The sequence below is a fragment of the Cupressus sempervirens genome, chromosome 10 (assembly GCF_028749045.1).
Source record: "Cupressus sempervirens isolate cs-2001-9-10 chromosome 10, ASM2874904v1, whole genome shotgun sequence".
NCBI classification, from domain to species: Eukaryota; Viridiplantae; Streptophyta; class Pinopsida; order Cupressales; family Cupressaceae; genus Cupressus; species Cupressus sempervirens.
In genome coordinates this window covers 882,465,628-882,537,716 of record NC_143127.1, presented here as the reverse complement: position 1 = coordinate 882,537,716, position 72,089 = coordinate 882,465,628, and the positions used below count along the sequence as shown (strand labels likewise).

Here is a 72,089-nt window from a genome sequence, read left to right as displayed (position 1 = left end):
GAACTGCACCATTGTCATATACATGCTCACTTCGTAAGGTCCAAGCCATCTTGTATGAAACTTAGCTTTGAAATCCTAAAATCATGAATCATAAAGAATGTTGGTGATGTATTTGTCATGCTACAGTGCTCGTTGATTTTGAACAAGTTTAGTATGAAGAAGTGCTTCTTAATATAACTCATCAAGGGAGTGGAGTTGTGTTATGCATTCCTTTTGAGCATCAAAGAGACTCAATCTAAGTTGAAGGGCAATTTGAAGAGTCTTAATCTCAAACTCAATAGAGAGTACAACCTTCTTACCATAAACCATTTCATAAGGGGTCAGGCCAGTGGTGGCCTTCCACGTGGTGCGATAGGCCCACATAGATTCAAGAAGCCATGTGACCCAATCACGCTTATGAAGTGCAATAATTTTAGTAAGAATATTCTCCAGTTCCTGATTAGTAACTTTGACTTGTCCATTGACATGAGGATGATAAGGTAACGATTTTCTATGGTGAATTTCATATTCTTTGATTAATGGAGCAATGATGTATGAAGTGAACTAGGGTCCTTGATCAGTAGTAATCTCATGGGGAACACTAAAGTGAGTAAAGATCTTGGAATATAGAAATTCAACAACTTTGGTATCTTGAGCATGCTTAAGCACAACCACCTCAACCCATTTTGTGACATAATCTATACAAACAAGAATATATTTCTTATTTTTAGAAGGTGGGTTGATAGGTCCAACAAAATTGAGACCTCATTTTTCAAAAGGTTTAATAGAGAGTTGAGGGTGCAATTGCATTTCATCAGATCATGTAGAATGACCGATGCACTAGCATTGGTCACAATGTTGAACATAACGCTTGCAATCCTTATGAAGTGTAGGCCAATAATAACCTGTAGTAAGAAACTTTTGAGCAATCCATTGAGCATTAAATTTTTCACCACAAGGTTTAGTATGATCGGCATGGAGAATATCAAAGACATCTTCCTCAAGAATATATTGACGCATGATGTTATCAATGTCGGTACAGAATAGAAGACCATTGATCCAAGTATACTCACGAGGAGAGAAGTGTGGTGGAAACTTGCATGTAACCAAATAGTTAGTGATGTCATCATACCATGGACTCTTGGAAAAAATGGAAAAGAGGTGTTCATTAGGGAACGAGTCATCAACAAGAATGGATTTATTATTGGGCTATTGTATCTGGGACAAGAAATCTACAACCATTTTTTCTCAACCAGACTTATCAAGTATAGTGACATCAAATTCTTGTAATAAAAGAAACCACCTAATAACCCTACTAGTTACTATAGTTTTATTCATTAGAAATCAAATTGTTGAGTGTTTAGTATGAACAAACACTTTATAACTAGTAATGTAGTGCCAAAATTTATCAATAGCATAAACAACAACTAAAAAATCCTTTTTAGTTACAATATAGTTTACTTCAACATTAGTGAAGTTCTTGCTAATGTAGTAGATTGAATAGAAGAGGTTGTCTTCCTTTTTGTCCAAGTATTGCTTCCATTGAAAAATTAGAAGCATCGATGTGAATATGGAATGGTAATTCCCAATTAGGACCTCTAAGGATAGGAGTGGTTACAAGCTCGATCTTAATAGTTTCAAAGGTTTCTTGACACTCAGGGGTCCAAGTAAAAATAACACCTTTAACTAATAGAGCAAACAAAGGAGAGGCAATCTTACTGAAGTTTTGAATAAATCTCCTATAATACCCAGAATGACCAAGGAAACTCCAAACATCTTTTTGGGTCGAAGGTATAGGGAGGTCTTGGATTATTTGGACCTTTTTGGGATCAACTTGTATACCTTTTAAGGAGATTAAGTGACCTAAAATAATTCCCTCTATCATCAACATATGACATTTCTCATGGCTTAGAGACAAATTAGTGTCAATACATTACTTAAGCACTTTCTCTAAGTTATCTTTAGCCTCATCAAAGGTATTTCCATGAACAGTAAAATCATCCATATATAGCAGGGGCATTACATAACCTAAAAGGGAGAATTTTGTATGCAAAAGTTCCCCATGGACAAGTAAAGGTATTCTTGTCTTGATCTTCTGGGGTAATGTAGATTTGATTGTACCCACTGAATCCATCCAAGAAAGAGAAGAATTGTTTTCCTTTAAGAGTATCCAAAACTTGATCAATAAAAGGTAATGGAAAATGATCCTTCTTAGTAACCTTATTTAAAGTTCGATAATCAACACAAACATGCCACTTACCATTTTTATTTGGAACAACAACCAAAGGAGATACCCACCTGCTATCTGAAATTGGATAAATAAAACCAACATTCAAGAGTTTTTGGAGTTCTTCTTTGACGATATCACATGAGGTAGGATTGAGTCTGCATTACAGTTGTCGAACTAGGTGACTTCCTTCTTCTATGTAAATGTGATGGGTACAAGTGTTGGGATGAATACCTCATGTGTATTGATATTCCCACACAAATACATCCTTATGTTCTTTAAGCATACTTATGAGATTTTTAACCTACGCTGATGTTAATTGTGGATTAATATTGAGGGTACACCCAGGTAGGATCTCCATAGGTTCTAACGATGTAGGAGCACAAAGGAGGATTCTTGATGATGTTTTCAATTTTTCTAAAGACAATAATGGACTATAAAAACATTGATGTGGCAAAAGCTGATGTAATGTGAGGAAGTGTTGAATAGATCGAGGATTGTTGACTAAAGGGAAATTCCCAAAAGGTCAGTCAATAGTCACATGAGAAGAGAAAACCATAGTTTCTAGGATATCATTAGACTCATACCTATTCTAAAGGAAGTTTACTAAAATGGCCTCATCGGTTGGGTCTTCAAAATACTATGCTTGCCCAATGGTAAGGACTAGAACATAATTGTCTAAATCACTACTGACCCATGTCGGGTTTTCGGTGTCTAATAGTGGTTGAGCAGGAGGATATAAGGTCAATTCTTTTTTTTGCTCACCATTAGAAATAATCATGTTACCTGACCAAAAATTAATATGGGCATTGATTGTTGCTAGCTATGGTCTTCCAAGAATGAGAGGATATCCCCCCTGTAGACACCTAAATTTGATTACACTATTTTAGTAATCCTATTTAGTTATCTAAAAAGGCATTATTAATTAAATTTCTATTTAATTAATCCTTTGTCATCCCCTAGTTGATTAATTTAATTAATCATCTATAGTCCTAATTGATAAATCAAATAATCTATTATTTATCAATTAAATCCTATTCTTCTATCTAATTCCAAAAATCCCCATTTATTAAATAAATCTATTTGATAAATGAAATCCTCAAATTCAAAAACCCCTAACCTATTTCTAATCCTCCATTTAGCCTAATCCACCCCATCCACCCATACTAACCAAGCTTAGCCACTAACTCACCCACCCTCATTAATGCCATCCACTTGCACATCTCTAACATCCCTAATCTAATCCTAAACCCAAGCCTAATCCACCCCCTAATGTTGTCACATTCCTTAAACAAGTTTAAGACTTTCCTAATCCAAACCAAAGTCTCCCCTCAAAAAAAAACCCAACCACTAAGTCATGAGTGCTCTTACAAAACATAAAGACTCTTACAAGCCCACTCATGACTCTTACATCCCTCTTACATCCCTCTTACATACTCAACCCCACTCATCATGACTTTAACCAACCCTTAACCCTACCCTCTCACACTCCTCCTCCTTGTGACAAATGTCACCTTCCCATTGGTGCTAAACAAGCACAATCCATGTGCTCCCCTTTGAGTGCATCTTAGCCCTCCTTAAGCCTTCATCCATCCTTGCATCTAAGCCCTCCATCTCTCTACCCCTTAGCCTATAAATTGAATCCCATCCCAAGCCATTTCATCAACAATATTTGAGCTAAAGTTACCATGCTATTTTGAGAACCAAAGTCATCAACCATACCCTTATAATGCCAAATTGAGAGCTCACAAAGCTACCAATTTGCCATTACCTATCTCCATTGAAGCAGCTTTTGAGCATCTTGAGCATACATCCACAGCAAAAGGACACATCTACAGAATCAAGAAAGCATGGAGTGTTTTCTCTTGTGAGGTTTGCACTTCTTATTTTCTTTCTTAGTCTACGCATATTTGTGAATTTAGTTTTTGGTTTGTGAATGTTTACTTCATTTGTTAATGTTCTTTGCATACTGATTCTGGTTCTACACCCCCAACTTAGCTTTGGGCTTAAGTATCATAAAATCGATTGGATAATCCCAACTACCAATGGAAAAGAATGACATCTTCTATAACCCCCTTTGGTTTGACTAAGGATTGATCAACCATTTGAATCATCGTAGGAGTAGGTCTAAGCCCATCCAAGGATTCTTTTATTTTTGTTTCATTTGTCATTACATTTATAGAAGCACCTAAATCTACAAGTGTATTAGGAATAACAATTGTACCAATACTTACCTGGATGACAGAACTACCAAGATCTACATATTTTGGAATGTTGATATTTCCCAACATTAATTCTAGTAGTTGTCCAATATCTTGAATAGTCTTTGGATCCTCCTTCTTTTTCTATCATCAGGTGCATAACTCATTTACCATTTTATTGTACACTCAAATATCCTTCAAAGCCTACAAAAGAGGAATTTTGATGTTAACATTGTGCAATTCATTTAAAATATCAAACTCTGAATGTGTTGGTTCTTTAAGCTCTAGCTTATGAATGAATCAGTTAGGAAAGGGATGTTCTTTTTCTAACTCCTCTTTAGGTTCATTGGGGACCTCCGTGATAGTAGGTCCTTTAAGAGCCTTCCCAAATCTGAGGTGTACACCATTCAACTCAACCATGTTAATAGGATAGGTAGGAAAATTAGCCATCTCACTATGAAAGAGTGGTTGAGGGGGCTTATTATTAAGATTTGGATTTGGTTGAGTTGGCATGGATGTGGGTTTAGGTAGTTGTGGTGGATTTGAAGGTGGATTTGAAGAAGATAGAGGTATGGGAGGAAGAAATTGTTGAGGTTGTTGATAAGGACTTATCAATGGTGGTGGAGGAAATGATTTTTGTGGAAGATAAGGTTGTGTATAGGGTTGTGGAGGTAGATACAATGATTATGGAGGTGGTTACGAAGACTGTGGCCTCCATGCCTGATGCCATGGTTGTGTACTAGGTTGAAAATTTTGGGACCATTGCTAATAAGGTTGGGGTTGTTGATAACCTCCATACCATGGACCTTGGTTAGAGAATTGCTGAGATGGTCTAGGAAAATATTCATTGGAGAACCCTTTGGGCAAAAATTGGTGATTTGGAGCCATATAGTAAATTGGTTCTTTGATACATTCCATAGGAATCATCCCTTCAGGAAGAGGTTGTAGCATTGAAGTCTTGCGAGCTTCCTTGAGTGATGCTACATGAGTCTAATTATAAGGACAATCTTTCAGTACGTGCTTCTTACGACAAGTTGGGCAATATACTGCCAAGGCCTTTTCAGCTTCCTCATGTTTCCTGCGAGAATACAAAGTGTCAATTTGTTTGTCCATATGATTTAATAAGTTAGTTTTAAGATCTTCAAGTAAATTACCAATTTCACACTGTGAGATACCCAATGCATTACCCATAGTGGAAAACTTACTTGAGTTCCCACGAATAGATCAATGAAACCATGAATAGTTCGTGCATATATCACAAATATCTTCAAAGGATATTTTAGAGATATCACCTTTACCAATCACATTTAAGGCATCCATGGTTTCATCATGAATCCCTTTTAAGAAAATCATCTTGATGGTATCTATAGTTAAATTAGGATACCTCGAGTGTTGTAAGCTAAAGGCAAAACATTCTAGGAAATCTTCAACTGACTCTTCTTCTCATTGAGTCATGTGAAAGATTTCATTCCATACTTCCTTGGTCTTACAATATCATGATATTTTGCTAGAAAAGCATCTTCCATTTTGTTCCATGTTCTAATGTCCCTAAGACTCATAAACCATCGTAATGCAACATCTTTCAAGGTAGCTGGAAATAGCTTTAGTTTTTGTGCATCACTTTGATAATCATAGCTATTACAAAGGACATCAAATTCAAGTAGGAACATATCAGGATCCTCAAAGGTTGACCCTCTAAATACGGGAAGTGTCGAGTGAGGGATGTTTTTCATAGGGGCATTAGTCCCAGGAGGTTGAATAGGAAACTCAAAGGTTGTATTCTGTTGAACAATTGCATTACCATTGTTTCCAGCATCATTTCCTCCTGCATTGTTTTTTTTGATATTATCAGCCATGACTTCTTCCAAAAATTTGGTTGCCCAAGGTGTATAATATGTCTTAAAGGATTTTTCTAGAGAATTAGGAGGCTTATTACACCTAATTTCGTATGAATTTGTGAATTGCTTAGAAATTTCAGAAGGTATAGTAAGAGAGGTGGATTGAGAAGATGGTTGGATTCTAACTTTTTTCTTTGGTTTGGTTTCAATGGTTGATGGATTTTTCTCTTTTTGTGGTTTTTAATTTTTTGAACTACCTATTTTTTTTTTCTTAATAAACCTACCTTGACTATCTCTAAGCATATTCATGCACCTAAATGATTTACTATAGTTGAAACCAAGGGTACTATCCTAAGCAAGGTTGACAATTGCTCAAGACTTCTCAAGGGCTCACTATTCCTATCTTGACCTATTATAATTTCATGCCTTTAATATCTCTCCCCGAAAATGATGCCAAAAATGTTGGGTAAAACTAAGGTTCAATTGGATGGTATATTTATGGATATGATTGAATCAAAAATACCCTAAGAATTTCAATCTAGGATTCGTAAAATTATGAGAGATATAATGACTGTTTGCTCAAGGGATGAAAATAATAAATCAAAAAGTTTATGAATGCAAATTACTACTTGTTAATAAATTAAACTATCCAAATTACCACACATCTAAGATTATTATTGCAAATGGGTTTTTATCTTTATGTTTAATCTTAGGTTCTCATTAATTCACTTAAAAAACACTTCTAAACAATTAAGCATTAAGCATAATGTTTTATAACTGCTACTGTAAAACTTTGTCTAATCAAGTGTTAAAATTAACAAAGCACGACAGGAAGAATTATAAATGGCAACATGAAGTTTATCAATAAGTAATTAGGTGCAGTAGAAGGGTTGTAATGGAAAATATTCTATAATGGATGATGGCTTGGGAATGATAGCTTGGTACTTTGTGCAGAAATAGAGTAATGATATATAGCAGGTTAAACAGGTAGAAATGTCACAAACCAATTATCTTATCAAACAATTGAATCTTTAATTAACAACAAGTATTACAGAGATCTTATTCAATTAAAAACATGTATGCAAACATTCAATTCGATCTATAACTAACTTCTTAAGAAACACATACAATCAATCAATACTTAAATACTCACAACACAAATTGAAATAATCTCACCAAGTTTCCCAAGAGGGGGCCCTTCCTCTGGTTTACATGGTGAGAGATGTTCTGATACCAACTGCTACAAGAACTTCACATTTGTGATGTCAAGAACTTCAGAGATAATATAAATAGGGTTTTTTATATATCATGTGTATATTGTCTTGCGATTAACATTTACTTAGATAGGTTTAAAATGTTCAACTAATCTAATAACTAAGCTATAATGGCTGATGACCTTCACCCTAAATATGGATAACAGTTTGGTTTGGCCGTTGGCCATATATAATTGATTACAAAGCAACTTGGCCAAGATAACATAAGGCCTAAAATAAGTCTATTTAAACTTTCAAGACTTTGCCCAAAATAACATAACAAAATTATAGCCTCCGAACTACTTCTCAAACTAGGTGGCTGGCTCCATATCCATTCATCTATCACCTATATTTCCTATAGCAAAATAAATCAAGATATCATTATTTTTGCATTAGTCATTTATTATTTATGAAATATTTCATACCCTAGAACTTTATTGAATGTATTATATTCTTTAATGATTAATGACATAATAGGAACTAGGAAAGGCTTAACGTAGGGTAAAGATGCATAAAGAATGTACAAAAACAAAACACATGTGCACACCCATCAGGAAGAGTTATATAAAGAGAGATGATGATGTTGGTAAGTTTGATCCAAGAAGTGATGAGGGTATGTTTCTTGGTTATTTATTGAAAAGAAAAGCTTACCGATGTTTTAACCATAGAATAAAGATAATAGTTGAGTGTACAAATGTAAAAGTTGATGAATAGTTTGGATTAAAGAAAAGATGATAGATTACAATTCTGATGAAGAAGAAGAGAATACTAGAATTGTTAGAGAAAATATAGACATTTTCTTTGAGACTAACAATGACTTGTAGAATGATGTGCAAATTATTGAGAAAAGAGGAGAACATAGATCTGAACCAAGAGATGAGGTAAGAGTTGATTTAGCAACTCCTATCTCTAACAGAAACTTAACAAAGAATCACCCTCCAAAGAAGATAATTGGAAGCACAAAAAAAGAAGTGATGACAAGAAACATAGTAACTGAGGAATTATGTTTGATTTCTCAAGTTGAACCTAAGAGTGTAGATGAGGCATGCAAAGATTATGATTGGATTCAAGAAATGAAGGAAGAATTAGATAGAATTGTGAAGAATAAGGCATGGGAATTAGTTATTAGACCTAAAGACAAGAATGTTATAGGAACTAAATGGGTATTTAGAAACAAGATGAATGAACAAGATGAAGTTGTAAGAAATAAAGCTAGAATGGTATGCAAAGGATATTAATAGCAAGAAGGAATAGATTATGACGAGACATAGTTATAGCCAAAATGGAAGCAATGAGAATGTTCTTAGCTTATGTAGAAAATAAGAAGTTCAAAGTGTATCAGATGGATGTCAAAACAACTTTCCTGAATGGAGAACTTGAATAAGATGTATGCATTGAGCAACCTAAAGGTTTCCCTCCAACAAAAGAAAAAGATGTGGTATGCAAATTGAAGAAATCTCTATATGGTTTAAATCAAGCACCTAGAACCTAATATGCTAGGTTGGACAAGTATTTGGCAAAGCTTGAATTTTCTAAAGGTACGTTAGATAGTAACTTGTACTTGAAAGAAATTGAGAATGGTTTGCTGATAATAGTAATATTTGTTGATAAAATCATCTTTGGACGTAATGATGAAACAAGTGATAAGTTTGCTAAAAAAATGTAGAATGAGTTTTAAATGAGTATGATAGGAGAGATAAAGTTCTTTCTAGGGTTGCAGATTGTGCAAAATAGTGATGACACTTTCATTGCACAAACTAAGTATCTGAAAGACTTGTTGAAAAGATTTGGCTTAAATAGTTGTAAGCTATTGGTACAACAATGATAACTGGACATAAGTTATCTAGCAAGGATGAAATTGATGCAGGAGCATCCTGGGTTGCCTTGTTATCCTACTCATTTTTGTTCATTCTACATGTTGATGTTGAGTTAATGTAGCTCTAATGAATGCTAAGTTACTATAGCTCTACTGGATGTTGAGTTACTGTAGTTCTAATAGAAGTTGAATTATTGTAGCTCTACTGGATGTCGAGTTGCTATAGCTATAGTGGATGCTAAGTTACTGTAGCAATCTAGTGTTGATCGAGTGTTCCTTCACATGCCGAGTTACCTAGTGTATGCCAAGTGACTCTTTATATGTCGAGCTACCTTGTGTATGTTGAGTGACCCTTCATGTGCTAAGTTTTCTTTTTTATGTCGACTATCAGCATTTGGACATGATTTCTGTGAGCTGACTTGTGGGATTTATTTTGATCATGACATTTATGTTAAGATTTTTTCTTAGGATGTGTCTAGACCACTGTTGGGTTGGCCTTCCTCTTATATAATGTTCTAGAATGATCTATAAGCCATTTTGGCAAGTATATATAGAGTGTTTAGGCTTAGAGCAGTTTTTGGAGGGATTCAAGAGCAAAATGTGAAAGTTTGGAAATTTTGTTACATATGTATCTAGAGCTGTGAATTTGATGTTGGATATTTGATCTTGAATATATTTTATATCTAGTTGTAACCTAGAAGGCCTTATAGTTGGGCATGCATGCTAATTATTTGATGAATCTATAAGTGTTTTTTCTTCTTCCTCCTTTGGTTGTTGTTCTCTGTGTTGTGTTTTCATTGTGTTAACTCTTGTAAGGTGGTTTGGATAGTTGAGTGTGTCTTTGGCCCTAGTTACATTCATCTCTCCTTGCATCAGGTGGTATCAGAGCGTGAGGTTCATCCTTGTGGTGATTGGATCGTGTAGAACCCTAAGTGAATTGGACTGTAGGGTTGTAGATCTATGAATTTGACCTATAATTTGTAGAGGGTTATGATCTTGGAGGAACCTAATTTGTAAAGATGGTTCGAGGTAGAGGAAATGTTGATAATGCAATATTAGATACATTGAGACAAATTGCAGCCAAATTAGATGTTGTGGAGATAGCCCAGAAGAGAGAAGCACATCTAGATGATGTAAGTGATGATGAAGCAGTAGCATTAAACCCTAATCTAGAACCTGAAGAAGACCAAGATGAAGCAAGATTATTGAGAGTGTTGTCTAGGAAAAATTCAAAGCCTACTATAGAAGTTTTTCCTTATGATGAAAAATTAGATACCAATGTTATGTTGGATTGGATCTCTGATATGGAGAAGTTCTTTGAGTATGAAAACACTCTTGATAATAGGATGGTAAAAATTGTAGTTACTAGGCTGAAAGGTCATGCCTCACTATGGTGGGAGAATTTACAAACTAATAGACAAAGGAGAGGAAAGGAAAAGATCAAAACCTAGCCAAAGTTGGTAAACAAGGTAAAGAACAAATTCCTTCATGTTGATTACCAAGTTAGCTTGCTAAGTAAGATGCAAAATTTGAGACAAAGAGACATGAGTGTGAAGGAGTATATTGAGGAATTCTATAGATTGGACATCAGATCTAGACATGTGGATGATGATGTTGAGAAAATTACAAGGTACATAAATGGATTGAGATCTAGAATACAAGATAAAATAAGTTTTGTAAAGTTGGAAAATGTGAAAGAAGCATGCCAATATGCCTTGAAGGTTGAGGAGATCTTGACAAAGAAGCATGAACAAAGACAAAGAGATAGAGGTGGTAGATTCCAGAGACGCAAAGGTAGATCTTATGATGAAGGTGGCAGATCTGGGAATTTTGTACAGGATAAAGGCAAATTTGAGTGGAAGAATGATGACAAAGGCAAGACTAAATGGAAAAGTGGTAATTCTTACCAAGGAGGTACTAATTCCTACCAAGGAAGAGGTAATTCTTATTCTCGAGGTGGATTTCATGGTAATTTTTTCAGATGTGGTAAAGAGGGCCATAGATCTTTTGAATGTAGATCTTCTAAAAGTGGGCAAGGTAACATAAATGTTGTGATTCAAGGAGATGATGAGGGTTCACCAAGTGGACCTGAGGCTAGAGAAAATTTGATGGTAAGAAGAACCTTATGTAATAAAGGAAGTGATGAGGAACCTATTTTAAGGAGAAGTCTTTTCAAGACAAGATGTAAGATGGCAAGAAAATGTTGCAAAGTAATCATTGTTAATGGAAGTTCTATAGATTTGGCATCATAAGAGTTGGTTACAAAGTTGTAGTTGTAGAGGTTGAAACATCCTAAACCCTATCATGTTTCATGGATCAAAGATGAACATAAGATATTGGTAAGTGAGCAATGCCTTGTGAAGTTCAAGATTAGACATTACTTTGATGAAGTTTTGTGTGATATTATGCCTAAGGATTGTTATCATATTTTGTTGGGTAGACCTTGGCAATATAATAGATATGTTGTACATGATGGAAGATTGAATCAATATACTCTTTGGGTAAATGGGAAGAAACAAATATTGCTGCCTTTGATTGAAAGTCCAAATGAGGTTAATTGTACTGCTATAAAAATTTGCATGGTTAATGGGAAACAATTTGAAAATAAAATGAAATATAATCAAGTTTTTTTTGCAATAATTACAAAGAAATCAAGTTGTGTCAATAGTAACCAAGTACCAAAAAATAGTGTTAATCGAGTGCTAGTCAGTGGTGATCGAGTGACAGCTGATAGTATTGACTGAGTACTAGAAGAAATTGCAAAATTGTTGAATGAGTATAAAGAGATTGTTGCAAAGGATATACCTATTGGTTTACCTCCAATGAGAAGTATAAGTCATTGTATGTATTTGATTCCTGGAGCTAGTTTTCTTTAAAAAAAACACCATATAGATTGACACCTATAGAGAATGAAGAACTTAATTGACACGTGAATGAGTTGTTGGAGAAAGGTTTGATCGGAGAAAGCTTGAGTCCATGTGTTGTACCTATTGTATTGGCACCTAAAAAGAATGGAGAATGGATAATGTGTATTGATTCTAGAGCTATTAATAAAAGCATAGTTAAATATAGGTTTCCTATGCCAAGGATGGATGACATAATGTATTGTTTGAGTAGAGAAAAGTACTTTACCAAGATTGATTTGAAGAATGGCTATCATTAGATTAGAATCAGAGAAGGTGATGAATAGAAGACCACTTTCAAGACAAAAGATGGTTTGTACAAATGGTTGGTTATGCCTTTTGGTTTGACTAATGCACCTAGCACTTTCATAAGGTTGATGAAGGAAGTTCTGAAAAGATTCTAGGGTAAGTTTGTGACTGTTTATTTGGATGATATTCAGATATTCAGTAAGACTAAGGAAGAACATCTTGAGCATATTAGACAAGTATTACAGAGGTTGAAAGAGGAAAAGTTGTTGATTAATTTGAAAAAGTGTTCTTTTATGCAAGAGTAGATTGTGCATTTGGGATTTTTGATTTCAACTAATGGATTGAAGATGGATCTTGAGAAGGTAAAATAAATTTTGGAATGGCCTACACCTAAGAATGTGGGTGAGGTAAGATCATTTCATGGTTTGGCTAGTTTTTATAGGAATTTTATAAGGAATTTCAGTTCTATTTGTAATGCTATGACTGAGACAATGAGAGGAGTTAAAAAGGAATTTAAGTGGACACGTGGAGTTGATAAGAGTTTTGAGACTTTGAAACAAAAGGTTGCTAAGTTATATGTATTGGCTTTGCCTGATTTCAATAAGGTATTTCAAGTTGAATGTGATGTAAGTGGTAGTGCCATAGGAGCTACATTAAGTCAAGAAGGCAAACCTGTTACTTTCTTTATTGAGAAGATGAATGATGCTAAAAGGAAATATTCTATGTATGATCAAGAGTTTTATGCTATTGTTCAAGCCTTGAAGAAGTGGAGACATTATTTGATTCCTGAGGAGTTTGTGTTGTATACTGATCATAAAGCTTTACAATACTTGGGAAGTCAACATATGAATCAAAGACATATGAAGTGGGTTGAGTATTTGCAAAATTTTACATTTGTCACTAAGCACAAGAGTGGAGTTACTAATAGAGTTGTTGATGCATTGAGCAAAAGATGTTGTTTGTTGACTAAAATGAAGATTGAAGTTCTTGGTTTTGATGAAATGAAAGAGTTGTATGATGTTGATCCTAATTTTGCTAAGGTGTGGAGAGAGTGTAGAGCACCAAATCTGATAGATCACATAAGTATGATGAATATTCCATTCAAGAAGTTATGTTGTTCGAAGGCATTTAGTTGTGTATTCCTAGAAGTCTTATGAGGTTGAATCTGATTAAGGAAAAGCATAGTGGTGGATTGGTTGGATATTTTGGAATTGATAAGACATTGAGTTTGCTGAAAGATAAGTACTATTGGCCACAAATGTATAAAGATGTTCAGAAATTTGTAAAGATTTGTGGAGTTTGTCAATTTGCAAAAGGAGTGAGTCAAAATATTGGTTTGGATACACCTATTATCGTTCCTGAGAAACCTTGGAGTGACATCAGTATGGATTTTGTTCTTGGATTACCTAAGACAATGAAGGGGTATGATTCCATATTTCTGGTAGTGGACATATTTTCTAAGATGGCTCATTTCATATCATGTAAGAAGACATTAGATGCTAAGCATGTTGCTGAACTTTTCTTTAAAGAGATTGTGAGATTGCATGGATTACTAAGAAGTATTATTTCTGACAGAGATAGTAAGTTTGTTTGTTATTTTTGGAAGACTTTGTGGAAGAAGATGGATACTAGGTTGAAGTTTAGTTCTACATTCCATCCATAAATAGATGGATAGATAGAAGTTGTGAATAGAAGCTTAGGTAATTTGCTAAGATGTTTAGTTGGAGATAAGCCAATTAATTGGGAAGTAGTGTTGGCACAAGCTGAGTTTGCATATAACAATTCTATGAATAGGAGTACAGGAAAAACACCTTTTGAGATTGTTACTAGAATGCAACTTAGAGGTATATCAGATTTGAGAGATGTTGATGGTGAAGAAAAGAGAAGCACTCCAAGAGAAGAATTTGCTGATTTTATGGAGTCTTTGCATAAGGAAGTGAAGTTGAGGTTAGAACAAAGTAATAAGAAGTATAAGGAGAATGCTGATAACTATAGAAGACATCACGATTTTGAAGTTGGTGATGAGGCGATGGTTCATTTAAAGAAATGGAGATTTCTTCTTGGAACATACAATAAGTTGAAGATGAAGAAATTTGGAGCTTGTAAGATCTTGAAAAAGTTTGACAGTGGTAATGCTTATGAAGTTGAGTTACCTAATGACATGGATATATCTCCTATATTCAATATTGCTGATTTGTATAAGTATCATGAGTCAAATGATGAAGTTTTTGTATCAAAAGATTATCCTAAGAACTAGATTGAAGAAGTTGAACAGATATTGGATCAAAGAGTTGGCAAGAGCACAAGAGGAAAAGATTACTATGAATATTTGGTGAAGTGGAAGAAAAAGCCTATTGAAGATGCTTCATGGATTTCTCAATCTAAGTTGGATTCAACTCAAATTATGACATCTTGATGATTTAAGACAATCATTTCTTTCAACCCTAGTTGTTTGATGTACGAGCATCTTGGGTTGCCTTGTTATCCTGCTCATTTTTGTTCATTCTACATGTTGATGTCAAGTTACTGTAGCTCTAATGGATGCCAACTTACTATAGCTCTAGTGGATGCCAAGTTACTATAGCTCTAATGGATTCCAAGTTACTGTAGCTCTAGTGGATGTCGAGTTACTATAGCTCTAGTGGATGTTGAGTTACTATAGCTCTAGTGGATGCTGAGTTACTATAGCAATCTAGTGTTGACTGAGTGTTCCTTCATGGGTCAAGTTACCTAGTGTATGCTGAGTGACTCTTCATTTGCCAAGCTACCTTGTGTATGCAAAGTGACCTTTCATGTGCTGAGTTTTCTTGTTTATGCGGAGTGTCAACATTTGGACATGATTTCTATGAGCTAATTTGCAAGATTTATTTCAATCGTGACATTTATATTAAGATCTTTTCTTAGGATGTGTTCAGACTATTGTTGGGTCGGCCTTGCTCTTATGTAATGTTCTAGAATGATCTGTAAGTCATTTTGGAAAGTATATATAGAGCAGGAGAAAAAACACAAAAGTTTGGAAAGTTTGTTGCATATGTATTTGGAGCTGTGAATTTGATGTTGGATCTTTGATCTTGAATATATTTTATCTCTGGTCATAACCCAGAAGGCCTTATAATTGGGCATGTATGCTAATTATTTGATGAATCAATAGATGTTTTCTCTTCTTCCTCCTTTGATTGTTGTTCTATGTGTTGTGTTTCTGCTATGTTAACTCTTGCAAGGTTGTTTGGACAATTGGGTGTGCCTTTGGTCCTAGTTATATTCATCTCTCCTTACATCAGAAACATCTATAGTTGAGCAAATAAGTACATATCCATGATTGGAAGTTTGTAATATCTGACTTATACTAGATGTAATATAGAAAATGCAATTAGAATTATAGCTAGATTTCAAGTTGATTCTAAGGAGTATCATTATGCAACAGTAAAGAGGATATTCAGATATTTGAAGGGAACATCTGATTATGGGATATGGTATGACAGATCAAGTGACTTCACTCTGTGTGCTTATACTAATGAAAATTGGGAAGGCAGTATGGATGATAGAAAAAAATACCAATGATGGAGCATTCTTTCTTGGAGGAAAATTTGTTTCTTGGCTAAGCAAGAAATAAGATTGTGTTCCACAGAACACAATTGAGGCAGAGTATGTAGTAGCAAGAAATAATTATACTCAAGTCATGTGGATGAAGCAAATGCTGAAAGATATTGGGATAGAATTTTTAGAATTAGTTATCATATATTGTGATAATAAAAGTACAATAAGTATGTCTAAGAATCATGTATTACATTCTAAGACTAAGCATATATTTATTAAGTATCATGTTTGGAGAGAGAAGGTTGTAGAGAAGGAGGTAATATTAGAGGATGTCAGTACTAAAGATCAAATTAAAAATATCTTTATAAAGCCCTTCCCTAAAGATACATTTGAGTACTTGAGAGGCATGCTTGGGGTTATACTCCTTCTTACTTCAGAGTAAATGATGCAGAGGTTGCATCAATCCAGTGGTACAAAGCACTATTGTTTGACTAGACTAAATATTGATGCTTCCTATATGGGGAAATATATGTGGTGATAAGAGTCACTAAGGACTCTTGGTAATTAGTCTTGAGTAGTGTCTTTGGACACTTGAGCTGGTTGAAGACTTGAAGCAGATATTTGATAATGATGCCTTTGACATTGATGTCAATGGGGGAGAGAATGCATGAAAAAAATCTCCCATATATGGGGGAGAGAAGTGTGACAACATCTCTTAAGTATGAATGGGGGAGAATATAAGCATGCATGAAAAAACATCTCTACTTTATTAGGGAGATTTAGAAATATTCATGTAAGTCAGGAGAAGGAATATCTCTATGAGGAAGATATGCATCATGAAGAGTTATGATGTATGGGGGAGAATTTGAGAGTTGTTTAGTTTGTGAACAACTAATGCCAATCCTAAGAAGATGCATAATAGAGAAGTGTTCCAAAGGATTTCAAATTTGATTGATGAAGAGGATTTGAAAATATAAGAATAACAACAACAACAACAAAGTGTTTTTAGGTATTCTTGGAACCTAAATGTTTTTCATATATGTTTCCATCAATGCCAAAGGGGGATATTTTTAGCATAAACATTGATGGTATTCCTTTGGGGGAGTATCCTAAGCATTGGAGAGCATGCGTCAATATTGACATGTTGCATTCATGACTTTGTTTGTCATTGATGTCAACATAGTAATAATTTTGTGAAGATTGGCATAGTAGCAGACACAAATCGTGGTCATACGGACAAAATTTTGATGTTTAGGTGATGTGTGGTTAAGGACATGTTCCATAGTCTGTCTCTATGATAAGGTTAAGTGTGTGTAACATAAGTTGAAGAAATATAGAAGATATACATGATTTACATAGAGCAGTGTGGAGATAAAGTACCTAATAAGCAATTTTTGATAATTGGATTGTATCTCCTAACAGAGATATAATCAGTGTACATGAAGTTATATAGTGATATAGAACAGTCTGATGATGATGTCAATGAGTGCACAAGCCTTGAAGTCGCACATGTGAGAAGTTGTATAGACTATGAGACGAAAGTGCTATGTGATTGCAAAATAATTAATTACCTTATCGTGGTCCTATTATAATTAATTGGGAAAGCATCAAGGCCAACTCAAGGAGTTGTTTTGAGGACTTGGTATAAAGGAAAGGATTTTCCTTAATAGTAAATTATGTATGGGATGCGAAGTGATCAAGTAAGTGTGAACAAGAGAAGAGTGTTTGGTAAATGCGAGGAAGCATTCCGAGGGATTATTGGATGCAAAGTTTGTGATCTGGTATTGAGATCAGAAGGAGCAAAAGTCTAGTTGACAGAACAGAGAAAGAGGAAGGAGAAGTATAGTTCAATTCTATTATTCTAGAAGGAATAATATAGAGATCATTTGGATAGTGGGTTCATTGGTCTTGCCCCTAAAGCTATTTGGATAGTGTGTCCATCTACCTTCTACGACTCCTAACAGGGTTGACACAACTCTTAATAGGGTTGGAATCTCCTAACAGAGATTCAAAGTCTCCTAATAGAGACTCATATGTACTGAATATTTTCATAGACTCTTAACAAGGTCCATCCTCTAACGAGGAATATTTATATTAATGCATCATCTTGTGGGTACCATCCCCACCAGGGTTTTCCCTTTGATCAAGGGTTTCCCTAGTTAACATATCTAATGTTATTGTGCATGAGTATCATGTTGTGGTTTCTTATTATATTGCTCATATGGTTAAGATTTAATAAGTTTGATAATTGTGATAATAATTGGATAACTGATTCACCCCCAACCCCCCCCCCACACACCCCCATCCCCCTTGTTATATTGGTGGACTATATATTCTAACATCCATGACACCTAAGTAGGTATAACTGAGCTACAAAATATGCTTTTAGAAGGAACAAACCCACACAATATCTGACAATGATGTGATTTTTATGTCATTTATAATCATTTTGAAATCCCAAACAAATAAACCATGAACAAACAAGACAACATTAGAAATAATGGCATTACATTATGTGCTACCTTCAAAGTGAACTTTCATAGACATTTAGAAGCTCTTTTGACAAATCTAAGCTTCAAATAGCTCCTCCATTGGTTTGTAAATAGAAAAGTAAAAATTATTGTAAAGATGAATAAACTAAATTTTTTTATAAGAAAAATAAATTTCACCTCCAAACCATAAAATAAATTTAACAAAAACCCTAACAATAAACACTACCTTAAGATATTCTCTTACAACAAATTTTAATTTCAAACACCCTCCACATATTTTCCCTTTGCATTCAAAATTCTCTAAGAATAACATCTATCTAAGGCTCAAAATGTGCATTTATCTTAATTATATTTATTGATTAATTAGAATTTATAATCATCTTAATTTTCATAAAATTAATTAAGAAATACTGTCAAGATGATGTACACCATGACTACTTGATAGAGAATACAATCCCTAACTAAATGACACCTTTGTACTCTTAGGCAAGGGTTCCATGAGAGGGGCTTGAGCTCTCTTTTTGTGGAGTGGGTGGCTCTATGATAATTTTTTTGGAGGCTGAATGTTTAATTGGAATTGTAAGAATTTGGCTTAGGCCAGAATTCACCCAAGACCAAGGAACTCAAACACAAGCACAATAGTAGACCAATAGAGAGAGTATGATCAGAATGGTGATATTCATTCAATATGCCAATGTGAGAGTACACTAGGAGTGCCTGTATATAAAGGCCTCAAGAGAGCTTCTAGAATGCATAGAAGTCAGCAACATGATAAGTCATATAACTAGGCACATGTCCACTAGATATAGATTATCCTCCATTAAGCATGGAATTAAGTGTAATGATGTGAGGATAAGCCTACAATGGTGTAGCACACAAATCAGTGGTGTAGACAACATGTGGTAAATTAGGAGTGCGAATAACTGTGTTGTCAACATGACAACTTAGTGAATGATGCAAACTCTAGTGTTGTAGACACCATGTGCATAATTAGAGTTGCACACTTCTATAAGAGTACACAAACTCCTAAGTGTCTCATCTAAATAAATAATAAAATAATATAAAATAATAAAATAATGCATTAACCTAAGTAAACTTAAGTAAGTGTAATAAGTAAATACATATTTACACCAACAACCCCCCTTAAGTGTAACTTAGGGGAATTGCCTTAAGCTTATGAAATCTAGGATGAAGTGCATGATGGGTCCCAACTACTAGGCCATGTTGAGTACCCATGTACATAATGATATGCAATCTCTCATAAAGCAGAGAAAGAGGGAAAACCTAATGGGAAAAACCCTTCCCCAAAAAGAGAGATGAATAAGGATGCATGGATGGATGGAGTAATCAATACCCCCCTATTATGACATACATCTAGTATATACATAAGAAAATGATGAGAAGAGGAAGAAAGATAGAATAGGCTCCCCCCCCCAAAGAAGAATGTCGAATAGTGACTGCTCTGATGAAGAAGCTAATCCAAGACTGCATAATGGTTTTCCTCCCCTTAGGAAGAAACAATGCCAAGGGTACAAATGAGACGCTTCCACTTTGTGTGAAAAGAATCCCATGGATAAGTGATGTCTTTGAAACCTATTCAATTGGTTGAAGAACTTGTCTCAAAGAACTGTCTGTCTACTCAACTGATGAAGAACCCTATTGCAACTGCTGATCATAAGTATCCACAATCACTTCAACCTGCGATGATCGATCATGTAGAGAATGAAAAAGAGAGTTAGATGGATCCCTCATGACAATTGAATAAGGTGCTACTGCATCAAGAAGAAGAGGCATATCATCAATACTGTCCCCCAAATCTGTCACTGAACCTGTATCTAGAAGACTAGATGTACCCTGCTGTGTTAGAACTATCATTGTGGTGATGTATGCATGTGGACTAAACTGATGTAGTGACCTCTCACTACAACTGTCGATAGAATCCCACATGTCTGAATCTGTTGAAGCACTATCACTGGTGTCACTATCAATTTCCACACTGTATGATGTGCGAAGAAGATTAGAGGACAAGCTAGGTGAACTTTCCTCAAAGTATACATCCTTCTCCACAAATATCTAATGTGTCTCAGGATCTAGAAGTCTGTATGCCTTCACATTATCTTCATAGCAAATGAAAGTACAAGGGCGATATGATTGTGCCTTGCATCCCCTGGAAGATCTGTTTGCCCATGCAGGACAACCAAAGACTCTGAAGTGTATCACAATAGGTTTTTTGTCACACCATGCCTCAAAAGGAATTTTTCCATCTAAGGCTGGATGAGGAGATCAATTAAGAATGCGAGTAGCACTAGAGATTGCTTCAACTTCTAATGATGGATCTAGAGACTTGGCTTGTATCATGCAACTTGCCATAAACTTAAGAGTTCAAATCCTCAAAGCTGCAACATCTATCTTATGTGGACTGAATGTTGGAGGAGTTTGAAGATCAATGCTCTCGAGTCTGCAAAAGTTTGTAACTCTTTTGTTCACATACATGCTTCCATTATCCATGCAGAGAACTTTGATGGCCTTCTTGGATTTCTTTTCTACACGAGTCTTGAAGGCTAGAAACTTGTCCAACACTTCATTCTTGTTATGAAGAAAATAGACCCAAGTGTATCTTGAAAAGTCATCAACAAAGGTAAGTATATAGCAACCCTGGCTGAATGCAAAAGGACCTACTAATACCATGTGAACCATCTGTAGAACACCTAGTACTCTTGAAGAGTTCCCTCTCTATAACTTCCCCTCTGGATGCATATCCACTGAATTTTTTGAACATTCACCCTTAGAAAAGTTGATTTGAGGTAGACCTTTGACCATTCTATTTGTGCAAAGTTGCTAAAGATAGCGGAAGTCAAGATGACCATACTACTCATGCCATAATTGCATATTTGAATTTAATTTTGATAACAAGGCCTTTGAAGGAGACTTGGGCACAAAATGTGAGAAAGAGTGCAACCTTTTGTTATGATTCACTTTCCCCACTACAACCAAGGAATAATCTTTAAGACTATGCACCTGTACTGAGTCTAGAAGTAACTCAATTCTATGTCCATCTCCAAGGTGAGTGATTTGGTAGATTGATAGGAGATTTGAACTTAGGTTTGGAACATAGAGAACATCTTGAAACTCTTTATTTTCCATTTCCACGTTTCCTTTTCCTTCAACTTCCATTTTGCTATCATTTCCCATGAAGATGTGCGGTACCCTTGATTTTTTCATTGAAGAAAAATCCTCCTTTGAAGAACCCATGTGATATGAGGCATCTGAGTCACATATCCATTCCTTTGAAGAGTTTAAATTAGCCATGAGTGCTTGCCCTTTGCCCTTTGAATCTGAAGAAGACCCTTTATCCTTGTAAGCATTAGGAAATTGAACATTATGTTTCCTCATGATGTTGGTCAACTCATCAATCTTCTTAAGATAACACTCATGCTCTTCATGTCCCAATTTCTTACAATAGGAACACTTTTTCTTCTCCTTATTGTTGTCCCCCTTCTTGTTGGAATTCGAGGACTTGCCTTGTTGATTGGATTGTGGTGTTGTCTTTTCTACATCCTCTGATTTTCTCTTCCATTTCTTCTTACCCTTTCCTTTGTTTGAAGATTGTCTAGTTGAATTTTGAGAACCCTCATTGTTGGCCACCAATACTTTAGACTGAGGTGATTTGAGAATCTCTATTGATTTCAACTTCTTTTCTTTAGTATCCAATAGATCAGCATATTCATCAAATGTTACTTTCTTGTAGGTAGACCCTAAGGTAGTCTTTGAGGTGTTAAAATAAGATACAAATGTGGAATACTCTGATGGCAACTTGTTATGTATGAGATAGATCAGTTTGTCATCTTTGATAGAACTCCCACAATCAGTAAGCTTTGTCCTTAGTTCATTCACCTTGATGATGAAATCCTGTATTGAATCATACAACTTAGGATCTAAGGAAACAAGCTCATCTTTGATTTTGAAAACATCCTCTTCAGACACTTTACCATATAGGCTTTCGAGGGTATCCCAAGCTTCCTTGGATGTAGAACACTTCTTAATTTGAGACATGATCTTATCATCAACCCCCAAATATATATCACCTAGGGCTTTCCTATCCATTGCTACCTAAGTTTAAATATCACTTGCTGATACATTATCACCTACTAGTTTAGGAAAAGTACCATCTACATATTGTGAAATTCCATTATGCATTAAGTGATACCACATTTTTATGGACCATGTAGCATAGCTATGAGGAGTTAATTTAGGAAACTTAAAGTTTCCCATAACGCAAAAAATGAAAGAAAAGTGCAAAAAAAAGAGAACACAACACCAAGAACAACACCCCCCCCCCCCCCCCCCCCCCCCTTTTCACTAAATCAAGAAACCCCACAAAATAGATGCTTTGGGCACTTTATCAGTAGTGCAATTACAATGGGCCACTTGTCAATTTTGGCCTTCATGGACTTCTGATTTTTTTTGTTATAACCTCTTAATGAATTACAAATTTGGAACTTTACAATGTGCTACAATTCTGAAGCAATACAAAGCAAAGAAAGTCCCTATTTCTAAAAGTGACACTTTTGTCCACACAACACTACAATTTGACTACATATCTGGATAGTAGACAAAATATAATGCACTTTTAAAAAAAAGGAACCTATTTTTGACTCTAGATGTGCCCATACAGAGTGTTTGAAGTTGCAAAATGTAGGATTATGCAAGTACAGTCACCAAAAAATACAATTTCTGAACAATCTGTGGACCAAAACTAGAAAAGAGCTACACCACTAAATTTTTTAGGAAATTCTACCCAATTTCAAAACAATTGCACCTGATTTGGAGTCTGGATGTCTGAGTTATGGCCTCTCGAAGTCGGACTGCAAAAATCAAAATCAATCTGGTGAGGGGTTGTATCAGCAGAAGATGGGGTAAAATTTGACGATCATACAACTGTCGTAGCAGTTCAAATTTGGCCTGGAATGACGGTTAGATGACCATTAAATTTAGGCTACTGAAATGATGACATTAGCAAAAAAATTTGGGCCCTGATGACGTGTCTCGCCATACTGTATGGATCCATATGGAATGTACAAAAAATGTAGATGTGTTCAGTTGATAGGGTTGTTGATTGGGACAAGCGGGGCTGACTAGAATGACATCGTCAATCGTGGATTGGTCCACATGTCTTGTGCTCATTGGAGGTGGCCCTGCCCTGGTAGATATTTTGTCACGGATGTGGCAACACATGGCTTTTTGTTTGAGCGCCATGTGGCATGAAGCTAGCGTAGGCGAGGAGGATGCCGGAATGACAGTGCATTGTCAGATAACTTGCGCGGTGACTAGATTACTTACTGAAAACATTGAAAAACTTCTGCAATATCCCACATTCGTGGGATTATGGAGTTGACAGATGTTTAAAAGACTTATGCTGCAAATGGAAAATAAAACGACCATAGGGCTTTGTAAACAAAGCTTGCCTAATTTGGTGGCTCCCTTGCCGAAGTTAGGTGGTCACCAGGGGTTTCCTTTGCCATAATTTGTAGGTGTATATGGATGGATCCGTCGGTTTAATGTAGAAATTTATAGCACGGCTTGTCCAATTAATGTGATAAATCCTTGCGATTAAATACAAAATATTCAACCAAAAATATAGAGCCGAGTCGAGGTGTCATTATCTGGTTCTGCCAATTTTTTTTTCTCTGCCTGTGTAATAAATCTGAAAATACCAAATTTGAAAAATAAAGAGAATTAATAGATCCAAAAATGCAAATAGTCAAATTGAAGTAGATCATACCCGAACTACAAATCGGGGCCTCTGAGTTCTGATTTGCAAATTTTTTTGCCTCACGATCAACTTTCACCTAGCATAAGCAAATTTATAGTCGATCTTCACCGAATCGACACTCCAGACACAATGGCGAGGTCAGATTTGACTCTAGAGGTCAGATTTGACTCTAGATGCTCCCAATGTCTGCGGATCCTTTGGATATGGGTTGAGGTGCTGAAGCATGAACAGTCTTGAACGGTTGTATAGAGAATCTCCCTGACCTCTGATACCATGTAAGAATTTGGCTTAGGCCAAAATTCACCCAAGACCAAGGAACTCAAACACAAGCACAACAATAGACCAATAGAGAGAGTATGATCAAAATGACAATATTCATTCAATATGCCAACTTGAGAGTACACTAGGAGTGCCTATATATAAAGGCCTTAGGAAAGCTTCTAGAATGTATAGAAGTCAGCAACATGATAAGTCATACAACCAGACACATGTCCACCAGATATGGATTATCTTCCATTAAGCACGTAATTAAGTGTGATGATGTGAGGATAAGCGTACAATGGTATAGCATGTAAATCAGTGGTGTAGACAACATGTGCTAAATTAGGAGTGCAAATAACTATGTTGTCAACATGACAACTCAGTGAATGATGCAAACTCTAGTGTTGTAGACACCATGTGCATAATTAGAGTTGCACACTTCTGTGAGAGTACACAAACTCCTAAGTGTCTCACCTAAATAAATAATAAAATAATGCATTAACCTAAGTAAACTTAAGTAAGTGTAATAAGTAAATACTTATTTACACCAATAGGAATCTTTTCCTCTTAAACAGGAGCCCCTACTTTTTAGCCTCTTAACTTGAATGGGTGAAAATAGAATAGGCTGAATTCAACCCCACCAACTTACGAATTTTTTTGACCATGTATCAATACTTTATTAATTATTTTAAAGATTTAATTATGATAATTTTGGAACAAATTGAGACACAAAATATCAAACTTCTTACCAAAAAAAGCAGGGAAGTATAAATTTATAGATGGAAATGGAAATAAAGGAGATTGTGTATAGAGTGATATGTTATTAAGGAGAATTAAAAAAATATTAATATTTATGTCATTTAAGAAATATTTAAATAAAAAGAAAACATTTGAATTAAATCAATGAATTATTCAATTTTATCATTAAAATCTATTTAATAATTGAAAATGAAAAAATTCTGTCAAAATAAATGTTATTAAAAACTATCATACTTTTTAAATAAATAAATTTCATCATGAATAGATGAATTTATTTTGTATTTTTGAAATATAAAATTCCAATAAAACATATTTCTATAATTGTTTATAACTTAGACATTTGAAGTTTGATTTATTTTCTAATCTTTAGATTTGTAGAATAATAGAGCAATTAAGATAAAGATCTATGTTAGAATTTTTTTATTAATTATTTTAAAGTACAAATAAAAAATATTTTTTAAATTAGTTTGAAAGTTGATATTTTGACGAAGATAATCTTGGAGAAAGTAGAAAGTGATGGGTTTTTCGCTTTGCTAGGGTTTTCTTGCTTCATGCGAACTTGCAGTTTTTTTTGCGTACGACCTTTCGCTTGCACTCCCCTTCTGTCGGCACTTGTCATACTGCATTTACTACGAGAGCTTTAGGTTAGGATATAATGGCTCCAGCCAGCGGTGAACCAATTGTTTCTAGTGTTCACGTTGCTGCTTCAGACTGCCATGACGCCGCCACCGAACAAATGCCCGCGCAAGTTTGTCCCGAAGGTTTTCCACAAGGTAAGCCTGATATTGTCCTTCCTTTGCAAGAATTTGATGCCGCATGTGACTGGTTAGAACAACATACCTTGATTGGGTATTTTGTTGGTAGGACCCCACCTGAAGCTATGCTCAGAGAATGGGTTAACAAAAGCTGGACCCCGCATGACGTCCGCCTTGACGCTGTGCAAAACCTTACCAAAGGTTTTTTTAATTTCGCTTCGCTAACCCATTGCAAGTTGACGTAGTTTTTACCAACGACCCTTGGTCTGTGCATTCCTCTCTGCTTGTATTTCAGAAATGGTCCCGAGACTTCTCTGTCTCAGATGATAAAAAGCTTAGGGTTCCTGTTTGGGTTGAATTCCCAGGTCTACCCTTGCCCTGCTGGCCTTTTATTGAGCCTATTGCCCAAGCCCTTGGCAAAGTTGTTACCACGGAGCCAGAAATTTTTTTAATGCTCGCCCTCAGTGGCATGTTTGCATTGAATTTGATCTTTCTAAAGATCTCAAGGATTCGGTGGAAATCTAGATTGGCGCTCAAACCTTCGCACAGAAGGTGCTTTACTTGAACCTACCTAACACCTGTTATAGGTGCCATTCTGCAGAACACAAGATCAGGGACTACCCTTTGGCCACGCCTAGGGTCAAACCCCAGCCTAAAGCGACGCCTGTCAAGCAGGTCGAAGGAAAAAAAGAAGAATGGGTTACTATTGGGCGCAAAGGCAAGCCTGCCTTGAATCCTTTGGCCCCCAAGCCATCTTATGCGGCTGTAACCGTGATTCCTCCTGCTTCCATCGAAGTATCAGCGCCTGCTAACATGGAGACACCAGCGGCTTCTGTTGCGCAGATTTCGGTTCTGCAGGTTTCAAACCCTGCTGGCTCGTAGGGGATTAAGGCAGCCGCTAGGACCTCGTCCTTGGCTGGGGCTCGTTCTCCTCTTGCAGTCTCTTCCATAGTACCACTAGCAACAAGGCATTCTCGCAGTCCTCCTGGACGTGTGGAGATATCAGGGGTCAAATGGTAGGCTGTAAGTCCAGAGGATTTCCCGTCTGACTTTCACCCGGTTTCTACCTTTTTGTAGAATAGTTACTCCTCTCTCGAGGACGAGGATGATATGGAAGAGTTTTCATGAACTTCCTCTCTTGGAATGTTTGAGGTCTTACAGACCTCCCCAGAAAATTTTATGTCCGGGATACCCATCATAGACTTGGGAATTTAGATTTTCTTTGCCTGCAAGAAGTTAAGATTTCTGGTTTCATGCTTTCTGCTGCATGCCACGTCATTTGGCAGGATAGCATCATGTTTTCTTCTCAGCATGAAGCTGGCCGAGGTGGTAGTTACTCTCTTGTCACCTCGCCTTCATTCTGCTATTATTTCACATGGTTCTAACCCCACACACCGTATTATTTGGCTTTTGCTTTCCATCAACAATCATTCTTTTGGAGTCATTAATGTTTATGCCTCCAATGATGCTGTGGAAAGGGCGCAAATGTGGGTTTGGCTTGCTGACAACCTGCCGCCAGCTACTTGGGTCCTATGTGGGGACTTCAATATGGTTGAAGTGGCCTCTGACAAAGATGGCATTCTACCTTTCCGTTGGACAGCTGGGGAAAGACAAGCCTGGTTTCACATGCATCATAAATTGGGCCTCTTTGATCCCAATACTAGCCGCCGTCATGATAATGGGGCTTGGCACACTTGGTCCAATTTTCGAGCCGGTCCTGATCGCATATTGAAACGTCTTGATCGTGCTATGATCTTGGCGCAATCTTTTTTTTATTTTTCTGAAGATCGTGATCTACCTGTCATTCCCCTGACAGATGTGACATTGTCAGACCACTATCCCATTTATTTTGGCATTTCTTGGCAAACAACTGTCCCCAAAGTGGTTAAGTCTCAATTCTTCCTCAACACGTCTGTGCTATTGCATGCCTCCACTATCTCCCACATACAACGTGTCTGGAATTTGGAACCACGTCCACATTCCCATCAAGGTTGGATTCAATGGTGGAATTATGCCATTACCAGAACGGCTCATTTTTTGCACATCTACGGGCGTCAGCTGGCAATTTTCAGAAAACGTTCTTACGAAGCCAACACCCTTGCCCTCAAAAAAGCCTCTGAAGCGCTGACCTTCAACCCTTTTGATGTGGATCTGTAACTTCAGCTTGCCAAGCTTCACCATGAAAAGCAAATTGCTGACAAGGCCTGTCTCCACTGGTTGGAGGTTGGCGAGAAAGCCTCGAAGGAGTTCTTCCAGGCTCTACAAGCCTGTCATACCAATATTGGGATTAAAAAGATAAAACAGGGAACTAAGGTTCTTTCTAATCTGTCAGACATCCTGCAAGCTTTTGTTCTTCACTATGAGAACGTTTTTGCTTCGCAGGGCCATTCGGTTGCTCAGGAGGAGGCTCTTAGAAAGTGTATTTCTGTTACTCCAAACCGCCTTGCGGTTGAGCAATGCGCTTTCTGTGAGCAACTTCTTTCCCTCTGAGACCTTAAAGAGGCAGCTTACTCCATGGCGGATGACAAATCCCCTGGGTGTGATGGATTTCCCTGTGAATTTTACAAACATCTTTGGGAGCAAATTGGTCCTGATCTGCACAAAGTCTATCTTGAAGCATACCATTCTAAAAGCTTAGGAGTGATCATAAATAAAGGCAATATTAAATTCATACCTAAAGTTGGTGATCCTGAGGACATCTGCAACTGGAGGCCCATCACCCTCCTTAATGTGTCTTATAAGATCATTGCTAAGGCGCTCTCTCTCAAAATCCGCTATATGCTTCCTCTAATTGTGCGACCTGAACAAACTGGCTTCATCAAATCCAGGTATATTCTTGACAACATCATTGCTGTCTGGGAAGGTATGGAATGGGCCCGTAAGTCCAAGCAACAGGCTATCTTTTTAAAGATAGATTTTGCTAAAGCCTATGATTGCATTGAATGGCATTTCATTTTGGCTATGCTTTAGGCTCTGGGTTTTGGTCCCAATTTCCTTCAGTCCGTAGAGATGCTCTTTGGTGATGCTAATGCTTGCATCACCATCAATAATTCGCAATTTGAAGCTTTTGGACTTTTTTGTTCCATCAGACAAGGTTGTCCATTAGCTCCTGCGCTTTATGTCCTTGCTGCTGAAGGCTTTGGTTATTTACTTGCTCATTCTGTGTCTGCTGGGTTGGTTCGTGGCATTTCCTTGCCTGATTCTTCCTCCCAGTTAGTCAATGGTCATTTTGCTGATGATTCTTTTCTCACTCTTCTTGAGGATGAAGAAAACATCAAAAATGCATTAGATTGTCTTGACACTTTTTGTTAAGCCTCTGGATCTATGATTCAATGGCATAAAACGCTCTGTTACCGACAGTCTTTTTTGCCAGCTCCACCTTGGCTCAGCCAATTCCAATGGAAATGGGTTACTCATGGAGAATTTTTTCGCTTTCTTGGCATTCCCTTTGCTTTCCAAGCTTCCCCTGTGGAACTTTGGAATGCTGTGCTTACAAAGATTACCAAAAAGCTTGATTATTGGATCACTAAGCCGCTTTCTCTTGCTGGTAAATTCCAGATTTGTTCTAAGATTTTGGCTGCCACCTATGTGTTTTATTCTTCTTGTTGGGCTCCCTCCAAAGCTTCATACCTCAAATTAGAACGTTTGCTCAGAGATTTTCTTTGGGCCTCTGGTTCTGACCATCATGGTTTTCACAGAGTTGCTTGGGATTTTTGTTGTCTTTCGAGGGAATCTGGGGGTCTCGGCCTACTTTCCACTCGGAAACAGGGCCTTTCCCTCTGTGCTAAATGGATTATCAGAGCTATTTCTGGAGATGAAGCCTGGAAAATTCTTGTCAGACATTGCATCTCTTCAGGCTTCCCTGCTAACAGACCGGCCTGGAAGGGAATTGGTTTTCAGACCCTTCTCACTATGCGAGAACCAGTGGTCATACAGGGCTCCTTCGTTATAAAGAGCATCTGGAAAGCCTGGGAAGCTGTTAAACCTTGGCTTTGTTGGGCTGGTAATGAGTTCCGCAATGGGCTGTCCTTAAATCAACAGAACATTTGGTGGTCTCCCCTGTTTGCCTTACATGGTATTCCTCTTGCCAAGACTCAAGGTGCCAGTGTTCTGCATTTCTATAAACGAGGCATTTGCACTACTAAGGATATTTTTTCAAGAGTCACCATGAATTTCAGGTCTTGGGAGGATATGCAAGTTCAATACCGCCTTGTTCGTGCCGATCGTCAGACTTATGAGCTTCTGTTGTCTTCCATCCCTGTGCACTTACTTCATAAAGTGGGGATTCAATCTGTTCGACCTTGGTGGTATGATTGGAAGTGGTTTCCTGCCACTCAATTTACCAATTATAAGCCCAATATGGGATATAGATGGCTTTCGCCCCACCTTCCGATGGTAGACACGCTTGATCAATGGTGGCATTTGCATTCTTCGCTTTCTCAATGGAGAAAACGGTTCAACACCATTTGTAGTGCCATTACAGAACCTAAGATTGCTCACTTTGCTTGGTGCCTTGCTTTCCAAGGTCTTCCCCTGGGGCCTCGGCTCAAGCACATTGGGGTTCCTGACCCCAGATGCCCCTTCTGTGGCCAACCTGAGTCCTTTTTGCATATTTTTTGGTTTTGCAAACGTGCTCAGAATTATTGGCACCGAATCCATGATTTTTTCAAGCCTTTCAGGCCCGAACCTTTTTCATGGCACATGATCCTTTTGGGTGATTCCCCCAGATTTCCTCGGAAGTTTTCCCAGATTTGACATACCTTCAGGATGAAAATTTTGTTTTCTCTATGGAAAGATAGGAATGCAGTTTTATTCACTCACAGTTTTTTGGATGTTAACATTGCAATGTACACTAAGGCATGCATTTGTAACAATGTCATTATGCAGATACAGGTGCAAGCTAATAAAGTTGCACTAGAGGTTGCCCACCTACAAGAATTGTTGAACCACTGGGGCAATGCTCCTTGTACCGTTGCCAGAGTGCCTCCGGATGCCTCAGCTGATGCTTCCTCATCCCGCGGTTGCCGTTCCAGACGCCAATCCTCTGGCCGCCATTCTCACACGCCACGCTCCCAGGGTCCCTGCCATGGCTCTCCCAGTGGTGGTCATGGTGGTTGGAGGTGCCGCTTCGCTTCCCCACCACGTGGTGGTTCTGGCTGGTCCCCGGCTCCCCCTTGGGCGAGCTTCTGGCTGGTCTCCGACTCCTCCCCCTGGACGGGCGCACTCTGGCAAGTTTCTCTGGCTGGCCTTGGCAATTTCTCCTCCGCGGCGAGACAAGAAAGATGCGGAGACTGCAACTACCCCAGATCTTGCGGATGTTGCTGACGGCTGGACTGTTTCTAGTCCGCCTCACAATCCCACTGATGCGTGGGGATTTCCTAATAAAGATGATCCTCCTCCCTCTGCTGGTACTGCCTTGGCAGCATGAGGTTGTTATATATATATATATATATTTTTTTTTTTGATGAATAGTTTATAGTTGTTGGCTGCAGCCATGTTGTTTGCTCCGGCTTTGACCGATTGAACTCATTTGCGGGGTGATCCTGTATCCCCCGACCCTTTTTTGTGAATTGTAATCTTAGTAAATTTTATTAATTGAAAATGACTATTCATAAAAAAAAAAAAAAAGTTGATATTTTATTTACAAATTTTTATGTTTTTTAATATAATTTCATTTGTATAATTTTGATTTGTCTATTAAAAATAAGCTTATAGTTTATTTAAATGCACAATCAATACAATTGGTACCACTCTTATCAATAATTTTTAGAATTTTGCTTTACAAAATTTAATTTCTCATTGCTAATTTTAGAGGAGTCAATAAGATCTTAGATAAATGATCTTTTTCTATTTTAATAAATATAGAAATGTTTGAAACATGATAAGACACAAAAATTCTTAAATGTAATTAATTGCACTTTTAGAAGTTAATGAATCCAATAGTTTACCTGCCATGGAACTAAAAATACATGCCCACCGCTCTATTTTTCGGAAGCGCCCCTCCACAGCACGGCAAGCCTTATTAGCGGTAGTTGTAGTTTGCAGCCTTCACGGAAAATCGAGTCACCTGACAAACCCGCAAAGTCTACAAATTTATTATCTTTTTATGAAATGCAATTGAACTGAGGTTATATCTTGGCAGGTTTCTGGAAAACCATGGCGGCAGCAGCAGCAGGACTTCAAGCAACAAAGGCTGCATTCTGCACCCCTACCCTGACCTGTTCCGCTCATCTGACCACTCTCTCCGGGCACTGTAACTTGGCACCCAAAGTAGTTCAATTTGCTTCTTTCCCTTTGTCTAAAAATATCCCATTGCAATTATCCTCTATTTTTCCATCTACATTTCAGTTATCTAAGAGCATCAACACAGACGCAGATAAGTTCGGCAAAAATCCCACTGTGGTTCATGCTTCTGCCAATGGACATGGAGCTTCCTCTGGACTGTCAATTGATTTGAGAGGTCTGGTTGTCTTTTCTCCCAATTTTTTTGACTTTTTCAAGTTGTGTTTCAGTTTCTCCGTATCTTGAAGATAAGAGTTTCTGGGATTGGGTGTGGGGTTTTGAATATTTTGTTTTATGGATTAGAGCAATCTTAGGTAGCCTTTTACATTCGTATTGTTATAGTATAGTCCGCTATTTTTCCTGGACTTCTATTGGGGATATCATCAGTTTTAGGGTACGTAGAATATGTTGTTCTGTTATAAATGTTAATTTCATTGCTCTTACAGTGATTGTTGAAAAATTGGCCAAGTTAATATTTTAGTTCAGGTCTTCTTTTAACTGACTTGCATTTGTAAATTTATCATACCATTTGGGTGTGTGGATGTTTTGTTTACTGTCAGTTCTATTGTATATATATCTATCTTAACCAAATGGTTAAATTTTTAATGTCGCAAGTGAGGTATGTGTTTGGGACTTTATCGGCCTTTTGTGAATCATGGGTCAATATCGTTTAAATTGATTGTCTCATGTAAGAGTGATCACGAGGAGCACACACAGCTATAACCTTCACGCAGAGATAATTAAGTCATCAGACAGATAAAAATGTATTGAGACACTTTACAATTTACAAAAGGCTTGCTTATAAAGGCAAGGATGGTGAGCTGGTAATAATCGACACACAAACTACCAAAACTAAAAATAAATCGACTCCGTAAACTTAAGCATAAGAGTAAATATTAACTTACTCCCACACCCCTCCTAAGTGCAACTTAGGGTGAAGATTATAATGCAAAATGAGCTAGATGCAATATTGGTCCTCTCAACTAGGTCATTTTAGGTACCCATGTATAGTGCAATGCAAATAGAAATATCTCAAATAGTGGAGAAAATGAGAAAGCCACGTGGGAGGAAACTCCTTTTCAAAGAGAGAAACAAATGAGATGTAGATGGAGGACTCGATGACACCCCAAGGACTACATCATGTTAATGTTTTGCCTAGAAAGGTAAACACCAATAAGAGAGAACAAAATAGTTACAAATGACACGAGATTATCTTGGGAAAACCCTTCCACTCAAAGGGAAAAGACCCAGCCACACCATGAAAATATCACTTTTATTGATAAAAATATGTTCAAGTACAAGGCTTTCACTTGATTGATTTACAATATACGAAGCAATCATACAAATAGATTGCATAAGACTCTTCATCTTTCCCACGAAGGTCTCTTGAGCCACCCAAAAATAAGAACTTTCATATCTACACACATTCAATACTTTACATTGCCATACACATGCCTCTTTGCATGATGTATGACACGTCTTTTTATATAATATTAACTTAAACATTCTCACAAATGTCTCTTTCGGCTAAAGGTGACCATAATGGTCATAACAAACATATTTCCATTTTATAAGAGCAGAGGTAAAGATCTCTATTGCAGCTACAAATTTCAACACATCATGTATATACAATCAAATATCCCCCCATAGGAAGGAAGAAATGAATAATGTCTTGCAGAAATTGAGAGCGGTTGAACGCAAAACATAGCCCAATACCTACAAACAACATTCTGCCCCACCCCCCCACCCCACCGCACCCCACCCCACCCCCCATCCTCCTTCTTGAGAAGAAGCTGAACCAAGTAGAAATGAAAGAATACTTCCCATTTTGTATAGGTTTTAGTAAGAAGTGGAAAGCAAATGTAAGATGACGTCTTCGAAATTTGCTGATGTGTCCCCAAGTCCTTGGGAGATTATGTCACAAACCAATTAGGTACATACCCAATCATAAGAGAAGTTGATTAGCAAGGAACCATTGGAAATTGATCTTAAACAAGCTGTAAAGACAAAGATGAGGTGATGATTGTTGTATCACTTTTATCATCAAATAGGAGAGTTTAACCCTCAAATGTGTCTCCCAAATATGTTTAGTGAGATTTCACAAATAATTAAACCAATGTCTGGCAAACAAGAGCAAACAAGAGCCCAATTAGAAAGACAATGATAAACTTGTTGATCAAGAATGATGGAAGTCTAGTGAAGTCAAATCAACTACCTTTGGTGAAGAATCAATTGCAACCTCCAAAGGATCACAAACATGGATTATTTGCTTTGAAGAATGAAAAGACAACTTGGAATCGAAAAGAGGAGCATCGAGAGATAGCAGAGTATCACGATCTTCATATAACTCTTGAATGTGAGCCCGAAGAGTATGTGGGCACCCAAAATGAATAGGGGACTCCAAGGTGTCATAATCGACATTCTCAAATTTGACTGTGAAGACCTTAGCCCTATAACATTTCCAAATACTACACTGCCTGCCGAAGTGTGTTGTGAATAGGAACCTCTTGTACAAATAAGGCAATAGATGGATCTCGCTCAAATAAGCGATAATAAATTCACTCTACTCCCTATAAGTTTCCCTCTCTAGATCAAAAAGAAAAACCCATAGTGACCAAAAAAATTCTTCAAAATATTTGATATAGTACCATCACAAGTATAGCTTCCAAAAAATAAAAGCCTATAAGGCTAGAAGAATCTGATTCATAGCAAAATAATGGTGGATCCTAGAGGAGGATAGACAATGAGTTGGCACTGCATGCGCAACAAACACCAGTGACTTGGCATTAAAAGTGCCAACAAGCTCTACCTCCAAGTTCCAATCCACATATGTGCGCAAGTGCACGAGACAAAAGTTCACACTTCCAATTAGAAAACTCAATGGCCAAAGCCCTAAGCCAAGTCAATAGTCAATCCACTGTAATCATGACATGTCTAATTGCTAGAGTTACCAAGTGGGTCCACATGGTGATAGGGGACAATATTAAACATGCAAGGAGATGAATACACCATGTGAACCTTAACTCAAAAGAAAGTGAGTGTGTAGAGACAATTTTAAAGCCAAAAACCTCTTCAATGACACAAATGTAGGACAAAATGGCCAATATAAACTTCAATAACCAAGGCAACTTGGCCCACCAACTTCTCTTTTGCAACAAACACCAAACCCTAATCAGCAATAAATACTTTCTAAGACTATTATTCACTTCTATGAAGAATACGTTGGCCAATGGAATTGTAGAGTTAAGAAACCTCCAAGCATGAGAAAAGACTTAGAGTAATGCTTCTCTTAATGAGGCATCGTAATCGGAAATTGTTGTTCTCAAGGTATTAGTATTGATAAAGTGATGCAAGAGCATCTTAGGGAAGTCAACAATCCTGTATGTAGAGCCTTCGAGCTTGGATTTGTGGAGTTATGATTTGCGCAGTTGGGGCTATGTTCAAGGCATTTTGGGCAACCTTGTCCTAAGTGCACACGAAGTTTGGAGTAATCGTCTTGGAGATAGAGCTGTCGCGTGTTCTTGATAATTTACAGACCTTGGAGATTGTTTCTGTGAGCTTTGATCTAAGGGAGTTGACATATGCGCTCTTAGATTTGTATCGTTGAATGGCACGTGGACCTATGTCTAAGTGCATGAACTCTTATGTGGTCTTTTGAGTTAGTTATGCATTGTAAACTTGATTTCATTTAATGTTTGTTGCCAAGCTGACTTGTGGTTTGAGGGTGTATTTAATATGAGTATTTATTTAATGTCTATTATGCTAGGTCAACTTCTGGCTTGGTTTAGTATAAGTAGGGGGTCTTGTCTTGTGTTGAGACATCAGTGAACCATGGAGTAGCTAAGAGGAGTGAGTTTAGTAGAGCTAGTAGCTAAGTGTGAGCTTGGGAAACAAGAAGGTTGCTTGGTGGCTTGTGAGCACAAGTTTAGATTCTTCTTGGAGTTCTCTACCAGATTGTGGAACTGGGCTAGCTAGAGGTTGGATCTTGGGAGGTCTTGCAAAACTATTTTTGAAATTGCATTGTATTTGGTTTTAACTCGAAAGGCCTTACAACTAGGCATGTTGGATGTAAATCTTATGAATCTATTAGAAGAATTGCTGTTGATTTGGATCTAAATCTTTATGTCACCGTGTATATTTTGCTGTGTGGTTATTTGCTAGGGGCTAGGACATCTCCTTTGGGGATTCTTGTGCCTTGCACTGTGTCATAAAGAGTAGAGTATTGGACCTTCAAATAATGGATATCACTAATCTCATAATATGTTGCTTGAGAAAGGAATATATTGTTGCTTGATCAATAGGCATTTGCTACAAAAAATGACATCAATCAATCAACTTTGTTGTTCAATAAAGGGAATTGATCACCAATATATGGAAACTGATCAAATGGTAGCTACCCAAAATAACAATTGACCAATGGGTGAAAAATGGGCCAAACTACTTGGGAAATTGCATCAAAAGCAAGGAAAAACCAACAAAGGGAAGAGCCACCCAAATTGTAGGATTGATTTGGTCAGAGGAATAAAAATGGGCCAAAGATAGAACCACCAACTAAGAACAGACAAAAGTATCCACCAAGTAAGCAACGCAAGCTAGCAACCAAAGAATGAGCACACACGTGCCTTGCCAATGGAAATTCTATATTCACCCTTCATGCTAAGTGGAAACTGTTGTGGGGTTTTCACGCCATCGCCCCATTGCAAATGGGGGCCTCTTTTTGTCTCTTGGTCTTGTCCTTTTGGCTTTAGTTCTTGGTAGTATTGGGCTCGGTCCTCTAAAGTCCCCTCTTTCAAATGAGAATTGGTAAAATTGGCCAGATGTGGCAAGTGTTGTCCATGTGGCTCTGAGAATGGAAATTATTTGCTTGTTTGAGAATTGAATGTCTTGACTCACTATTTTTAGAAAGTCTATTTTTAGTAAGTCTATTTTTAGTAAATTTCACTGCCTCTCGAATTGACCTTAATTTGCCTTTGGGACAACTTACTATTTTTAGAAACTCTATTTTTAGTAAATTTCACAGCCTCTCGGATTGACCTTATTTTGACTTTGGGATAACTTACTATTTTTAGAATGTCTATTTTTGCCAGGTCTATTTCGACAACAAGTGAGCTATGGTTGATAAAGAGCCAAAAGGGTACATGTTTCTATATCCAAAAGAATGAGCAAGCATGACAGTCAATCAAGGAAAAAATGGTTAACTTTGGAATAACCCATGAAATATCTAAAAGTGGAAAGGCATGAAAATATCAGGAAAAATGGTGGTTGTGGAATTCTTCTGTCAAAAATCTAGCCTTGGAGAAAAATGGTTGTTGCGGAATTCTTCCATCATGGACAAAATCCACAATCTCTCAGAAAATCCAGCCTTGGAGAAAAATGGTTGTTGCGGAATTCTTCCATCATGGACAAAATCCACGATTTCTCAAAAAATCCAGCCTTGGAGAAAAATGGTTGTTGCGGAATTCTTCCATCATGGACAAAATCCATGATCACTCAAAAAATCCAGCCTTGGAGAAATATGGTTGTTGCGGAATTCTTCCATCATGGACAAAATCCACGATCTCTCAAAAAATCTAGCGTTGGAGAAAAATGGTTGTTGCAGAATTCTTCCATCATGGACAAAATCCATGATCACTCAAAAAATCCAGCGTTGGAGGAAAATGGTTGTTGCGGAATTCTTCCATCATGGACAAAATCCACGATCTCTCAAAAAGTCCTGCCTTGGAGAAAAATGGTTGTTGTGGAATTCTTCCATCATGGACAAAATCCACGATCGCTCAAAAAATCCCGCCTTGGAGAAAAATGGTTGTTGCGGAATTCTTCCATTATGGACAAAATCCATGACCACTCAAAATTTCCATGAGCAAGAGAATTAGAAATCATGGAAGCAAAAATGGTTAAGTGTTGAAAATTTCTCCTTCATGGAAGCAAAAATGGCGAAGTGTTAGAAATTCCTCCTTCATGGAAGAAAAAATGCTAGTGTTGGAAGTTTCTCCTTCATGGAAGAAAAACTGGCTTAGTGTTGGCAATTCCTCCTTCATGGAAGAATAAATGGCTAAGTGTTGGAAACTTTCTCCTTCACGGAAAAATGAAAAAGGATTAAGTGCTGGAAATTTCCCCTCCAGATCTTGAATTTCACCCTCTTCAAGTGTGTACCCAAGACTGGAAAAATGATTGATGATGATTAAAAAAGGGGGAATTCTTCAAAATGTAGGAAAAGGCATAATAGTGAATTGAAAGCATTTGAAGAAAAAGGAGGAGAAAGCTCTAGTTCTAGAAATTCAAGAAAGACGCTCAAATCCAAAATTCTAGTACCAAGATCAAAGTACTAAGTGATCCGGTCCTAGACATTCAAGGTTCAAAGATCAAAGTTCAAATCCAAAAATCCAAGAACATGGCGAAGGAAGTTCAATATGAAGAAATTCTAGAGTAACATAATCATCAGCAAGGGATTCCAATCCATTTTAGGGAGATAAATTTCCAAGCAAGTACATGGAAGACGAGAATGTTCGAAGAGAGATTTTCAGAAAAGTCAGTCAAAGTTGGATCTTAGTTAAAATGATGCAGTTGGAAAAGACTCGAGCTTACATGGCCTCCATCATCATTTCATGGCATCTAATTATCTTTGATGAAGAACTGAGGTCTCCAAGTCAAACTTCTATGCATTTAGAGAATGGAATCAAGAATAATTTATTCAAGGAAGACTGAGCATTTATTGAGTAATGGACATGCATGGTGGATATTTATTGTACCCCACTCCTTCCTAAACGAGCATGCATAGTGGGCATTTATTACCCACTACAGTAGTGGATTCCTTGTTGCATTAATGTAGATTCCTTTCCTTTGCCCTAACACTAATTAGGGCTGATGTGGCACAATCTTGGCCATCGGTTATTGTGATCATCCGGGCCACCTATTGTAATCGAGGACCTATGTAAAGGCCTCATTTCTTATTTGTAAAGGGAGATTTTTTATGAGATTGTTGCTATGAGCTACTAAGATAATAAAGTTTTAATTGGAGTTTGGTGAATACTTGACGTGTCTTAGTGCTTGCTTGTTCTCCTAAATTTCTTCAATTAGATTGAGTTTAGCGTAGTCAATGTGTGGTGATTACAATGAAGAATATGATGGTGTAGTGATGAGTTCCTTTGGTTCATGCTTTTGACGTTTTAGTGATTCTAACTCGTGTAAAGTTAGCCTGAACCCCTTTCATGCATATGCTCAACTTCTATCATTCGTATACATTGTTCTTTATGATGGTGTATGCGGTGATATGAAAATCACTAGCATAACCCTTGAAGATTGCACCAGTTCACGCATAGTTGTAGTATAACTTGGTGAAGCGGAATTCGGTAAATTGAGGAATTTGTCCACTAGAATACTATTTGTTGTTATCACTACCCTTAGGATTAGAATAGAATTCTTGAACCCTATCTTATTGAATTTCTGCATATTTTGTGAAAACTCCAAAAAAAGCACTTCATTGCAAAACCTTAGGATAGCTCCCACATCCAGTATGGCTTGAAATGAATCTAAATAAACACGTAAGGCCCCTTGTGATCATCAGCAAATCACATCAACCACCGATCTTATCCACAGTCAAGACCTGGCATTAAAGGAACCTTGAAGTCATTGTATGATCTTCTAGCAATCTTAGCATACACAAGACTTTATTCAAGAGAGGATAAGATATTTTGGTATTTTGTTCTACTGTTTGGTGGGTCATAAAACACACATCAATAGAAACTACTTCAATCTTTTTTGGAAGTTGATCTCAAGCAAATTGATGAAGATTCTCAGAGTAAGGAGACATTAATGGAGGTTTTGATACCCTTGAATCAAACTTTGTTTCATCCAAATTAGACATCTAAGGCCAAATCTAGAGCCATTTGAATTTTGGAGGTGCGACAACTCAATTCAAAAAAGAATAATTATGGAGGCAATTTTCAAACAATGATATCTCAATTGTTTGAATTATTTTCGAGCAATATTTTTTGTTTTGGGGTAGAATTTCATGTTCTACTTAATGGTGCAGATAGTTTATAATATTTGTTCTTGAGTTTTTATGAAGATCACAAATCCCATTTTTGTAATTGCCAAGCCTTGTTTAGGCTAATATGAACTCCTTTTCAGGTGCAATTGTTTTTGAAAATGCATAATTTGTTCTATATTTTATAGTGGTACTATCATATTATAGTCATTATGATTTGGAATTTTACTTTTAAAATATGGCTTTTTGCAATTGTAATGCATAGATCTTAGTTTGATCTTTTGCATAATGATCTAAGTCTATTATTGCTTAATTTTGGGGTGTAATCAATTGTTGATCTTAATTTGTAATGTGAGAAATGTATCATTCATGTAATCATGGGATATGGACACATCCTATTGTAATATCTTTGACTAGGGATAATTGGTTTGTAGCATCATCATCATACATCATTTGGATTCCACTTCCTAGTTCCTATCTAGAATGGGAAGTGTTTTTGCATTTGTACTTGGTATATCTTTTCAAGAGGAGAAATATTTTTTTATTAAAGGACAATAGGATTTTAAGGGATCGTAAAAACTAAAACAAAGTAGGTTTTAATTAGAGGGCCCTGAAACCCTACTACAAAAGATATGCAATAAGCTCTACTAAAAGAAATAAGATACAAATGAGACAAAGGCAAAGTTGAGAAGGAGGGAGCCAAGAAGCATACTTGCTCCCCTAGAATAGAAATGGCTGTCTAGAAAAGATGAAACAAGTAATCTACTTACTGCCCAAAACAAGGAACCAACAACAACTAAGATTTCCTCTTTGATCCCTTCTTATGGGATCTCAGGGTTATGTCAAAAGGAGAGGATTTCTTTGAATGTTTCCTTTGACTGTAATCCATCCTTCCTTGATAACCTCAGCATGCCAAGAGCATAGGTCCACAAAACTACCAAATCCCACCAAGACAGGGGCAATGGGCTCTAATAAAGCAGGGACAACAAAAAGGCCAGCACATTGTGAGGTAATACTTCCCCTAACAGTAGAGATAGCAGGCACCTTTGGCACAACAACATGTGAAACATCAACAACACCAGAATTAGCAAGAGCATCAACCATATGCCCAAACGGAACAACAACAAAGGTCGACTTAGTTGGGACAGGGACAACCCTGTCAACTGCAGCTCCAATGATAGTAGAATCCACAACAACCTTCATAGAAGAAGTGCTTGTAGTAGGTTTAGGGGGAGAAACATCAACTTGGGCTTCCTCTATGCCATTGGGCAAAGCTTGACTCTTTGAAAGACGAGAACCCTTATAAACTGTACATTGGTGAGTAGTAGTGCCCTTCCACCATGAGGAAAACTTTTTTTGTTTGACTTTCTGAACCCCACATTTTGTAGCTACATGCCCTGTCATGAAACATTTTCTACATCTGAAAGGGATACTCTCATAGTCCAAAGATTGAATTCAAGAGCCTTTAGAAGGCTTGGGCTAGATTTTAGTCGGTAGCCCCTTAGAAGCGTCAATATCAACTAAAATGCGAACAAAGGTAGAATGGAGGATATCAAAAGACTCCTCATGTACCATAAGAAAATCTCCAAGAGTAGAACCCACTTCCTCAAGGAGAGAATCAACCCAAAGATGAAGGGGGATATAAGGAAGCTTGACCCAAATAGGCATCTTGCAGAAGGACTTCGAGGGGTTGAAATTCTCATGCCAGGGCTTCATCATCAATGGGAAGTGATTTTCCTAGGTAAAAAAGTGCTTGCAAAGAATAGTTTGTCTATCCAATACATCTTGAAACTTGGCAACAAGAAAACCCCCAACTAAAGGAAAAATATGAATCGTATCCGTAATGAGTGACTCCCAGTGTTTGGTAATCCAATGACAGAGATCAGGGAGAGAGGGCCAAAAACCTCTAAATTTGCATATGATTGCTTGAGATGACAAGTTAGAGATTGCCTGATTGATCTCTACCACAATATCCTCTTCCAATGTAATGGAAGTGGACCGACAAACTAGAAAAGGAATGACCTTCGTCCTACCACTTCCAACCATAACCTTCTTAGCATAACTTCCTTTCAAAGGAGAAGAATATCCTACATCCACTTTACCAGAGCTTTTTGCAACATCCACAGAAGATTGACCCCCAACAATATGAACATTGCCAGAAGCCATCAAGACCCTACTTAACCTCAACAGATACTGAGGCAGCAGGAGTTGGAAGCACAAAAGCCCCTATTGCCGCAAAACTAGGTTGTAGCATAGAGAAACCCGGGGAGATCCCCTTCCCATGAAGAGTCACACTACTTCCATTAGTAGTGGGATCAAAGCGACCCACATTCCTGATTGAGGCACCTGCAGAGGACGTAGGGCCTATCGTTGTAAGGCTCAACATTGACAAACCCCCATCGCCTAACAACATTGAGGCTGCCGCAATAGAAACCCTAGCACACACCGTAAAAGCCATTTCTATTTGCCTCCAAGAGGAGAAATGTTGTTTGTAGGCATTGGATTATGTTTAATTTCAAACACTCACCATTTTTGCAGGAGATTCTTCAATATGGGGGGGATATCACGCCTCAAATCATCCTTGTTAATGGAGGGATAATTGCTTGTATATACATGATGTGTTTAGCCCTTGGGGTTCATGAGTCCTCCATCCATCCATGCATCTTGTTTGTTTAATCTCACTTTTTGGAGGGGCTTCTATCCCATGAGGTTTTCTCTCTTTCTCAGCTTTATGAGAGATTGCATTTCATATATTGCATATGCATATTGTACATGGGTACCTAACATGGCCTAGTAGTTGGGATCCATCTTGCATTGCACTTGAGGGGGTGCTGGTGTGATTAAATATTCACTAATTACACTTCACTTAAGCTTACTTAGGATATTGCATTACATGGTAGTTTGTCTTTGAGACACCTAGGAGTTTGCACCTATTTGAAGCACATGGTGTCGGCGAATTCCTATTTAGGTGGTGATAGTTCTTATCAAATTCTACATTTGCAAGATCTACCTTTAGTGCAAATATCACATTATCATCCTCATCATATGGTACATTCTTTGTTGCATAATGGAGGATGATCCATCTTTGGTGGACATCGGATTCCACCTTGTGTTGGTGATAACTTATCTGCTCCTTATTATGGTCTCTTTCTGCCTTGGCTATATAAGCAAGACTAATAATTACATTTTAATCATGTCCATTAGCAATAATATCATTCTTGCATCTTAATGTACTTGTCTTGCCATTCTCTTGTGGAAGTTATCTTGGTCTTTCGTTTGATCTTGGGGGTGTTGTAGAGTCACCTAAAACACTAACAGTAATGATTGATAAACAAACTACCAAAACTAAAAATAAAAAAACTAAGTAAACTGAAGCATAAGAGTAAATATTAATTTACTCCTACATCTCATAATATTTCTGTTTAGCTGTGTAATGTACTAATGAGAACCAAAGTGAATAGATTGCCGGTATTGAAACTTCAAAATTGTTGTTTTACTTTTAATAGATGTTGGATTTGTTTCGGGTGATCATATATATGTCTGTTTTAGCTGTGTAGCCTTTTTCAACCATATCAATGAAACTGATGGTTCATCCAGTTTATGTGAGTACAGTTGCATAATAAAGTTATGCATTATTCGAAGATTGTAGAGCTAGTGCCGAACCTCACACTGCTCAGGCTGAAGACTAGTTTGAGGCTCAGGTTTCAAGTGCAAACTCATGTCCATTAGGATTCTTGAGTGCAAATTTTATCTGCAAAGAAGTTATCTGTACTGGATATACTCCAGTTGCTGAAGGACCACACTGGCTTGAGAATTACACTAAAGTGCTTTAGGAATCACTCCAATCCTAACAATTTCACTTTTCAATAATCTTACCTCTGTGTACCTGGTGAGAGGGTTTTCCCTAAGACACAATTTAATTGTTAGTCAGAACCAACAATTTAATTGTCTTTGTAGCTCTTGTGCATTGAAATCTGGCTTTGATAAAGCAACTATTATGGGCCTTTTCATTTTCTTTTCAATTTGTGAGACTGGTATGCAAATGTATGTCCGAGACATTTCAAGTATCCAGGGTCCATTTTGAGTTGCAAATGCACACTGATGAATTAGACACATCTGACGAGCTTTAAAGATTAGGGGATTCTTCAAGTCATGCACACATGCCTTTCATTGTATGCACCAAGTCTATTTCCATCAGCAAACCATGACAATTGAAGTAACCTTATTGTGCCTGAAGGTTGCAATCATCAGACTATTTAGGTATCGATTTTCTATCCTTGGTTCAGGTATATATGCTGGCCACCAGCACAAATGAGTAGCTTCAGTGACTGGAAAGTCCTCTAATCTATGTAAGATGTTTTGATTAGTTTTTGTCATCAGAAAATCATTTAATCCATGTAAATATGTTTGATCAGCTTCTGTGACCAGAAAATCATCTAAATCATATTAAATTGTTTTTCCATATATCCACCAAATGCACCTCCATCAGACAGATGAATGTTTAAACATGCTCAATTCGCCCTGGGTTGTATAGTCCAGCCCAATTAGGTAACGATGTTCTATTGTGGTTTCCAGAATGTCCTCTGGCTTCTTAGACTACTACATAAGATCTAAAGGCCAGTAAGTCAATTCTTTTAATGATATCACTTTTCCATATACTCATTTGATACACTACCACCCCATCAACTATAACAGCTTTCAATGCGTTGAAGACATGATGCAACCTCCTCAGATGAGCATGTGCCAGTGGGATCTGCTAATCTGTCAGGTCTGCTTATATTCGTTGGAACAAAAACATGTCAAGTATTTTTGCACATTCATTCATTGTTTACATTTGTGCTCAGTTTTGTTTAAGATTTTCAATTTAAATCACCTTGGTGCAGCAGAGGCTGAATTGCTAAACTCCATAATGTTACAGAAGTGGCCTCCATGTTCAAATAAGATAGTTGACACATGAAAGAGATTGCAGGGAGATACTTCTGAAGCTGAATCAAATAAAAAATCGTGCACTTAATTAATTAAAGAAACTTACACTTCTATATACCTATGTTGGGAAATTCCTTCTCGTCTAAGATAGGAGGTAAAGGATCAAAAGAAAATATCATCAATAGGATGTTCTGATATTGTTTAGGATCTAGATTATGTGCTAACTTATCATGCCTCTTTGAATATCACAACTAACCTTTTTTGTTTTGCCAATGTGGAATCATCCTTTCTGTGGATTGTGTCTTCTTCATTTTTGTTTCTATTTTACTTATTTTGGTTCCCATTGGTAGTACCCTGAGCTAAAATTATCAAATGATTACATTTTTGTTTTCTTTGGTATCCTTATGTCATGTCCTGGGCTTAGTTCATGTCATGGATAGACCTGAAGTTTCAGTGTACATCTTTCTCTCATTGCTTACATGATTATTTTTCTTCTTCCACGGTCTTGTATTCAGAGACCTATTGAGGATGCCAGAAAGCTGAGTTGTGGTTCTGTTTTTAATGATTTTAAGGTTTTCAAAGATCTGTGCTTTTATATTTCAAATTTTGTACTTATATTTCAATATCAGCTTCAGCTTATTTTTGATTTCAACTGAACTGGCTGATTCAGTATTTCTGTTTTATGTTTGACAAATTTAAAAGGTTTTTCTTGTCAGAACTCAGATATCCTTTCTTCCCCAAAATTCTTTTTTGCCTTGGTAAATACTTCAAACCAAGCACTGATTGCTTGACCGCCTGAAGGATACCCTGTGCTTGGATTCCCCACAGAATCAGTTTTGGATGTTGGTAATAATGCTTTCAAGATATATTAGAATATTTGGATAAAAAAATAATATTCATTATGGGGTGAAAAAGCTAATGTTGCACAATGAATCATAATTTCTGCATGATTGTGGCATACCGTTTCTTCTGACTTGTAGTTAGTTCATAAAATTTGGCAAGAAAAGTGATTGTTGTACACCAATAAGGTTTAATCCTGATTTGTTTTCTAATCAGCCACCTTTTTTGTAATGCAATAACAGAGTATGTGTGGTTTTCTCATTGCATTTTTCAGTGAAAATCTAATTTAGAAGTTGTTTCCTTGAATGTTAACTGTTTCAATTTTGGGGGTCTACAGTGCCAGTAGCAACAAAACTCATGTCATTCAGTTTTTTCCATCTAAAAGATTAATACTAAGCTGATAAATTTTATAGTGAAGTTTCTTCTTTTCCTATCAGGTAAAAGAGCATTTATTGCTGGAATAGCTGATGACAATGGTTATGGTTGGGCTATAGCAAAGTCTCTAGCTGTTGCTGGTGCAGAAATTCTTGTTGGGACTTGGGTTCCGGTTTGTCATTTTGACCATGGAACTGCCTTTTATTTTTCTTGCAAGGAGAATTAAATGGTTGGCTTGAAGTCTGACTACATCTGCATAGAGTGAACCTTGTCATATATTAAAACACGTTTCAATCTTGTATTTAATTTTTTGTTTTAATAGCCAAATAATAATCTCTTTGTTCCTTAATTACATAATCACACCTGTGCTGCCTTAATTTTAATTATGCATATTTTATATTATTTTCTAAAACTGTTTAGCTCCTCAGGCCATGAACATTTTTGAAACCAGCTGGAAGCGGGGAAAGTTTGATGAATCACGCAAGTAAGGTCTCATTAACTTTTTAGTTTATAAAATCTGTTATAACACGTATATAAATTGAAATGCTTTTATCTACTGATAAATAAAGGATTTCCCTGTAAACAATTAGAGGTCTGTCCTTTCTTAATGCAGATTGCCAAATGGATCATTGATGGAGATCTCTAAAATTTATCCTATGGATGCAATTTACGATACTCCTGAAGATGTTCCCGAAGATGTAAACTTCATGTGATGCCATAACAATAATGAGATTTCTTTGTCCACTTCTTTTTGTCTTTGATTCATTTTTTGGTTTGTATAAACCTTAGTGTCTTTGTTTTTGGGAATGATGCTTTTATTTTTTATCCTACAGGTAAAATCAAATAAAAGATATGCCGGAGCTTCTAATTGGACTGTGCAGGTATTTAGTTGAGGTATTATTTTATGCTTGCTTATCTTATAAGATGTGATCCTAGGGACTAACACAACATGTTTCTGGTGCTTGATATTTTAACACCTTCTAGTCTGAAATCTGTTCAAGGTAATAATATTTGTTTAAATTCCATTCAACAGGAGCTTGCAGATAGTGTTAAACAAGATTTTGGAAGCATTGATATTCTTGTGCATTCACTTGCAAATGGTCCAGAGGTAATAAGGACAAGTCAATAAACAGTTTGTTGTGTCTTACTTTTCGTGTTGTGCTATCTTATCTCGTATTTATTTGAGTGCGCTTTTATGGTAAAAGAATGATTTGTCTTTGACAGGTTGTTAAACCTCTCCTTGAAACATCAAGGAATGGATATCTTGCAGCAGTCTCAGCATCAAGTTATTCTTTTGTGTCTTTACTAAAGCATTTTATTCCTATTATTAATTCTGGTGAGTGAGATTCTGTTTGTCATCCTTAGTAACTCTGTTTTGGCTTCTTTTTTTTGTTATTCTTATGTCATATGGTTTAGGGTAGTTCCATGCTCAACTTGATTGGACTTTATTGTGAAATTTTTGAACGGTTTATCTTTGAGATTTTTTTTCTCCCAATCTATTCTTAAATGAAAATAAAATTTTCTCATTTAGCAGGCGTACTAAGTGTCAAACATGCATGTTGTGATGTATAACTACCCTTAAATGATTTATGCTCTAAACGGAATGTCTTGCCCTTGTATCTGTATGTAGTGAGTTTCCAGCTTGATTGAAATTCTTCGTCCATCTTGTCTATATGGGCAGTCTATGTGCGTTTGTTGCCTATTTGTTGATTGCTATTGAAAAAAAGTGAAGTTTTTGTTGACGATTTGGTATCCCTAATGTCAAGCATGTATATTGTGAAGGATAGTAGTAGTGATTCTGTAAATGATTTCTATGCTCATTAGGGATTTTCTTGGCCTTTTATCTTTTGTTTATATGAGTTTTCTTTGTTAATTTGTTGCCTACATATTATCAAATCAAATTGAAGGTTTTGTCTATGATCATGTTCCCTAGCTGTCAAACATGTTTTTTGGGAAGAGTAGTGGCTATCTAAATAGCTTTTGAGTAAAATTTATTTCCTTGGCCTTGTAATGTAGGTGGTTCAACAATATCACTGACCTATATTGCATCAGAAAGGATCATACCAGGGTAAGCATGTATTGAATTTGTTATGTCTCCATTCTGAAAATTGTCTAAAATGATTCTGGAAGGTAGAAGGAAATTGAAGATACAAGTGAATTGTGTGGTTGCTTGCAGATATGGTGGTGGAATGAGCTCTGCAAAAGCTGCTCTTGAAAGTGACACAAGGGTAGGGTATTCAAATTTTTTGTTCAACCCCCTTTTCAATAGCAATAGTTGGTATGGAGTGAACTGATAAATAAATTATATGAGTGTTCGCAAGGGGCTTGTTTAGCTTTTGTACACAGGATAAGTGGGTTATTGGTGTAATTAAATCTATAGTTGCTCAATATGAAAAGGCTTTGACTGACTATTTAGTTCTGTAGGTGCTTGCATTTGAAGCAGGAAGACGCTACAATATAAGAGTAAATACAATTTCAGCAGGTAAACTTATGAGTAACAAGCCTGATGCCATTGAAAATATCGATTTCCCAGCATCAAGCAAGGCATCAGTCCCAATAATATCTTACATTATAATCATGGCTGATTTTTTCTCTCTTTCTACTCTGCAGGCCCATTGAGAAGCAGAGCTGCAAGGGCCATTGGATTTATAGATACCATTATTAAATACTCAATAGAAAATGCTCCCTTGCAGAAGGAGTTGCTTGCTGGTAATCACATTTCATTGTTGACCAATTGTTTCCCACTTTGGAATGTGCTAAACAAATACCATCTTTTTTAATTTACAGTCTGGCTAGGTTTGTGATCTGAAAATAAGTTAATCTTATGATGGTCCTTATTTAGTATATGGTTTCTGAATGATTTTTCAGATGAGGTTGGAAACACAGCAGCATTTCTGGCTTCTCCACTAGCTTCTGCAATAACTGGAACAGTTTCCTATGTAGACAATGGGTTGCATGCTATGGGTGTTGGGGTGGATAGCCCAGCTTTCTCTGAATTGGCAATACCAAAAGCGGACAAAAGAAAGATTTCAGCATGATGCATGTTATAGACAAGTCTGTGCGAGTCAAAATTTTTGCCTTACTGAAGGTTGACAATGAAAGTCAGCCACTTTCTGTTTGGTAAAGAATGGGTGGTATGTTTTTATTTTTATTTTTTTACGTATTTTAGTTAGTTGGCAACATGAAACCTGAGAATCCAGGAATAGGAAGCCTTTCCTCTTCAAATAAAAATGTAATTGATTGTTATTTGAGTGTCTGAATGTTAAACGAGTGTTGCATCAACAATTTTTGTTGTTGCTTTTCTTGATCTACTTTAATAAAAATTTTGATTGTCTAATTTCTATAGAATCTTATATTTTGGAACTCATGGTTTGGGTGGAAGAAAATATTGTAGTGCCTACCCCTAGTTCACATTTTGTTTTAATTGCCAAACTCTTTTAGGCCAGTTTTATACTTGATGTTTAGTAGCATTACTTTCAGATTATCAGATGTTGTTTTACACTCAATTTATTATATGATGAGATGACTTGGTACTCTATATTTCATGCATGTATGATGATTATTCAATGTTTTCAATTATCGATGATGATTAGTTAGATGGTTTATTATCACACGTGCTTTCTTATGGATACTTACCCCATATTGCATGTGTATGGTGTGCGTGTTTGTTTTCTTTATGTATGGTGTTTCTGATGTGGTTAAGGAAGGGAGTCGTAGTCACCTGCTAGTCGGGATCTACACGATGCACCACTTCCTGCCATTGTCTGTTTAGTTTAGAATATTGTGTCTGTACATGCGTGGATTTTATGCAGGTTACAGGTACCGGGTATCGACTTCCCTAAATTGTCGGGATGAGCGTACCCTATCGCATTATCTCAATGGTAAGAGAGGGGAGATAAACTCTTAAGTCCAAATCCTAAACCCTTTAGCCAATTGTCCTAATTGATAATTAGGACAAGTATTTGAGTTAAGTACCCTCCGAATGCATCAAATGATGTTATTTCGTGATTATAACCCTTTTGTTTGATTTAGTATGTATTTTTCTATGATGGGTTTTCGTATGTTGCTTTATGAGTCCTTGATGTATTTTCTATTAATTAAGTTTAATTAAAAGGATTAATTAATGATTTAATTTAATAGAAAATTATTATGATATTTTAATATTTAATTATATTTAATTAATTGAGAAATTAATTAAATAAAAAGAATTAAATTTGGAAATAAAAATTTTAAGTATAATTTTAGAATGTGATAATATTTATTTAATTTAATAATAATATATATTTAGAGTTCATTTTTAAATAAATGCTAAATATTATTAATAATTGAATTAATAAATATTTTATCAATTAAAGTTTTTTAAATAAATTAAAAGTGGAAAAGATATTAAATTATTAAAGGGTTCTAGATCGCATGATCTAAGTATGAGTTTAAATATAAAAAAAATTAATTATAACGATTAATTAATGATTTAATAGAAGATTATTATGATATTTTAATATTTAATTATATTTAATTAATTGAGAAATTAATTAAATAAAAAGAATTAAATTTGGAGATAAAAGTTTAAGGATAATTTAGAACATTATAATATTTATTTAATTTAATAATAATATATTTAGAGTTCATTTTTAAATAAATGCTAAATATTATTGTTATTTAAGTTAATTAAATATTTTATCAATTAAGTTTTTAAAATAAATTAAAAAGTGAAAATATATTAATTATTAAAAGTTGTAAGATTGCATGATGCGAGCATGTGTTGAAAATAAGGAAATTAATTAAAAAGATAAAATAAGAGGAAATTATAATGTTATTTTAATTTCATAAAGTACGCATGGGTTTAAAAGTAATAAAGATTAAAAATAGAAGTCAAGTGGAAAAATTAAATAAAGTTATTTAATGATTCATTTAATATGCATTAAAAAGATAAAGCAAAGATTAATAAAAGATAATTTTGAGTTAACTCAGTTGAGCAAAGAGTCCTATCGGGTGAACGCACAATTAGTGCTCCGATTTGAAGAGAAAACTCTTTATCACAACTTTGAGGTTCATTTTTGGGGGACACGAATTTGGACAAGGAATTTGGGGGAGACAGAAATTTTGGGAAACACTTTTGGAAGCAAATTTTAGAAGGCGAATTCAAAAGAAGATTTTCAGAAGAAGGTTATTGAAGAGGAGCGAATTCTCTTACAGTTTTTGGAGATTGCATAATAGCATCAGGGTGAGGTAGGGTCTTGTGTTTGATCACGGGTTGAATGATGCAATTTGATAAATCCTGTCTTCTTCGTGCTTGTGGATTTTAAATCCGAATTGTTTGGATTTCACTGTTTGATCCTTTCGCTCTCTTGTTATGAACCTTATGATACTATATTGTATTTCATTTATATAACAGAATTGGAAGAATAAATCAATTTGAAACCCTTGTTCTACATGATAGAATTTTACAATTTAAACTAGGGAGAGCTTTTGAAAGAAAAGAAAAGAAAATCTTGATTGGAAATTCGGGTTATATTTATAAAAGTTTATAAAATAAAATAAAATTAGAATTTAAAAAAATAAAATAAAATAAAATGTTTAATTATACATGTTTAGTGATTAGATTGTTTATGTATTAAACAAAGATCCTTTTTAAAAATAGTATATATAATACTTGGAGGAAACGTATTTAAAAGTTTTTGATTGAAAAGAAAAATATATATATTTAATAAATTATTTTAATATATCTATAAATTTATTTATATTTTTAAATTAATTGGTTTATTAATAAAAATTTATTATAAACAAATTGTATTTAAAAAAAAATAAAAAAAATAAAAAAATAAAAAATTTTATAAAATAAATTTTTATACATTATAGTGGGGGGGAGGGAATTACCCCGTACCCACCCCCACTGTCGGCAGAGCCGACAGTACCTGCGTCGCAGGTACTGCGACGACAAGTACAGGGTACCTGCCGCCGCAGGCCTTGCGGCCGTAGGACTGCGGCAGACCGCAGGCGGTCTTAAAGCCGACGGGCTTAAAACGTATGAATATAATATGTTATGTTTTAATTTCGTTTTTTTCATAATTTATTTATTATTTATAAATTTATTTATTATTATTTAAAATTTTAATTAATAAATATTTTAATATATATATATTTTAATTAATAATATTTTAATCTATATTAATATTTAATAATTAAATATTAATGTATCTAACATAGTTTTTTTTGTAATATTAATTTATTAATAATTTTGGTTAAATATTAATAAATTAACAATTATTGAATGGATTAAAATAAGTAATTAGAATGGTAATTATTGATTAATTTAATTAAAATTAGTTTATTTAAAGTTAATTAATAATGAATATTATTTGATTTAATTGTAGATTTGGATTGTTGATTTAATGGAAGTTATTATAGAAATGGGTTAATCGTAAGGGGTACTTGTGAAAACTTAGTTACTTGAAATAGACGTTAAACTGGAATATAAACTTTACCTTAACTCAATAATATACTTTCAAATCCAATCTGTGAGACTTTGATGTTTTCTATGTGTTCTCTGTGTTTTGGGATTGTTCTAGTGTTGACCAGTTTAGGTTGTTACCAGAGGCTCGGGGTTGTGAATGTGATGTTATGATGATTTGGTCTCGATCTTTCTTAATTCGACCATGGTAATGTGAAGGAGTGCTCTATGACATGATTGTATTTACTAGTTGTTATTGCTTTCAGTCTTCTTGTGCGAAGCTGAGGTGTATGTTTATGAGATACCTGACTTAACCATTTTCGAGTCTCGATCAGTTATATTTGATAACCATTTTTGAGTCATCGATCAGTTATATTTGATAACCATTTTTGAGTCATCGATCAGTTATATTTGATAACCATTTTTGAGTCTCGATCAGTTACACTTAGATTGCTTTTGATCGTTTGAGAGGACTGAAGTGTTTGTTATGTTCTTGATGATGTCATGTGTTGACTTGACCATTTTGGAGTCTTTGATCAGTATTGTGATTTATCATTGATGCCTTCAGTTGCTGATAGAGAACTGTTGTGATCATATGATTATTATTTGATGCTTACCTGTTGCTCATGAAGAATTGATGTAATTTTTGTGGCTTATCTTTTATGATGTTTTTCAGTTGCTTGTATAGGACTGAGGTGATTTTATTATGATTCTTTGATTTGTGATTTCATGAGCCTAGGGTAGGTTATCTATATGTAGTGTCGGGAAGTGGCTTGCAATGGGGATCGGGGCCCTAAGAGTCTGCCTGGAGTAACCCATTGTAAGTTGTTTTAACAAGTGAAAACATCTCACCTAAATACTGGCTTAAATGAACCTAATAAGATAATTGTATGTTCTCTCCCATGCCTTGAGTGCTAGTACAGGCTAGGATGGGGTAGAGAGAACGCTTGGTTACGACCTTGCATTCCGCAGTATGCTTCGTCAGTACGAGAGGATACTAGTGGCCGCAGGGATCACTAGGGACCCGGGATTCTTAAGGGATTGCTCGGGTAACTTCTACGTGACTTTTGCGATGACACTTTCCCGCTTGCATAGCAGGTTTCCTACGTGTCTTTGTGGTGCCTCTGGGTCTAGATGTCTAACTATGTTGGAACCTTTGCATTAGTGTACTTGTAAGATTTTCCAGACTTAGAGAGTACTTGTGTTTTGTGTTTTGATACCTTGTTTGGGACTTGAGACTATCTCCTCAGCGCGGTGGGAGTGGACCATTTAGGTTCCACACGGTCGAGTGGTAGTGCTTTTTACTCTTACCATTGAGATCCGTCCGTGGTCACCGTGGCTAGAGCTTTCTTGGTTGGTATTTACCTTCACTATGTTCTTGGATTATTATGATGGATGGTTAGATTTTATGATAGATGTTTTATCATTATGGATGTATGGATGTATCAGGTATTGTATTAGTTTCATTTATTTTACTGTACTTTGTATCATGGATTTGAGGATGATGTATCTTTATCTTTACATATGTATATTCTTATAAGCCTTTCATACCCTGTGACATGTACAGTGGATGATTGAGCATTCCGAATTAAATTGCCAAGAGACATTCAGAGCAAATGTATATTATGGACATTGGACTTTCTGATTATTTTTTCATATGTATGTGGTAGTTGTTAGACTTAGAATTAATTAAATTTGAATGTGACTCAACGTTTTGGGATCCTTAAGGAATGTAACTTGTGATGTATGTTTGTTGATGATTACATGTAATTGCTTCCGCTACTATGTGTTTGATGTGTATGTTATACATTCTTACTTTAAAAAAAAAAAAATGTTTAGCAAACTTAGTGAAACTTTAGGTTAATTCTTTTGGATCCCTTGGCGGGGCGTTACAAATATCAAGAGATACAGTAATCGTTTAGAGCATGGCGTACTTCCATTTTGCTCAGTTTTACTATCAGGAAAACTCATTAGAACCCTGAACGTCACCAGCTCATAAACAGTTAGACCCAGTTTCAAACACAGGAGGCTCTGTCCTATAAATTAATATTATTCACTTATAGATTGGACTTTCATAAATGAAGGTGCTTTGTTAAAGAGGCTACCTAGTAGTTGTATTTAATGCTACATAATTGGTTGCATGTATACACTTAGCATGAAAACTTAGGGTACATGATGGGTGGTATGTAATCATTTGTGAAATTCTGATTCACCCATAAGTTTTTGATACAAGAGTAGTTAAGAAAGGTTGAAATGGAGTGATAGAAGTGCATCTCTAAAAGTAGGGTTTGAGGCTGGAACTAGGGATTCATCCTAAGTATCGCACTCTCTCCGTGGACAAAGCCAATAAATGCTTCTTTTAACTATAGAAGAAATATAATAGTGTGATTATTTTAATTTGTTAACAAGCATTGTTGCAACTTGTGAGACATGCATATGGGCTTTTTAGCCATGTGCAATGCCACTTAGGGTTGACTGCATTGAAGAAGGCAATGGTGAAACAAGAGGATGTTTAGGAGATTGGCATTACACCTACACTGAATGTAATTTAGAATTGTACAGAAGATTTTTTCTCACATGCCACCCTTGCATCTGCATATGATTGTTATTTTTGTTATTTGAGTGTCTGGAAGTGTTGCATCAACAATCTTTGTTGTTACTTTTCTAGATCTACTTTAATAAGATTGTTGGATTGTCTATTTTTTGTCGATATTTAGAACTCATGGCTTTGGTGGCTCTGAAAGTAGGGTATGATACTGGAACTTGGGATTCACCCGAACGATTGTCCTCTTTTATTGCAAAAGCCCATGGACAAAACTTATAATTGCTCCTTTAAACTCTAGGAGAAATATAATAGTGTATTTTTTATTTTATTTTTAAATTTCTCAACAAGCATCACTACAATAAGAACGCGAGACATGCATATAGGCTTAATTGTCATGTGTAATACCACTTAGCATTGAGTGCACTCAAGAAGGTGATGGGGGAAACAATAAGAGGATGATATGGAGATATGCATTGTGTGTGATATGCCCTATTTGAAAATATTACACTTCCATTCACCATAGGCAATTTACTTACGAATGCTTGTTAGTTTTATGTTTTCCATGTAAATATGTGTGTGGAAGAGAGCATGAACAACACTTATTATCTATTTTTATTGAATTATTTCATATTGTAACCCTTTGGGAGCAACACAAGCATCACTAAATTTGACGAGTCAATGGATGAGCTTGTATAGTTAACCAACCTTTTTAATTCCCCCACTTATGCATCACATTGGTTTAAGATTATTCATTAGTATGCCTTTGTAAACACTTTGTTATTGACAAGAGGATATGGACCGACTAAGAGGTGCAACCAAATATGATTGGTGAGGGATTGTCATTGATGGCAACTCAATGATAACATAAAGTAGAACTGATCGATGAGACAAGGCATATGATTGGCAATACTTAGTTATGGTTGGTGTGTTAAGGAGAAGTAATGAGGAAATGCAAATCAAATGGAGTGATCGTAAGAGCTCTATGTGTCAAAATATGATTGGGTAATATGTTCAAAAGTTACCTATGATAGAAGAATGATTGATGATTGATGTGATCAATATAGTCGAAGATAAATAAGTGATGATGAGTTTCATTGGATGAAGTAATAATTATTTGACAGTTAGAAGATAGAAGAAAGAAAGGTGACAAGATTCTATTAGAAGCTTTTGCAAGTCAAACATGTTTTGACTACTTTAGGGAATTGCACAAGAAGACCTAATCATAATCAAGATGTAATTGATAGGTGAGATAAGGCATATGATCGGTGACAACCATGATGGGTGTGTTAAGGAGAAGTAATGAGGAAATGCAAATCAAGTGGAGTGATCATAGGAGCTCTACGTGTCAAAATATGATTGGGTAATACGTTCATAAGTTACCTGTGACAGAAGAATGCTTGATGATTGATGGTGATTGATGCAGTCGAAGACAAATAAGTGATGATGTGTTTCATTGGATGAAGTAATGATTATCTGATATTTAGAAGATAGAAGCAAGAAAGGTGAGAAGATTCGAGATGAAGCTTGTGCAAGTCAAACATGTTTTGACTATTTTAGGGAATTGCACAAGAAGACCTAATGACAATCAAGTTGGTGGTTGAAAACATGTTAAGGATATAAAGATACGAGAATTGAACAAAGTGCAAGAGCGATATGTTTGTAATTTGAATGAAGTGTGAAGATTAAGTGACAATAGGAGGCAAGTGCGATTGTGTGGAGAAATAGAGATTGAGTAGAGAAAAGTTGCAATGTTAGTAGAGAAGAAAGGATTTGGTAGGCAAGGAATGCTACAGATAGGTCATTCAATTTATTTCTTAACAATTGTAGCAAGGGCAATCCCTTAATTAGGCATACTTTAACTAGTTTTCTGTTGTAAATCTTGTAACAGGGTGGACCCTTAAAAAGAGTTCTAAATCCTCTAACTGAGGTAGATCCCTATAGATCTTCTTGTGCTCCTAACAATGTACAAAGCACTCCTAATGCAATGAACCCCCCAAAAGGGTATTTGTAAGCTCATAACAAGATGAACTTTTTTATTGTGTTGAAAGGCTTGTGGCTATCATCCACATCATGGTTTTTACCCTCTAAGGGTTTCCATGATACCAAAAGAATTGTGTTATGTTTTGTGCTTTTGTGATTGATTAGTGGATTAAGTTTGTTTATTTGAACAGTTATTTGATTAGTGTTTTTGGAAGTAAAGTTTGATCGGTATTTTGAATTAGTTGCTTACTTCTTGTACTGATTCACCCCCCCTATGAGTACCATTTCATACCAAATTGGTATTAGAGCCTAGGTCCTCAAGAAGATAGTCTTAACAATTAGAGGAAAAGATTCGTGAAGATGGACATGTATACATATGATAAAGAGCTTGAGGAACAACTAACATGATTCATGACAAGAGAGTTGACTGAAATGCTAAATGAAAGACAAGACTACATAGAGCAGTTATTTGAAGGTGCCATGGTTGAAGAGTTTGAAAAGTCATTGAAGAATTGATGGAGAAAAATGAAAAGTTGAAAGAAAAAGTCAAAATTTTGAAAAGAGAACTTGAAGGATACTGTAAATGTATGTGAAGATCTTGAAGCAAAAAGGATTGTAGAAGATGCAATAAAACATTCTGAAGATGCAAAGAAAGTAGCTGAAGATACATTAAAGGCAAAAGAGGAGGGACTCAACCAGCTCAAGAAAGAATTAATGCTAGTACAAAGGCAAATACATGATGTTGATGAAAACCAACAAGTTATACATGAGAATGAAAGATTGAGGGAAGAAGTTGACAAGCTGAAAAAGGAATTGAAAATTGAGAAGGAAAACAATAAAAGAATGAAGAGGTACAATGAAAGTTCAAAGAAGCTTGATGAACATGTAAATAGTCAAAGGAAACAAAAAAACACAACTGGTTTGGGTTTCACTCAAGGAACATTTGAAGTTGCAAAATCATCAAAGCTGAAGGAGACTCAATCAGATTTGAAGGTACAATCAAGCATTACTAGTAAGAAACCAAAAAAAACCCACTTGCTTCAATTGTGGTAAAATTGGTCATACTACTAATGTTTGTAGAAAGATGTAATGTGATGACTAGACCTAGAGAGATAAGTTCTAAGGTTGATAAGCAATTGCGAAATGGTAGCATTGAAAGGTTGGCACATTAATCGGTTACAGAGAAAGGTTATCGACTAATAGTATTAACCATTGACAAAGTACCATTTACTGTTTGAAGAGGTGCAACAATTACTTTTGGAAATAAATAAGGAAAAAATGATTTTATTTGTCACATTGCTATATAGAAACACTCTTGAGAAGCTATCTATTGCAAACACCATGATTGTTATTTTGTGCTAATTTGAGAGTTGTAAGAGGAATTTATTTGCAAAGACCACAACTGATGAAGCTAGAAATATCTTTGTGAAGTGTGACAAGGTCTGAAATTTTGCATTTAGAGTGCGTCATGGAGCACAAAGTGGATATTCCTATCCTAATCGATGTAATTGAGAAGCCCTAACTAGTTTTCAAGTTACATCCATTGAAGGCAAGTGAGATTGACATGACGTGAGCACCATCCTCGATACCTCTTGGAGTGCTATTAATAAAGACTTTTGATCATACATCTATTGCAAGATTGAAGAATTGAGAGTGAAAGAAATAAATGAAGCATTTGGAGAATTGTGTGTGCATGATAGGTTGAAGAATGAGCACAAGCTTTTTTTTGGAAGCAAAAATTTTCACCTAAGTGGTTGACATTCCAAAAAATTTCCAACACAAATGGTTTGATATGTACTGAGAAAACTTCATGAAGAATTGTTGTGGCTAGACATACTATATAAGATAACTAAAGCAATCATGTAGTAACTGAGTTATGCGCAACTGGTGAAATACCCTCCATATGAATAAAAGATGGAAGTTTGGTCATACGACTAACTAAGATCAAATTTGATTCAAGAGCCACGAAGGTTAGTAGCATTGAAGTCATAGGGTAAACTTTAAGAAATCCCCCTCCAGAAAAAGATATAAATTATTGACGAATCTTTCATTATTTTGGAAAACTAAATTATTTTTATCGATGATTCTCTCATTTTTTTAAATTTTAAATATTATTTACATTGGCAATTATTTTGGAATTATAAATTTTGAGTAGAAAATATTGGTGAATCTCAATAATAATAGGAAGTTCACTAATCATCATGGAATATTACAAATCAAAATTGAGCATGTTTTATCTCTTGGAAATTATGAGGATAATTACATTATATTTTAAATCAATAGTGAAAACTAAATATTGGTAATATATCCCTAAAGTAACTAATAATTATGATAATTCTTGGTGAATTAATTTTAATTTCTTCAATAATATATAATATTTAGGTGAATCAAATCTAATAATGTATTGAATATTGTGGCAAACTTCGAGTTTAAATTTTTTAATAAAATAAATTATTGAGCGATTTTAAATATTTTATAACTAAATTTAATACAAATGTGGCGATTTAGGTTGCATTAAATCTTAAATTATTAGCCACACTACTAGCAAATTTTTTTTAAAATTCACAAAATTATGAATATTCACCACTAAAAAACACCCTAAGGGCCCGTTTGGTTGTTGGAATACAACCGGAATAGGAATAGGAAATTAGAATATGATTTGTATTCTTTGTTTGGTGCGTGGAATAGGAATAGGGAATAGGAATACGTATTCTCATTTTAGCCCCAAAATGAGCTTTTGTCTATTCCAAAAAATACCTGTAATTGGAATTGCTATTCTTGCATTCATTTTAACTTTTTCAAATTTGATTAAATTTTCAAATCCACTTTGACCTGGGGTGAGCGCTGGAACTTTGTTTTCAATATTTTCAAATATTTCAGCGATTTTCCAATGGCGCCAATTGCATCTTCAAAAATATTTTCAAATGGTGCCGATTGCAAGTTAACCCTATTCCAATTCAAGCTTGCATAACCAAACAGGGGATAAACAAGATTGGATTGCATTTTTCCATTCCTATTCTTCATTTTCCATTCTCATTCAAATTTTCTATTCTAATTCTCAATTCCTACGCTTGCAACCAAACGGGCCCTAATTGAAGATATAGAGGCGAGGTATGCAACACTGGGAATAGGTTATAGAGTCCATCAATCAAGTAGATTGAACAACATGCGTGGTGGAGCCATTCACACAACATTCAAAATGGTAAAAGAAGATGCAGTTTATGATTTGAGTGAGACGTTAAAAGCCAACAGTTTGCAAACAGAGATAAACCAAAAGAAACTAGAAGTAACCATTCAGGTTTGGATATATCCTAGTATGTATCTTTTTCTACTTGCAAAATTTATTTCTAGGAAAAGGTATGGTTTAATAGCCAAAGGATGAACATTTGATAGTACAAATAAATGAGTTCATTTAGGATTTAGGAGCCAATTTCTATAGTATCATGTGAGGATACTTCAAAGATTTTTAGTCCATAATGTATAAAAAAGAGAGAATTCCTACTCATATGGTTGAAGAAAAGAAGGAAGACATGTTTTCTAGTTGACACCGATACATGCATTATACAAGCAATTCAACCTAGGATATTCTGATTACCTTTAATTGGTTATGAAGAAAATAAAGACGCAATAATAACTCATGCTAATAAATTGTTGTCTAGATCTATAGATGTTATAGCTCAAAGATTTGGAACTATGAGGAAGCATTTTCGAAGATCAAAATGAAGCTCAAGAAACTTATGATTCAAAGAAAGTCTTAGAGAATGATGAGTATGTTGACACAAGGGTTTGGTAGTGTAGAACCAAACACACTAGCAGTTACAATTGAAGGGTTTGAACACACAACTCTAATTGAGTTGACAAGTGAAGGAGACTAAGAAACACCTAAAAGGACCTATTAGAGAGAGGTTAAAGGAAAGACACATGGACCACTAAGGACAAGGCAAGCCAAAGAGGTGAAAGAGAAAGTGGTTAGTGAAGAGGAGAAAGAAAAAGACAAACATGATGAGACGTGTAAAAGTTGTTGAAGAAGTTGATCCAAATAAAGCCAAGGAAAGTGGTAAGCCAACATATCCCAATACAGATTTTATTGTCAAAGACAATGAAGAATGAAAGATTAAATGATATAGAAGACAATTATGAACTTTGTGATGATAAAGACAAGACAAAGGAAGTTGTAAGGTATATGCATAACTTTCATAAGAGACCAGGTAAACTTTATGGGGCAATTCCCAAAGAGATTTACAAGCTAGTTGATGGAAGATGGAGAACAAAAATGAAGCTAAGTAGAGAAATCATGGAAGGGGCACTCATGGAATTAACTTCAGAATTGAGTTGTGAAGAAATTTAGATAATGATTGAAGTTAGCAGACAAGACTTCAATACAAAGTTGCAAGCATTATGATTGGAGACACTCAGCGTGTACATAATGAAACTATTGAAACATGGAAGAAAGTGATGGCTACACAAGAAGAAATTGAAAGAGAGAGAAAATAGAAGGATGTAACCAATGAAAGTATGATAGAGAAACCAACCTTAGCCCAAACTTACATTCCATCATAAATTATTGGACAAGTCAAAGGCGAGACATCGAGACAAGAACATGTCAAGCGTGAAGAATAACAGATTGGTTGTGACGCAATAATCATAGATGATATGCCCTATGAATAAATTGATCACACACCCAAAGTTCAACCTATTCAATCATTAATAGCTATAAAAGAAGAAAGTGTGAAAGGATCAATAACTATGAAAAGAAAATTGAGTTTTGGTAGCACTGGTGAAAGAAAAAGGAGCTATTGCAAAGATCATCATAGATGAAGAAGATGAAAATGAAGGATATAAAGCACTCAAGAATGTTGACACCACAAAGCTAAAACCCAAGGAGCTATTTGAGTATTTTGACAAGTTGGAGAGAAAGGAAACAAAGGGATATATTGAGGTTAAAGAAGAAGAAAACTAGAGTAATGGAAGCAACTAAAAACATTCTAGGAGAATTAGTACCTGATGTTGAATGTGATCCAAATACAAGTCTAATTGATCAAATGGACATCTTGATCAAATCTATTGCAAAGAAAGTTCCAGAATTAGAATTAGTAGCAATCAAGATGGTCGAGAACAATTGTGAGAGGAAGAAGACATAATAGCTAATAGAAACAATAGAAAAAGATAAGGTAACTTTATTTGATCAGGTCAATGAAGTGAAGATGATATTAATGGATTTTGGGCAATTGATGAATAAAATATCAAACCTATTTCACTTACACAAATGATTTGGAGAAGTGCAAGAATGTGGCACAAAAGGAGCTTTATACATTGATTGAATAATTTGATCAAATCTCAAGTTCAAACCATGGAATATAATTCTAAGGTAGAATTTATTACACAAAAACTAAGACAAATTCAAATTGAAGGTGAAAAGAGGATAACTACATTACTAGAGTTACAATCCTATATAGCCCCTACAATGGAGAAAATACAACTATGTAAGGAATGCATAAAGACTACTCAGTCTACCTGATACGAGTACCTTGGACTTAGTGGAAGAATTGACAACAAACTTACATGGACAGTTAGTCACACTGTCATACTTGAAGAATTCATTGGAAGAATAAATGGAGTCAGCAAAGAAAAATTTCAAGGAATCATTTGACGGGTTATAAAGTACTCATGTTTAAGTTCCCTTTGTCATTGTTGACAAAATAAGGGGGGCAAGTAGTAGTAAGGGGGAAAGAATAGTAAAAATGACAACAAAGAAAGCAAGACATAACCATAGAGGATGCAAAGAGAAAGGGGTTTAGTTAAATGATGAAACATTTTTACAATCAACATATAAGGTTTTGCCATCAATACCAAAGAGGGATATTGTTGACATTTGGCATTGAGAAGAGGAGATTGATTGGCTAAAAGGTGCAAGCAAATATGATTGGTGAAAGGTTGTCATTGATGACAACTTAGTGATACTAGAACTGATCGATGAGACAAGGCATATGATCAGTGACACTTAGTCATGACCTTCGTGTTAAGGAGAAATAATGAGGAAATATGAATTAAGTGATAATAGGAGTTTCTATAATACCTATATAGATCAAGTTTGTGATAGAAATTCGTAATGATGAGATGAAAGAAACAATCTATGTTAGACTATGATTGAGTGATATGTTAATAAGTTACTAATGATAAAAGAATGATTGTCGATACAATCAAAGAAAAATAAGTGATGATGTGTTTTATTGGACGAAGCAATGATTATTTGACAATTAGAAGATAGAAGAAAGAAATGTGAGAATGTTCAAGATGAAGCTCGTGCAAGTCAAACATGTTTTGACTTTTCTAAGGAATCACACAAGAAGACCTAATGATGATCAAGGCAGTGATAAAAATGTGCTAGGGATATTGAGATACATGAATTGAACAAAGTGCAAGCATGACAGGTTTGTAATTTGAATGAAGGGTGAAGATAAAGTGGCAATAGGAGTACTTGCATTTTTGTTACACTTGAAAAGAAGAGAAGTGAGTATTGGAAGTATTGAGAGGTGAATGTGAAATTTGTATGTGATTACATCAACTGCAATCATGTAGAGAAGAAAAGATTGAGCAGAGAGAAGCTACAATGTGAGCAAAGAAGAAATGATCTAATAAAAAACTAGTTCTACAGATAGATCATCCAACTCGTCGTTTCGAACGGTTGCAACAAGGGCGATCCTAACTAGCATTTTCGTTGTAAATCATTTAATAGGGTGAACTCTCAGAAGGAGTTCTAATCCTCTAACAGAGGTAGATACCAACAAACATTCTTGTATTCCCAACAATGTACAAAAAAACTCCTAATAGGGTGAACCCCTAGAAATGGTATTCGTAAGCTCCTAATAAAGAAACCTTTTAATTGTAGTGAAAAACTTGTGGATATTATCCCCACTCTAGTTTTCACCCTCTAATAAGGGTTTCCATGATACCAAAATAACTGTCTTATGTGTTGTGCTTCTATGATTGATTGGTGGATTAAGTTTGTTTATATTAGTAGTTATTTGATTAGTGTTTTTGGAAGTAAAGTTAGATCAATAGTTTGAATTAGTGGCTTACCTGTTGTACTAATTCATCCCCCTTCTTAGTACCATTTCATACCAACAAACAACGTTCATGCATAAAGGGTGATTTACTATGTGTATTGCTCATGATATGCAAAATTCTGAAAGAGGGTTCATTATGTCCACTAACAATAAACATAAATGTTGAGATATTATAGAACATGAGACACATTGATATAATAACCATTCAAAATGTTTTATTCTTCCAATATAGTATTCATGTAATTATTAAATGAATAAATTTAAATATAAAAAACCTTTAATTCACCTTAATCCTTTAGAAATTAAAATTCATTCACATTAAATTGTCCTTAATCTTACCATTAATGTGTTAAGAGTAATTAGACATTTCCTAATTAACTCTAGTTTCTTAAGCTAAACTTTAGGCATTTAATAATTAATTATTTTATTAATTATTTTGATGCAACCTAGGTTAGACCTTTTCAGGGTTTTGATCTCCTTTATAAGGATGATATCTCATTGTAAACATTTCATTGAGAATTTAAGATTAATTCAGTTTTGATAATAGCAATCTCCTTTTGGCCATCAAGAATGTCTCATCTATGGATCTGGTAATTCCAACCTACATAGCTTTTTGCTTCTCTCATTCTATGATAAGTGTTTGCATGCAAGTGATTCTTGGGAGTTGTAGGATTGATCTATCATCAACTTCAACATGGTATCAGAGCAAACCCTTGCCTCTTCTTGTCTTTTTCTTCTCTGTGACGGGTTTTTACATACAGGTATTCAAGGGCTTTGTGGATTTGTATTGTGTACTGTTCAAATCCTTAACTACCCCTAAGTTTATCTTAAGGGGGGGTGTTAGAGTAATTAGATATTTCCCAAATAACTCTAGTTGATTAAGCTAAACTTTAGGCATCTAATAATCTCTTTTATTAATTTTTGATGCAACCTAGGTTAGACTTTTTCAGGGTTTCAATCTCCTTTATAAGGACCATCTCTCCTTGCAAACATTTCATTGAGAATTTGAGATTAATTTAGTTTTGATAATAGCAATCTCCTTTTTGCTCATCAAGAATGTCTCATCTAGGGATTTGGCAATTTTAGCCTCCATAGCTTTTTGCTTCTCTCTTTCTATGACATGTGTTTGCATGCAGGTGATTCTTGGGAGCTGTGGGGTTGATCTATCATCAACTTCAACATAATGCATAGTGAATGTGTGAGAGAGGACAATTGATAAGAATAATGTATCAATAGAGAAGTTGACATTATAATATTAAGATTATTAATACTTATTAAAGGTATTAAGCTTTTTTTTCATTTCTTTCTCATTCAATTAAAAATAAAATAAAATGAAAATCTAGAACAAAAAGAGGATAAATTGTTTAACTGGTTTAAATGTTTAAAAGTGCAAATATGTGGATCATATACTTTTGTGATCAACATCAAATTCTAGATGTTTGTGCATCCACTAATATAAGAAGAATCATTCTTACGATAGAGGATATCAAAACATTTTCACAATAATTCTTCACAAGGTTAAGAACTATAATAAATTTCATCATGCTAATATATAATTAACAACAATAATAATTGCATAACATACATTAAATCAATGAATTATAATAATTAACTCAAATAAGTTTGACTTGTTTTTGGAATTCAAATAATTTAAACTTACAACTTTAAAATAGTAAATATTTTCCAACTATTGGTCACAAGGTTCATTAGATTCACACCTGGATATGATTAATACACACAATGAATTAATTGCACATGATTTGAGTCTTTGAACACCCAAGAGGAGTTTCAAATCATGCGACAATGATGGATCACCAAGAGTTGGCTACTTCTAACCATGTGACATTATCAGATGTATAGGGTTGTCCTTTCATCCTAGTTAACTTCCTAGATAGGTGAATTGTTAAAGACCCAAAATACATGAAAAAATCTCAATTTACTTGGCATGTAATGGTATTATAATGATCCTCATGCAAAACACCTCAATCTCCTTGATACATTATTGTACTCAACACTACCCTATACAATCCTCATGTACATATGAAGGTGGGAAGTAGAATGCTAACCTAACAATGACTCATTTAAAGGAACACAATAATACAAAATCCATTTTAGGGTATATGAGTTTAATATTTACTTGTGCAAATCCACCAATAGATGCATAGATAAATCCCATAAAATCACATAATAGTGAAACTTAAATGAGAAAGAGAGACTAGGGAGTGTCTCCCTCACATACAACCTATCCTAAACCAAACTTTCCTTCACACTCTCAAAAAGCTAAATTGAACACATTTTCTTAAAAATCTAAAAAATCCAAACATAAAGGGGAAGCACAAGAACAAGTGCAACATCAAGTAATCAAACAAAAATTTGTAATATGTTAAAAAATAAAGCTAATCCAAACAAAATGGGTTGTTTTGTAAAGGAAGAAGCTAGTTGCAACTAGCATATTCTTCTAATTTGCAAAGGGTCATTTAAGGATAATGTAACTAATTGTTTTTCAAAGAAAAATAATTCATAAACTAATTATTGACATTTTTGGCCAAACCATTTAATCACAAAATATGCAGTCTACTCGTAAAATGAAAATTTTAATCTACATTAATTATTATTAGCTTTCTACTATAAATGTACAATCATTTGATATTTTTTAAAAGTTTAAATAGAGTTTCCTAACAATTTCTCTTATTTCCTACATCTCTTCACTTTCCAAAGTAATATGCTCAAATATTTCATTTCCTTGGGTTTCTGCCTATTTTATACTCTTCTTTTTCCATCTCCAATATCTCGATGGCCATCCTAAGGTTTAAAAAGCCTCAAATAAGGGACAAGATCATTTATTACCCTCAGGTTAGGGATGATATTTTCCTTTACCCCTGGTAAGGTGCGAGATTGACCCTTACTTGAGATGTTTTCCCTCTGATCCTGGGCTGATTTTGGTGTTTTCAATTTATTTTCTCACCTAGAGAAGTTGACCCTTTCGGTTTTGACTCCAAAGTTGATATAAAAGGAGGCCCACTCACTTCATTTGTCTATCCATTATATATGAAAGCTATCCATTATTTATGTGTGTGAAGTCTTCCCATGCTATCAAGTTGAGAACATGATTCACACTTTCATCTATTCAAGAAAGCTTTAGATTATCCCTATCCTCTAGGCTCTCCCTGTCTAGAGGCCTTCAAATTTTTAGATTATGTAGATATTAGTTTTTAGGTCTAAGATCTAGACCTATTTTACTTTCTATCACTATCTACGACCTAGTTCTTAGATTTGAAGTTGACTCTCCTATTGATCCTCAATGTGAGTTTGGTTTCCCATTTGTCATTCCATTGTTATTAATTTTATGGTTCAAATCTAATCCTTTCAAATACTTTGGTGTCATATGTTCTTTTTATTGTTTACATTTCATTTGTTCAATCTAGTTGCACTAAATAACCACATAATCAAATCAATTGATAACATAACAATAAAGTGAAAGAACATCCTACAGAAAGAAACCCTTTTAGTATACATCTTGAAAATTGACTTAGATTCAACATTGGAATCCCTTACATCCACTTTTAGTAATGCCGATTTAATTTGAGCCCTTTGAAAGGTTATACTTGAAGTTCCCTCTTTCACTTTCCCTAATGTGACATTTGAAATTAAAGGGCAGTTTGATACATACTTTGATATTTCTTATGTTACACTTTATTGGTTAATACCTAATTTTCATGGTACACAATCATTCATGCAACTTCAAAGATACATTTTATTTCTAAATCATTATATCTTAATATGTCTTTAAATATTAAAAAAGAGTTAATAAAATAACATTGACAATGAAAGATGTAACATATTATTACAAAGAGTATCAAATAATTAAAGGTCATGAGATTAAATACATTAATTGTCATTGGTGGTGTTTAAAGAAATCAAAATATTTAGAACCCTCATTTATGGGGTTAAAAAAGGTGTAATATGCAACCCTCTTCCTCAATCCACAATTCACTTACACATGAAACCATCACACTTCATAAAACATATCTTCATCAATTTAGCAATGACAAGATTCAAAATGGTTCTGTAACCCTTAATAGAGTAAATTGATTGGACATAGGTTACATATTTTTGACCAAGAAATAGAACACGAACGTTTCAACCAAAACAACTTAAAAACTAAGCATCGTTCCAACATTTTAATGTAGTTTAATCTTAATTATTTTTACAAATTGTGATGACTTGTATTAAGTCTAGTATAGAACTCCTAATAAGTTAATTTCCATTTTTCTTAAAATGCCAACCTTGCTTGACATGAATAAATGGAAACTCCTAGGCCTCACAGTGATTCTGCACAGTCATCAAGTGAACCAGTCAATTGATTCCTCACCATTATGAGAACATCTCTCATTTTGGAAAATAGATCTCTTGAAGAAGACCTTCTGATATCCTCCAACAGTCTTTGAAAATTTCTGCTACACCTACTAAAAGTAACTCATAAAACTCTATCTTGCTACCATTTTTTTGAAACATACTCTCTTCTTATATACCTTTGACTATGTAACATTTCAAGCTCATTGTCTTCTTGAACCTATGTGGCCTACTTGTCACATGCTCCTATTTTTTAAGTAATGTATATTTATACATTTTATATTTAATCTTCAAAATGAATTATATAAATATATATGTTATGATCAATTTATTAATTTTAAAGAAGGCAAAAAAAACTTATATTAAACTTGATTTGAACTCTTAGAAACTAAGGGGATATTATAAAAGGATGAATAGTATAGTTAATCTTTTTATGCAATTGAGGATGTATACTTGAACAATTAAGGGAAATTTTATGAGAGGGTAATATCAAGAAATATGACAATTAAATGATGTAGTCCTCTTGTAGGTTTTGAGAATCTTAAAGGAGCCAACATTTTAGTCAATTAGATTTTGGTATCTCAAATGAAAGTCTACAATTTAAATCTTGGTATTTGAATGGACTTTTCATTCTAATAGCTTTTGGAGACCAAAAGAAGAGATAGTAGATATGGCTATTAATAAATAAGTCAACAACAATGGTTGCTTTGTTTAGGGAAATTTTTACTAGCATATAGAGTTGAAATGTGATGATCAACAACAAACACAATGTCCACAACATTCCCACAATAGAAAGAAAGAAAAACTAACAATGATTACTCAAAAAACTTTATAATAAATGAAAATTTGCTATCTCATAGATGTGGAAGGTATTTTTCTTTTTAGTTCCCCAAACAACCAAAATAAACCCAAAAGTTATTTTTAAAACAACTTTATCTCTTTAAAAAAATTCACAGTCACAAATTTGATATTTAACAAGTGCCACATAGTGGCTAGCACTTGCCGTAAATAATCATTGAAATAAAATATTGTTAAATTATTTATATAAATAGATTAAAAAATAGAATAAATGAATAGCTAATTGAAAGTTGAGTTTAGAATTAACATAATAAATTGAAAGAATAGAATAAAATGATTTTGAATTATCCCTTAACATATACCCTAGCCTATAATTTAATGTCAGGTAAGAAATTAAATAAGCAACAATGTTTGCCAAATAATTTAGAAGATTATTTAGTTATAATTTTTGTCAATTTTAAGAGTACCTTTTTTGAAGTGTTAGTGAAATGGTAAGTTAATACATTAATGGAAAATCTATATGTATATGTTAAAAGATATAATTATAAAGTGATAATGCATTAAAAACTTAAATTAAATTAAATTATTTATTTTAAACTATTCATTAATATAAAATTAGAGAAAAATAATTGTATTAAGATATTATATAATTAAAATTTTATATCTATATGAGATTAATTGTTTTATATAAATATAATATATAAGTTTGTTATTAGTATTTTAACATGTAATATATTTAAAAATAATATTAGTTTTGAAATATATTTTATGTCGAATTAATATATCTTATTAAAATTCATCTCAGAAAATGAATTATGGACCTAGCCTCTGTAAAATGGGGTCCTATAACACAAAATGAAATCAACCAATCAAATTGATGAAAAATATTTTTTAGAATATATGAAATTTGTAAATAAGTTATTTTTTTAAGGAATATCCAATTACCATAAAACGGTTCTTCATAATTGGAGCAAATTAATTGAATATTTGGATGAAGTGAATGCAATAGTATTTGCCTATGACAAGTAATAAAACCAAAGAATATTTATTTTTAAAACTTGTCTACCCTCACAAAATAAAGAAAAATGAAAACAACACAAATAGAAAAAAACAAGGGTCACAAAAGAGCTAGCAACAATCTTGATCAATTTTGACAAGGATGACTTAACATAATGATTAACATGACAAAACTTATCATTGTACAATGTAGATCAATATGAATGAAATGATGTTAACATTCTCCAATTACCTTATAAAATCTCTCACACTTACTATGTGCATTATGTCCCATCATGAAAGACTATAAACAAAACATAAAAATATAAAAGCGCACTATTCACTTGTTAAATTGACTACAATATTATACTTTTAAGAAATAATACTCCATACTGAGTTACATTTAATTCATTTCCTATGTAGCTTATGCGATTAGAGCATGCATACAAATTTACATAATAACCATTATGCATAGATCAAATAAACAATCGACTAGAAATACCATGGTAAAAATATCATGATGGAAAAATGTAGCCTCCTGCAAATGCATCCATACTCTATCATACATTTTCCTATAGAGTAATCCAAAGCACTAAAATAGTTATAATCAACACTCTTGACACATGAAGCCTCTCCCATGAATTTCCCATGTGTTCAAGCATTGACCCACACATGTATGCCATATTCACATATGCGCTCCTAAAAAAAATCAATAAATAATAGGTCACTCAACTAGCCAACCCAAACTACCAAAATTTGTTTCCTTCTATGAAAAACTCTCACACAAAATACAACTAATTCATACAAGCCCACCTTGGGTTCCCTTAGGTAGACTGTGTATAATAATAAAGTAATACATTATAATCTATCAATTATATTTGACATTCAACTCTTATAAATTTGTTATTCATTCTTTAACACATACTTAGTATTATAAATAACTAATGCAATATGCTTATAGAAATTAAGTATAATATCATAATTTTCATTAGAAATGAAAAATCAACTAGATTAGGTGTAACCACATTAATTTAATATATTTTCTTTCCCTCTTTCACACACACATTTACAAAGGTGATATAATGTCACTCTTGCTACTCATGTCACTCCCCTCCTGTACACAAATCTTGCCCTCTCTTCGAAGTGATTTGAATCCCCATTCTTCTTTTGATATTTCCACTGCCCATGCTGTGATGTTGGGTGTTGTTCCCTCTCTAGAACAAGTTGTTTTGGGTGCCATTGTAGTTGCATTGCTCGATTCATATCTAGGGATTTTACTTCTGTTATTGGAGTCAATGGTGTTTGCATCCTATTTTTATTTTCTTTTAGATCATGGGTGGTATTTACACCCCATATAGAGGTCTACTTGATAGTGATTTTTATATTTACCTCCAATCCTAAGAGTAATCCAAATATTCTAATCTTTATACTTGATTGAGACGATAT

General features: G+C 35.1%; 1 protein-coding gene across 1 annotated transcript; it reads left to right on the top strand.

The window, feature by feature from the left end:
• Positions 1–32,093: 32,093 nt before the first annotated feature.
• On the top strand, positions 32,094–49,790 carry LOC149536810 (enoyl-[acyl-carrier-protein] reductase [NADH] 1, chloroplastic-like). Its single transcript, XM_089804508.1, has 12 exons — positions 32,094–32,503; positions 46,516–46,625; positions 46,882–46,937; positions 47,067–47,151; positions 47,287–47,334; positions 47,487–47,561; positions 47,678–47,789; positions 48,470–48,521; positions 48,630–48,681; positions 48,878–48,935; positions 49,064–49,162; positions 49,322–49,790. Exons 1-12 carry the CDS (start codon positions 32,200–32,202, stop codon positions 49,489–49,491), a joined length of 1,221 nt encoding a protein of 406 aa, XP_089660634.1. The 5' UTR covers positions 32,094–32,199; the 3' UTR covers positions 49,492–49,790.
• Positions 49,791–72,089: the final 22,299 nt, after the last annotated feature.

What these genes read in the sequence shown, in the direction of transcription:
- LOC149536810 (XM_089804508.1), top strand. Translation starts at nt 32,200, where the DNA reads ATGGCGGCAGCAGCAGCAGGACTTCAAGCAACAAAGGCTGCATTCTGC. An exon ending in CTTCTAATTGGACTGTGCAG is followed by an intron (nt 47,335 to 47,486) that starts GTATTTAGTTGA and finishes TCCATTCAACAG; the next exon opens with GAGCTTGCAGATAGTGTTAA. An exon ending in TATTCCTATTATTAATTCTG is followed by an intron (nt 47,790 to 48,469) that starts GTGAGTGAGATT and finishes CTTGTAATGTAG; the next exon opens with GTGGTTCAACAATATCACTG.